This window comes from Saccostrea echinata, unplaced genomic scaffold (genome assembly GCF_033153115.1).
Source record: "Saccostrea echinata isolate AGI-Se365-2 ecotype Australia unplaced genomic scaffold, CSIRO_AGI_Sech_v1 ptg000033l, whole genome shotgun sequence".
NCBI classification, from domain to species: domain Eukaryota; kingdom Metazoa; phylum Mollusca; class Bivalvia; order Ostreida; family Ostreidae; genus Saccostrea; species Saccostrea echinata.
In genome coordinates, this window is record NW_026889782.1 from 34,576,933 (window position 1) to 34,649,021 (window position 72,089).

General features: G+C 33.2%; 4 protein-coding genes across 4 annotated transcripts; 2 read left to right on the forward strand and 2 right to left on the reverse strand.

The window, feature by feature from the left end:
- Positions 1–16,492: 16,492 nt before the first annotated feature.
- Positions 16,493–22,741, reverse strand: LOC133198470 (fibrinogen gamma chain-like). Its single transcript, XM_061334560.1, has 4 exons — positions 22,687–22,741; positions 19,273–19,409; positions 18,979–19,075; positions 16,493–16,749 (listed from the first exon to the last, which is right to left on the reverse strand). The coding sequence occupies exons 1-4, from the start codon at positions 22,739–22,741 to the stop codon at positions 16,493–16,495; spliced, it is 546 nt and encodes a 181-aa protein (XP_061190544.1).
- A 12,883-nt stretch (positions 22,742–35,624) lies between these two features.
- LOC133198471 (ficolin-1-like) lies at positions 35,625–47,483 on the reverse strand. The gene is made up of 5 exons (XM_061334561.1): positions 47,480–47,483; positions 47,173–47,318; positions 46,859–46,955; positions 44,404–44,568; positions 35,625–35,875 (listed from the first exon to the last, which is right to left on the reverse strand). The coding sequence occupies exons 1-5, from the start codon at positions 47,481–47,483 to the stop codon at positions 35,625–35,627; spliced, it is 663 nt and encodes a 220-aa protein (XP_061190545.1).
- A 6,752-nt stretch (positions 47,484–54,235) lies between these two features.
- On the forward strand, positions 54,236–58,695 carry LOC133198473 (WAP four-disulfide core domain protein 2-like). Its single transcript, XM_061334562.1, has 6 exons — positions 54,236–54,279; positions 55,188–55,263; positions 56,615–56,756; positions 57,499–57,576; positions 58,140–58,259; positions 58,691–58,695. Exons 1-6 carry the CDS (start codon positions 54,236–54,238, stop codon positions 58,693–58,695), a joined length of 465 nt encoding a protein of 154 aa, XP_061190546.1.
- Positions 58,696–68,899: 10,204 nt separating this feature from the next.
- On the forward strand, positions 68,900–70,686 carry LOC133198474 (eppin-like). Its single transcript, XM_061334563.1, has 4 exons — positions 68,900–68,944; positions 69,641–69,794; positions 70,005–70,079; positions 70,484–70,686. Exons 1-4 carry the CDS (start codon positions 68,900–68,902, stop codon positions 70,678–70,680), a joined length of 471 nt encoding a protein of 156 aa, XP_061190547.1. The 3' UTR covers positions 70,681–70,686.
- Positions 70,687–72,089: the final 1,403 nt, after the last annotated feature.

Genomic DNA, 72,089 nt, shown 5'->3' on the forward strand with positions numbered 1-72,089 from the left:
ACAATCAAAAATGTAAAAATGGTATCAGACATCAGAATATAGATATAATAAACTTTAAAATTCCCAATGACTTAACCTTTAACTTATCTGATTTGCTGATAACTGATAGATGGAGAACTCTTTTTTATTTGCTTTTTGTGTAGATGTATTGAAACCTTTTCTGTTATAATTTCTGCTTCATAAATATCTACCAAAAACAGTTACAAACATTACAAGATTACATCTTTTACTTGAACAGGCAATAAAATGACAAAGAATAAAATTAAAAAAGGTTAAAATACAATACAATATTATTTATCCTTTATGGTGCATGTACATGTGTTAAAACTTTGCAGTTTAAATGGAACTAAAAATGCCATACTCAGTTATTACTCAAGATCACTGACGAGAAACTACACAACATAAATCAGGCAAAGTACTAGTATTTCCAACTTAAACTATTAAAGGCTATCTAATGAGTATTTATGTACAGGTTAATAATGTTGACATCTTGTAAGCATAATGGTGCAATTTACATATTCACAAAATAAAGAAACAAAATTAGAATATAGGTTCAGATGTAGTTTTGCAAGATGCGTAAGTAAATGCATGTGTCCAGCTTCAGGCAGTGAGCCTGTTTGAGCTTGACTTTATACTTTGGACTAAATGTTACGTGTATTGCGTCTGTGGTAGGAGATTATGTTTGCATACGTGTCCATCTGCACACTCCTTGGAAAATATGTAACTGGTTGTGGTAGATGCTTGAGTGTTTGCATATGTGTCCAGCTTCACACATTTTCATGTATGTGCTCGACTTCACACGCCTTGGAAAATATGTAATTGGTTGCGATAGATGCTTGTGTGTTTGCATATGTGTCCAGCTTCACACATTTTCATTTATGTGCTTGACTTCACATGACTTGGAAAATATAAAATTGGTTTTGATAGATGCTTGTGTGTTTGCATATGTGTCCAGCTTCACACATTTTCATGTATGTGCTTGACTTCACATGACTTGGAAAATATAAAATTGGTTTTGATAGATGCTTGTGTGTTTGCATATGTGTCCAGCTTCACACATTTTCATGTATGTGCTCGACTTCACACGCCTTGGAAAATATGTAACTGGTGTTGTGATAGATGCTTGTGTGTTTGCATATGTGTCCAGCTTCACACATTTTCATGTATGTGCTCGACTTCACACGCCTTGGAAAATATGTAACTTGTGTTGTGATAGATGCTTGTGTGTTTGCATATGTGTCCAGCTTCACACATTTTCATGTATGTGCTCGACTTCACACGCCTTGGAAAATATGTAACTTGTGTTGTGGTAGGTGCTTGTGTGTTTGCATATGTGTCCAGCTTCACACATTTTCATGTATGTGCTCGACTTCATACGCCTTGGAAAATATGTAATAGGTTGTGATAGATGCTTGTGTGTTTGCATATGTGTCCAGCTTCAAACATTTTCATTTATGTGCTTCACTTCACATGACTTGGAAAATATAAAATTGGTTTTGATAGATGCTTGTGTGTTTGCATATGTGTCCAGCTTCACACATTTTCATGTATGTGCTTGACTTCACATGACTTGGAAAATATAAAATTGGTTTTGATAGATGCTTGTGTGTTTGCATATGTGTCCAGCTTCACACATTTTCATGTATGTGCTCGACTTCACACGCCTTGGAAAATATGTAACTGGTGTTGTGATAGATGCTTGTGTGTTTGCATATGTGTCCAGCTTCACACATTTTCATGTATGTGCTCGACTTCACACGCCTTGGAAAATATGTAACTTGTGTTGTGGTAGATGCTTGTGTGTTTGCATATGTGTCCAGCTTCACACATTTTCATGTGTGTGCTCGACTTCACACGCCTTGGAAAATATGTAATTGGTTTTGATAGATGCTTGTGTGTTTGCACATCTGTCCAGCTTCACACATTTTCATGTATGTGCTTGACTTCACATGCCTTGGAAAATATAAAATTGGTTTTGATAGATGCTTGTGTGTTTGCATATGTGTCCAGCTTCACACATTTTCATGTATGTGCTCGACTTCACACGCCTTGGAAAATATGTAACTGGTGTTGTAATAGATGCTTGTGTGTTTGCATAAGTGTCCAGCTTCACACATTTTCATGTATGTGCTTGACTTCACACGCCTTGGAAAATATGAAATTGGTTGTGGTAGATGCTTGTGTGTTTGCATATGTGTCCAGCTTCACACATTTTCATGTATGTGCTCGACTTCAAACGCCCTGGAAAATATCTTACTGTGGTTGTGGTAAATGCTGGAGTGTATGCATATGTGTCATGCTTCGCACAGAGAGAAAAGTTTTGTGTGCTCTTTTCTAGAAGATAATGATTATTTAAATATACTCCGAATATATCCTCTAAAGAAATGGATAATCATAATGAGTTACATACTTAGTTCCTCAGTGCACAATATACACAATTTTACTGAATATTAAACTTGTGCAAAAACTCTCTTGCTGAATAACTTTCATTATTATAAATGCTTGAATGTTCATCTATATATTTTCAGATATTTTCTAGTCAATGTATATATTCTTGATCATGATGGCATTCATATTTGATTCCCCTCTCTGTCATCTTTTCTTGGTCACCAATTAATTCAACAGTAGGCTGGGTACTCAGATCTCTCAGGTGTTGGACAAAAGGAGTGCTAATAATAAACATAATCTTTGAAATTATAGAGAATAACATCCATTTCTTTTCCAGATTTGCATTAGTTTTCTTTTGAAATTAAAGCACTTCTGCAATAACCTTGAAAACTTGCCAAGATATGTTAAATGTTTGTAGCATGCTTTAACTACTTTAATTTTATTTTTGGAAGTTTAGAATAATAGAAAAACAAGTTCAAATATAAAAATAAAATGTAAAAGATCTTAATAATGAAGATTCATTTACACAATGTGATAACACATTGAAGTCAATTCCTCACCTGACTCTCATAATTTATCTTCATAATGGAGTTGATTCTATGATGATCACTTTCAATCATTTAAAAGAACTTCTTCATCTCAAACTGTCTGAAGGTCATCCATCTACCCAACTGTCACTCACCTAAAGTGTACCGAGAGTTCTGACCTGTATAATATCAAAATTCAAGATTAAAATTTCAAAAAAATCTCTTCACCACACTGGTCTCTTTAAAAAATGTAAAAAAATAATTTAAATACTTTTCTGAAGATGAAATATTGTAGTGAGTATCTAACAATGTTTAAAAATATTTTGATCCCTTAACAGTGATAATGTATGAAAAAGTCATGTCCCTTGTATTTAAAAGAAATTCCATTCTTAAGGACATTACCCAACATGGAAATAATGCACATTTGTCTCTGGCACAACCAAACCACAAGAGACCTTTCCATACTTAGCACCATGCATTAGCTCTCTGCTCTTTGTTTCTGCAAAAGATAAATTATGAAAAGGTAATCTTTTGACAGCTAAGTCGAATTAATTATTTTCCAGTCAGTGATGAACAGAATATTTGATTTCCTTAATAATGAGGGACAGATTATTCATGTTTATCTTAAATGAACAAAATTTGACCCCCCCCCCCCCCACTACAAAAGGAAAAAAATAAACTGACTCAGAAACTCTTATTTCAGTGAGGTAAAGGGAATAATGGCATCAGACAAGGAAAGACTATTAATCATTTTTTCAGTTGAGATGAGATTATATCTTTTAAACATTTTTGAGGTTAATATATTTTTACCCCCCCCCCCCCCCCGCATCAAACAAAAAAATAGTCGCCCCTTTATTTAGCTGCCCTAAATCTATAACAAAATTTTTATTATGATTTTTTTTCCATTTTAATTTATTATATCCTGACACTGATACCACCACTATATAGTAGATGCAACAAATTAAGAGGTGACCCCTCTTCTTCCCTCCCTCCCCTAGATGTTTCTTCTAAATGTTAAACGACTGTTGTTCAATATTATGAAAGACAGAAAACAGTTATACACAACAAATAAGCACATTTTCATTACCTTGCAGTCAGTGTCGAGTGACACACGTAAACAACATCCCGCAATCTCTTTGTTTATTCTTGGCGGAATTTTGTTGCCTCTTAGACTGGTTCCCATACATTGCAAATGTTCTGAATAAGTCCTACGCTTATTAGTTTTGTTTATAAGAGGTAATATCAGTAATATGTCCCGTTCATTTGACACCTTTACTTTAAAATACTGAAATATATTTTATCATCTATACGGATGTTTTCCACCTCAGTATTATGTAATCCTCTTCATCCAAGTCTTCTCGAATACAAAACGAACGATCTACTTTTAACAGTAACCCAAATATGGCACTGTGTATTCGAATGAATAGCCAATCATTTCAAATCAAGTTGAGCGGGTCTCATCGGTATTTTCTGGTATTTTTGACGAAAATATGCAACCAGTGATCAGTTGAATTGATACCTTTTCATCTACCAGAAGATTTAAGGAGGTTATTGTTTGGAAAACTGTTCGAGCTCCCGGGCTTGCATGCACTGCAGGTTTGTTTACGTTTTCCATCTGTTTTCAGCGGCCGAGGCTATCCGCACGACGGTCGTGCTAATTACCGGTGTTATCCGCACGACGGTCGTGCCGATTACTGTTGTTATCCGCACGACGGTCGTGCCGATTACGGAGGCTATTCGCACGACAAACTTTGAAACAATTTTATTTTTTTTTTTTTGGTTTATAACTTTATACTATTTATATTTGCATAAACTTTATTTATAATTTTTTGTTTATAACTGTGACTTTTTTTTTTTTTTTGGGGGGGGGGGGGTTCCGGTCAGTAGCTCCAAGAACCAGTCCTTAAGAAGTGCCTATATTCACAACGTCCCTGTATCGCAAAATATTGTGGATCCTGTGTTTAAGTTAAGAACTATAGATCTTTATAGATCTAATAACAAAACAACAACAGCAGAGTTTTGATTCAAGGAGTATAATAATATCCAAACGCAGTTTACATATCAAGTACAAGCTAGCTGTGTGTTCACTCACTCTATCTCTCGATCCTTATATATACTCTGTCTGACACCTAACGTCATTAGGGCACCCATTAGGGCAATAGGCTCCATAGTTAGGGCACCTGTTAGGGCATTAGGCTCCATGATTAGGGCACCCGTTTAGGGCATTAGGCTCCAAGTATAGGGTCGCTGCACCATTGTTAGGTGTCAAGACACCTTATACATTTAGAACATCTGTTAGGCGCTATAATTAGGGCGCTAATTAGGCTCCAAGATTAGGGCACTAATCAGGCTCCATGGTTAGGAGCCTTTCACACAGCAAAAATTCAATTCATCTTTTATTTATAACAATAAAATATTTACATATTAAAAACAAAAACATTACATAACTTTATATTATTTATATTTGCATATACTTTATTTATATAAATAAATTTTTACTCGGTGTTTTGCTATTGTGTGTAGAAACTCAAAGCTAATTTAACATATTAGACGGACACAAAAAGTGAACTTATCCCTAACTCTTCAGAAATTCCTAGTTCATTCAAGTGCTAGAGTGTTTGCCGCGGCATAATTAAGATTACGATTTTTCAAAAAGAAAACAACGGTCTTTTTTCGAAATACGACACTCTAATTTCAGTTTTATATATTAGAAAAAAAAACTTCTGGACAGTCCGACACTGATGGTTATTTTGCCCATTTTGTGGAAGTGGTGCCGGGTTTTCTTCCTTGGAATCTTTGCTTTTAGGAAGGGTATGAAAAAAGACTTTTTTATCTGCTTCTCAAATTTTAAGGGAATTTGAAATACGTGCAGTGTAGGGGTTATTTGAAGTGTCACAGCATGGCTTGTACACTACGAATTTTCCTGATTTTCCAGGTGAGTTGATGCAGTGAAATTCTTTAAATTAATTTTTTTGTTATAAAGGAGTACATTATAGCAAAATAATTGGTAGTCTGCGTCCTATGATACACATGTGCGGATCGTGAATTATTATTTAAGGAATAACTGTCTTATTTTTTGGATTCATGATGTGATCAATCGAGTGGCTTGCGTGATAATTTGCATAAACGCCGAAGGCCAATCGATTGATCATCGTCATGAATCCAAAAAATCTGACAGTTATTCCTTATATTTACATGCTCCTGATTCTGCAAATTCCCGTGCTAATAGCCCCGCTTCTGTCTCTATTTGTCCCGCCCCGCACGTGATTTTTTTTAACCGCTCCTATCGATGAACCAGTAGATTTATGTAGAAATAAAGTATTTTTACAATTTGTAATTTTATCTCGGACAAAGACATCGAAAATGTAAATATATCGGAATCAAGATCACGGTCTCAGTATTGCAATAAAGTAGACTAGATGTGAATCTATCCCATGCTTTTTTTAAAAATTTATATTTACTACTCTGAAATTAAAATCAATCTTTCCTTTTATGGACATGGATTATATCGTATCATATTAATTTTAAAGAATTTTTGTAATGAATTTAAATATTCCTGTATATTTGAAAAATTCCAAACAAGTTTTATCAACGTACTTAAATGAGAAAACGTTTAGATGAAACTACATATGTTCACTATCAAAGTATATAATAATTTTACTTAACCGAATACTATAATTAGTTCTACAGTGCATCTCTTTTACTTTGTATTAAATTTTTGGTGAAAAGTGTATATAATGTACTATAGAGTTATCTCTCTTGTGTCGTGCGGATAAGAACTGTAATTAGCACGACCGTCGTGCGAATAACGAAAATAATCGGCACCGTCGTGCCGATAGACACTTCCGTTTTCAGCATACATTGTGAAACATTGAAACTGAAGAAAGTCAGGAAAAACTAAGCTAAATATGTGTTTTAGATAAGTAACTTGATAAATTGGGGATAATGTTCCATTTTTTTTTTCTGTAAATGATCATGGATTAAACAAGACCAAGGAAAACAATTCGAGGTCACAGTTTCAGAATGTTTAGTTGTTTACATTAGTGCTAGAAAAAAAATGTAGAAGCCAGGGTAGGGGCAATGTTCTTAATAGAGGACAAGTTAGGTTATATTTTATAGATATTATTTTGTATTTTAAACCATGTCCATTTTCAAAAACAGGTACAGAGAAATCAATTATGCAGGTTCTTGAAGAAAGTCATGGATGACAACAATGTATGATTTACCAGACCAAGGGATCCCAATGTTTTTTTGACGGTACTTGTACGTATTTGTTTTTAAAAAAATCAATAAATAATATCATAAAAATGTTACTTAAACAATTATTTACATTATCAATTGCTTGACTTTTTCGGGAGTCAGTATAATTATACATTTCTGTTTTCAAAAAATGTGTTATTACTTTTTCCAGGTTCCAGCTACTCAGCTTACTGTGAAAGAGTTAACACCTTATTGACATATCTTTCATGAAGAAGAAACACTTGAGAAGAGTTCAAGAGTTTAATTTTGTAGATGGCAAGTGTTGCTTAGACCTAAAGTATTCTTTAATTGTGAAGAAAACAAACATAAGGGTGTTCGGCAATTCATAACTATTAACTGTGATTGCATTGTGTATTTTTAAAATCATTCTTTGGTATGCTTCAAACTCAAAAGTATTTATGAAAACATTGACTATATTTATCCAGATGTATGAAATCTTTATCAAAGTATAAATTTCATTTTAGCATGTTGTCTTCAAAATGAGGGACCTGTCAACTTTTACAATTCCAAGATCGGGAAATAATTCATGAGCAGCAACATGCTACTGGGAGAAAGGTACATATATCATAAACCATAACTTGAATATCATACTATAGCTCTATAAGCAGCAACTATTGGTCTTTTTGTTACCTGATGACTAAGAAGGAAAATGGAGTTAATTATATGTGTTCAGTAATTATTCATAGATACTGATGCCAGTACTTTTTCACAAATTATCTTGCAAGTAAGACAAACATTTTCCAATTCTGCAAAAGTATCTTAGCTACAGAAGGTCACGAAAAATCTTATATTACTCCTACATTAGTATATTTTGTAAATAATCCTTTCAAAAGAAAAATTAGGTAATGATAAACAAAGAAATTACAGAGTTATTAAATTTTAATCTTAGGGGTAAGATAAGGGCTAGTGGCCCAGTCCATTTATATCATAAAATAAGTTAATAGCAACATGTTCATCAGTTTGTATCAGTCTTATTTAATAAGATTAACATTGTCTTTTTGGTAAAAATAAAGGCTGACATTAATGGTTCAAAATATTTTCTTTTTGAGGTTAAAGGTCATGTATGAAATTTTTATCTACATGTATTAATATGGTTGCATCTTGTTTCAGTTTTCATAAGTCATGATACTGTGAATACTGATATCACAGTTTATTTGAATTTATAACACAGATGCCTATGAAAATATTCATGTCACTGAAAATATATATATATTTTTTCTTTCAAGGAATACAGTAGAAGACTGCCTGCATGAGAATAAAAGTTTTGGACTCTGAAAAGGAATATGTGACAAAATATATATTTGGACAGTTGTTGATTTCCACAGAAATGCATGTCGAGTAACAAGAAAGGGGGGCACAGTTTCATGTCAATTCAAATCTTTAAATTCAAGGATGAACAATTGGTTCTTTATAAAACAAAATGACATGTTTGAAAAGGATTTTGGTGAAATATACTCTGTCCTGGATACTTATCTATGTGTATGGGATTTGCAGGATAGACTATGAACAACAGATACTGTCAAGAAATTTGATGTTTTTGATTATATGTTTGTATAAAATTTTTTAGTATAATAATAAACAAAGTTTAAGTCAATCTGTTGTTACTTTGTATATTAAGTATGATGTCCAGACTTCTTTTGCAGTTTCAATTTGGAAGGAAAAGCTTATTTATCATATGCACAAGCTTTATTCAAAAGAATGAAAAACAGTAATTAACTTTTGTGGATATTAAAGATGTTATTTAATTAAATTTAATATTTGTAATTATCAGATTTAATGTACCCCAAATACTGTGTTTAATGTTTGTAAATATTAACTTTACTCAAGACAATGTGGGACATTACATCATATTTAAGTGCATGTAAAGTTAATGTAAAGGTTACCTTTTGCAACTTTGACTTTTTTCAGAAAAGCCAATTAAAGGCATTGTAAATAATAAATTTACATTATCTTTACTTGTTTTGTAAAGCCAAATTTTCATGCAGTGTTATTGGGTTAAATTTAAAAAAATTAAGATGCATACAATAAAATAGGTTTTAATAATGTTATGAAAAATCTGAATAATGTTTTTTTTAATGTCTTGATTCAGTGAATTTATTTTTCCCCTGTTTTGAAGAAATGAATTTAATGCTTTTTTATAAAGTTGCCTCTGAGCAAAGGAGAAAGAGCCTGAGGAATAAAATGTTACAGCTAGGTATTTGCATGTATATTCAGACACACTATGTTATGTAACATCTAGTTTATTTAAAAATTGACTTCGTTTGATTATGAAAAATTAATTTAATAAAGCCTTATTGCCTGGAAGAATTCCTTTATAAATGTATCATTTCATATTTTTGGGACTGATTTTGCTTAAATCTAATTAAGATTGCAGCAAGATAAAATGTCATTACAAGTATATTTAAACCACAAAGCAACATATTTGGTCTTTGTTTCCAAAATGTGTTACAGTACAAATTATAACGCATCTAGAAAATTCAATCCTGTGTATAAGTGTGTATACTATCATTAATTATCATATTCTGGGCAGAAAAATAAAAGACTGCTTAATCTTGTCCATGCAGTAGGTCATTTCTACTTCAGTGGGGAGCTCTGATCTGCGGCTTTAGAACATTACACATATTAGAGATAACGCCCTCTGTGATAATCAGCCACGCGCATACATGTTCGTAAACATAACAGTTAGAAGTTGCATTATATCAATGTTTGCATCAATTTGATATACTTCTCTGTATACCAATATATATTTGATTATTAATCCCGTTTTTATTGTCCCAATGCAAGTTTGTCGAACGAAAACTTCAAGGGTTTTTATGAACTATTCGTTAGCAGTTCTCTGTTCACTATGTGGTCTGTTTTGGTTTCCTCGAGATATTTTAAAACATCTACGTCAGCGAGAGTTTTTATCAGCCAAGCAGCGCAGCCAGCAAAGGACTCTTTTCATCACTGATCAGATGTCTTTATATCGCTCTTATCAGAGGCTGATCCAGTTTATTGAAACCTACCGCACTGTGGCCGGGTGTGGGATAAATTAGAACTGCAAATAATATTACTGAGTTAGTCGTAAAATCATTTAAACTTCATATGTTTTCAATGTATTGAAATTGAAAAAAAAAATTTCTTGATAAATAATGTGTTCAGAATGTATTTCATCAATTTTTTCAATCATTCTCAAGTACTATTTCTTGTCGGCGGCGATAATTTTCTCTTAGAGAAGTGATTAGGTTAAAACACTGTTTGGTCTGGGTAAGTGCATGCAGAGTTGATAAAATCAACTCTCAATTAAAATTTCGAGTGCTTATATTTTATACTTTTTATTTTATGGCATAATTAATGACCCCGCGTAAAGAACTTCGGTTATTCATAACGTCAAAAACACACTTTTACGACGTCTTTCTACCCATCATTTGAAAAATCGTTTTAAAAAATCAGTTATTTAAAAACGCTATTAGATTTTTTAACCTGAGATTTCCAATATTTGTTAATTTTTATTTTTTATTTAAAAATAGTTGCTTTCAAAGAGTAAATACACTTTATTTTACTATGCTGCGCGAAGTATTGCGCAATGAAAACCCCAGTCGGTCCCCTTAAAGTTTATACATTTTTTTAATATACCTGGTGAGAATTTAACTTATTAAAACGATTTTAATCCATCAATCAGGGATGGTCCAAGTTATGAAAATTCTTTATGATTAATGGCTATTTATCACAAGGAATTTCAAATTACTTATTATCACTCGAATTATACAATCTGCGTAAAGATTTTTATCAGGTATAAAATGATGTATTTTTGCTACATGATATGACTGTTGATCGCGTAATGGACACATGATTTTTTCCTACAGGTTGCAGAAAAATTACCTCAGCGCAAGTTATATGCAATCTTGCTGGACATAGCTTCTCTACCAACACTTGGGAAAATCTGAATTGCAAATCTTCTGATGTTGTCTACTGAATAGAATGTACCCTTTATGAGGTTATTTATGTTGATGAAACCAAGGGTTCACATAATAGAAGAATATCGGTACATAGATATCAGATAAACAACGGTGGCCTTTTTTTTTTTTTTTTTTTTTTTTACAAACATTTAATTTACCTAATCATTCTATTTTGTCAATGAAAGCTAGAATTGTAGAAAAGATTTACCATCATACTAATAGCCCATCACTGAGTACACCTTTCAGTAGACAACGAGAAGAATACTGGATTAGAAAACTAGGCACGGCCTTTCCATATTGAAGCATATGACAATGTCGATAGTGTTTGGAATCTTTCAAGCCCACAGTGTAGCAATGTGAATGTGATGGGACTTTTTAACAGTACAAAGAAACGAAAGCTTAGTCATGGACGTCGGTCTTACAATAAACCTATTATACACGATGTTTCCTTTGATTCACTTTTATCTTATGTTAATAAACAATTAGGCCTTCAGCACATTTGCACCAAACTTTACTCTGTCCCTTTGAAAGTTTCAATAGTCTATTTGGAAAAGTCAAGAAAAGTCCATATTTGGATTCCCCGACACCTGAAATGCTCGGATCTGTGGTTATGGATATTGCAAATCATAAAACTCTATGTTATACGGAAGGAAATACAGCTAAAACTACCCTTTTCCTTAAACTTGACGCGGTTAATATAAGTAATATTCTTAATCACAAAGGATCCAGTCTTTTATTCCACCATACCCCAACTAAAGGCTACACGCTGTATTTCCTAAGATATACATCGACTATTGCTTCAAACTTTTCCATTACAAGAGAATTTTACAGAGCGTGGAAATTTAGCATTTGAAACATAATCCTCCATCGTGTTCATGTTCTTCTTCACCCTTTAACTATAGTCCTGCTGGACACTTTTTTATTGGTAACGTAAGTATAGTTAATATTGAGGACCTTAAGTCACTTATTTTAAAAGGGCCAAAATTTAGGGAACCCCGATCTTTCAACTGGAATCATAATTTCATAAATATTATGAATTCTGTGGAAGTTTACGCCCGGCAATGGGCCAGAAATGAAAATTTCTGAGAATGTTCACTTGACAAAGTATCATAAATAAAATCGACATACAAGATTATATGTAGCTGAACAACAAAACGCAATAGCGCTTGCCTGCGAATTTTATTATACAACTATTCATTTCCTTTAAAGGATTATTTTGGATGCTTACGTTTTTTTTTTATGTTAACAATGGTCATTAATACTCTAGAAATTTATGTATCAATACATCTGAATGGTATATCTACAAAAAACAAAATAAAAAAAATCCTAATTGCTTTACAAATATAACCCTACTCGATCAGATCGATTGATATTTTATATGATAGGCGGTATAACTCTTATTCCCGCAGACTTACCATTATTATATATGATTCAAAGAATGATATATCGAGATAACGAATAGTAATCAAGCTCAAAAGACCATTGAAACAATACATATCGGGAGCAGAGCAAACACCGACCTCTAAAAACTTCAGATGGGGGATCAGGTGCCATTGAGGAGTAAGCACCCCTGTCGACCGGTCTTACCCGCCGTGTGCTCTTTATCATGATCGGGAAATCGGAAAAATCCAAAAATTCAGTGTGTAAATAATAACCTAACGATTAGTATGAAAAAAGTCAGTCAGCATTTGACTTTATGAGAGATTGTATCGACCATAAAACTTGCAAAATAATGACTTGAAACGAGACTGTTTATATCCTCGTTTTATGAACGTGTTTGTCAATTCATTGCCTCGTTTCTGAAATTCTTCGAAAGTAAATCATGCACATCATTTGACTTAATGAGAGATTGTATTTGCCAACAACGTCGTTGTATCGACCAAAGAACTTGCGAAATGATGACTGTAAATGAAACTGTTGATATTCTTGTTTCATCAACTTGCTTGTCAATAGCTTAACTCCTTTCTGAAATTGTTCATAGGTAGAGAGGGCCTTTCGTATCGAATGAACTGGGAGTCATAAACCCATATGCAGGTGTTAAGGGTATATTGCTGCATAAGTAAGGGAAGTTAGCGATAGAAATATTAAAGTCATCATGTTTATCATTAAGTTTTATTGTTAGGTAAAAGTTCTTTTAAATTTAAAAAAAAGTGACAAAATGGACAATATTATATGTTTTGCAGATAATGTTTTGTTGTGATCAATTACCTATATTGCTGTCCTTAGATCAATGAAATTGCAATACGTAGATCTAGTGTATTTTTATATGTTGCCAAAAAATTGTTGGAGTTTTACAAAGTTTCAGTTCCTAGAGAAGAGAAGCTCTCTGAGGACTGCATTGTCTTGTTATTTTTGTATTTTTCCAGTACGCGGTAATGAAATTGATCACGAAAGCACAGACAAGTCTGTCATACTCGTAGAGTCATTCTACACACTGGTACACTGAAGTTGCTATCTTAACAGATTTTTGAATTCTTCGTTCACAATGTCTATACAGTTTTGAGAGACCAGGTCTTCCAATAATCTTTTTGAATTTCCAAGGATCTTAACGTGCACTTGGATAATGTTTTAGTTATAAACATTCAACTTATACTCATAGTATAATCCCTTAACTTCATAAAACTCCGTACAAACAGAGATACATAGCGGGTTCCATTTATTGTTCCAGTAATTGATCTACCACGCCTCTTTCTTTACTCCTCAAGAAAACATTAAGATCAGTGAGGGAGTAATTGCAGAAGTAATGTTCATGAAACATATTTTAGTTGTTAGATATATCTGAAATAGTTAAGATTAAAAGATATTACCACGCAACACTACTCCCTCCTGGTAAAAAGATCTTTGAGCTTATTTGATAATTCTAGAACTCTATGTATCCCTGTTTGTAACGAATGCTATGATACTATCAAAGATAATAAGAACATAATTCAGTTAAAAGATCTATGATAAACCAAATGTGATTATACATTTTCACTTGACAAAGAATCATAAATAAAAGCGACATACAGGTTTATATGTAGCTGAACAGCAAAACGCAATAGAGCTTGAGTGCGAATTTTAATACACAAATTTTAATTTCATTTAAGGTCAGACGATACGTTCCTCAAATATCTGTTATGTATATCTTCGTAAAGTATGAAAAATATCCAAAATTTTCATGTTTTTATTATTTCTTAACCAGTTTCTAATCGTCTTTAAAAAATTCAAACACTATAAAATATGATATTGGCAAATTAAATTTTTTCCAAAAGGATTTTACAAGAAAAACTACATGTATCCTCTGGTATCATGCACAAATCTCTGGTAAGGAACCTGTTAAAGTACCAATACCTCAATGACAAAATCTTGGAAAAAATTATATATTATTGAGGAACGTATCATCTGCCCTTAAAAGAGTATTTTAGATGATTACATTTTTTTCTGATGTTAACAATGTTCATAAATACTCTAGAAATTTTTGTATCAATACATCTGAATGGTATATCTACAAAAACAAAAATAAAAACAACCCTAATTGCTTTACAAATATAACCCTTCTCGATCCGATCGATTGATATTTTATATGATAGGCGGGATAACTCTTATCCCGCAGACTTACCATTATTTACAATTTCTACGAATGAATCAAGTTTTTTAAAATGTTTTTACAGATGCACAGAGGTAGAGAAGAATATATTCCTACTTTCATGCCAAAAAATTGTTACCATTCTTATCTTAAATCACATCCTCCCCTTAAATTCCATATCATAAACTATAATAGAATAAAGACACACGACCCACTCAGTGTCACTGAAAAATCGGACAGAACAAAAAGAGCGCATTTACGTTTAATCGCCTTCGGTGCGTGCAGCTCATTAAAAAAAATCCTTCAACTAATTTTTATTATCAGAGAAAATTGACTGAGTTTTTATTTTTTTACGGATTTTTTCTGATATTTAGGAGAACTCTTACTCTTCCGTAAGTATGAGTAGCCTGCATTATATAAATACATGTATAACGTATATATAACGTATATATCGTATAAAGCACTGGACTTTTCTTGATATAGATTTTAAATCAAAATCAATTGCATAATTTTAAGAATTATTGTAAAATGTCAACAGATGGGATGGGGACTCAGGCTATAAACATCAGACTCATGGGTAAGTATGACTGCATCATTGTGTACTGATGAGGTTCAATGATAACCGAACAAAACTGCACCCAAATGACATTTTAATTTCGTATTCCATAATAATAATTTCAAAATACATAGGTCTCATTGATGACATTCTATATTAATTTTAATACACTGTACAATCAATCAATTTATTTTGATTGCTTGAACTTAATATTTTTTTTGTAAAAATCGCAGTCAATCAAGTTCGAAGGTATTGCGTACGATTTAAGGTGCTATACTTTGAAATGAACTTTTCGATTAAAATAATTATTTTCTTCAAACAACAAATCAATCTTAATTAAAATATACGTGACGCAAATAAAACGCATCAAATTGTATAAAATATAATCCTGGGTAAATTTCCCCTAAAACATAGACTTTATCTCGATTCTACGTAACGAAATGTGATCCCCCAACGCCTTTTTAAAAACGAAGTTCAGAAGAGATACTTCGCTTTGTGTGAATGCTGGAAAGAGAAAATAATCTTAACATGATGATTTATTCATTTGTAAGGAAAATTACAAGATTTAATGAAGGATTTAGTGCAGGAACCTGACAAACACATTGATGACACAAGAATAAAATTATCATTTACATAAACATATGGCAAATTCTATAGACAATGCAATGACCTTGTTTGTAAATACAATACACAATCTATCGTTAGGTCGAATGCCGTCTTACGTCTTTCACTCTCTGAATAACTATTGACTTTGGCTCCTTTATGTGGCTGTATCTATAAACGAGAACCAAATGTTTCTACTTTTTGAGTTTATATATATAAAGCATGTGCATTATCATTATGGTACATTCCATATAGAAAAATTACAACCTTTCACTTCAGGAAAGTATTATTTAGACTTACTTTTATCCAAAAAACATAAGTGTTTACATGTACACATATACCCTTTTCTTTAATAAAAAGTACCGGTAACTCAAAATAGATAAAAAGAACACATATGGAATAGTTTTATCAACGTGGAGTGTAGAGAACAAATTCCCATGGCATCCAGTCTGTAGGGTGTCACTATTAATCATCGTCTGTTGAAAATAAATAATAGGATTATTGAAGTAAGAAATAGACTTCGTCTATCCTCATAAGTTATCTAAATCCCCGAACACCCGAATGTTTCAAACAAATTATTGATGTACAAACAGGTCATGTTATTATTGAAAGGTAAGTCATGTGTATCTGTGTATTAGGAATAAACGGTGTTTACCTAGTGATGTTTGATCATCATTATCGTCCCTCTAATGTCTGCTCCAGTCTGGATTGTAGGGTACCACGGATTGACCCAGTTTTGGGGAGACCAGGGACCGTTAAGGAAGGCGTGATGACAGATATTAAACCACCAGCCTCCTTTTAAGTCAACAGCACAGTTCACTCCATCATATCTATCGTTGTCTCTGTCGGAGGTGGTGAAGGACATCCCAGGGAGAGAAACGTAAGAATTCCCAATCTTTAACATACCGTCACCTAAATTACGTAGACAAGGTACTTAAATCAGATCTTGGTGTTTTTATTGTCAACGAGGCCTTTATTGGCCTTGTGAATTTCTGAAAAATCAAAACTGTCCAGTTTAAGTTGACAATAAATTTCACATTCCTTGGACCCTCTGTGACTGCATGTCTATAGAAAATGACCTTATTTTCTCACTAGTCAAGGTATTAAGACTTCATAAATTGCAACATTTCTCTTATAGTCTTAAAGTTTCTGCAAAAATGGCCAGCAGTTTTAAGCTGTTTTTCAAAACTTCTGATCCAGAATGTACAATTACCGGATATTTAATATTATTATATAATTGAATAATTTCTATCTCTTTGATTGGCCGAGATCCAACAATGTAGAAAGAATAATACGTTTTATTCACCTTCACGTGACATTCAAGGTGAATATAAGGATTCAATTTTCTCTACATTGGTCTAAATATAGATCGGGAAATTCCAAATACTTTTGGAATGTTATTTCACTTGCTTCCGACTTCCACACTGGTAAGCATAACATTAGGGGTGGGGTGGTTGGGAGTGCAGGGGACTTTCCCCCAAACACTTTTTTAACGTAATTTTTTCACATTAGTTTGAATATTCAATGAGCAACTGGTCCCCCTACAAATGGACATTACCCCCTTACCCCTAACCCCACCACAACCCCAAAACTAAACTTGAAGTAAAGAGAATTTTCTTTTTGTGGGGGACTTATCAACTTTTTTTTCTATCAACTGTCATTTTTCCCTGATAATGCCCCCTTTTCAAAATCAATCCTATAAAAGAACCTGACATTATTTTTTTTCTTCAGCAGATAGAGAAGATTTAAAAAAATTCCAAATTGATACAATTGGTAATGGTTATTTAACTGTGCATATTTCATTGCCTTTGGCTAGGACTTTGAAAAATGTAAACAAGTAAGATTGCATGAACTCCTTAATGAGTTTGTATCATTAATCATTAAATCATATAATAAAACAATAATTGGTGTTTTCTTCAGTCAATACGATGATTTAGCCACCTTCGAAGTACAATATTAACGTCGCCCTTTGGGCTCGGTGAATATGGTACTCCTCAGGTGGCTAAATCATCGAATTGATCTAAAAACAACAATGATTATATCTTTTATTTATTTATTTTGGATCGAGGGATTCACTCATATTTCGTCGCCCGCGTGGTGCATGGTTAGAGCGTCTGCTCTACAGTCGCGGAGTAAGGAGTTGATCCTTACGTCACTGATTCGAATCTCACTGCGGGACGTGGAGACCGATCCTTCGGATGAGACCGTATAAACCGAGATCCCGTGTCGCAGTAGGTGCCTCAAAGATGCCTCACTGCTCAATGGCCCTAAGCGCCGAGTATTGGTCAAAATGTGTAGCCCTCCATCGGCATATGAGTGAAAAATTCTTGAGAGGGACGTTAAGCAACAAACACTCAATTAATCATATTTTATTTCTTTGCTGTATATACTCCCAGAAAAGCTTTTATTCTGCAAATTTCAAGAAAATTGCAATATCACAAAACCTGATTACCAATAGATTACCTCTTAAAATTCTAGGAAATGAAACCTTTAAGTCAACTTAATATTGATGTTTGAAAAGGGACATAGGTTGATAGTCAATTTATTGGAGTATGGATAGGACCATTCTTTGCATTAGGTGAACTTACCCCTTCGCGCACATTTAATTTTTTGTCGACTAATCGTTTTCAGATTTTCCAACCGATCAAAATCGTTTCCACCGAGTACCTGGTTAAGCTGTCAAAAACTGCCTTTACTTATTGCAAAAGTATCAACAAATTAAGCAAGTATTTAGTATATTGTCTCTCACCTGTTAGAATCTGTTAGAATCTCTTTCTCTCTCTCTCTCGATTGTAAGACACATTTTCTTGATGTTAATTACCTAATGTTCCCGTGGCAGGTCCCTCCAGAAAGAGTTTGTACATTCATACAACTCATACAGTTTGCTACCGTTCACTAGAGTGATGGAAACGTAGAGAGATGAGTTTCTTTCCTTTGTTAATTGATGAATTACATCATTTCCTGTATGAAGACATATTAAAATTCAAAGATGACGTATGTTGAATTATATTGTTTTGTTTCCCTTTAAATAATTCTGCCCTAAGAAAGAATTCGGTGGATTTCATTGAACACGCATTATCCAGTCTTTCGAAATCGTTTTCGAAATTAATAATCAGTATAAAATGATCCATTTTGATTTACCTATCCAGACATTCCCTTCCGGTTCACCAAAACCATTCTTATATTCTGTCCAGTTCCTGTCAAAACTCGGGGATCCATCCAAGCGTTTTTGGATGACCTTGAAAAGATATACATGTATTTATCTATTATATATTATCTGATAAACATTTGTATGAATTAGTGTGTAGTTAATATAGACTAAGAATATGGATGTATCCTGTCCTGTCTTTTACAAATACATAGATTACTAAAATTAAAACCTTCAAATATACGAGCTACGAGTCAACTTTCATGCTTTATAAAGAGACTAGATACCGTCCATCCTCCATCCATAGTCTCCATGTCGCAGTAAACTTTGATAGGACTTTTGCTGGTACCAAAGGGATAGATTTGATAGACACTTGAGTTGGTGTGACCATCGTAACTAAGGTCCCTACAATCAGCGGGGGGAACTGAAATAGAGGAGTAAAACCTTACATTATATATGTGTTCATATAGACATTAAAAAGAAAATATTGCATTTGCAAAATAAAAAGAGATTATTTTTTTTTATAATCATAATTTGTTTCGGATCTATCCTAGTATTTTTTGTCAACTTTTTAAACTTGGAAAATGTATTAATAATTCGAAAAAAAAATATTTTCACTGATCAGTTGATCAAGAGAACCTCCAATGAATTGCACATTCAACGAAAGTCGCGGTCTTGCTGACGTCATAAATGCATTTTTTTAAATTAGCAACATTCCTATTCCTTTTTATTATGAAATTAAAATAGAGAAATTGTTATAATATTTTACGGCTTTTTAGTATAAATATTTCAATATAAATAATCTCTAACTTCTGTTGAGATTGCTAGGGTTGAATTATAACATTTAAACAATTAACTGCATATCAGCGGTAATCAAAGTCTTTTTAGAATTTAAATGGTCGAAACTGTTTGCTGTAGAAATGGTTACTTATTTGTCAACACATTTTGAATCCAACGATATGCGACAACTGGATTTTGCATTAAATATTCTTTAGTGAACAGTTTGCTACATTTATATAAACCTTATTTTCATCTTCAATTGTAATGTCTAAAATCTGTTGTGTTTTAAATTAAGTTAGCTCTCTTTATGAAATAAAGTACATTTACATTCCAAGTGAAAAACAATCCAGGTACATTAAGCACAAAGAAAACAATATTACTGCTACCAGTTATGGCTCACAATGCTGTAAGCGACGAACTGGTAAAAATTACATGCTATATCTTGTTGACAGTATCAAAAACTTCAGCTTATAAGATTTGCAAGTTTGCTTTCGATCGAGAACGCAATCCTTTAGATTGAAAAGTCGCTATACAAACCTAGGTCTGTACAGTTAAGACATGTAGATAAGGCCAATCAATTTTTCTTTTTTAGATTTTCATCCTCATTTAACGTATCTCATCACATCTCATTGTTTTTATTATGGTTTAGTTATTCCACGACTGTATGTGAAAAGCCGCACAGCGATGTTATAACACATGTGCTTATAACAAGTATATAACATGTGTATGATAGGAGAAAAATTATTGAGAAATGCAGTGTACATGTAGGGAATAAAGATGCTTGTATTAAGAAGACATTAAAGGCAAAATTATAATTTTACTAGAATTTGATACACCTATTATCATCAATAGAATTTTAAAAAAGTAAAAGTTCTGCAAAGAAATAAAAGTAGTGCAAGATCTCTGTGTGATCAGCACTTTTTTTGCTATATCGCCTGATCAAAAACGATCGCCGACATACAGAAGAAAGATGTATTTATTAATAAGACAATTACCAATATTTTAGATATCCTGTTTTGCACAGATTTTGTTGATGTGTTATGATAGCAAAAATAGGTCGTTTGAGAAAAGCCAGTGGTGCTTTTATTATCTGTGATTCTTTGAGAAAAAAACACGAGTAGTTTTTGTTGTTATTTCTTTAAGATTCTCTTTAAGATTTATTCAGAATTCTGTTTTTGTAAATCACGCTTAAGAAAAATACAAGTCTGTTAATTAACGATCACTATTAGTTCTCAATATATTTCCAATAGATTGTTGAAAGACCTAATCTCATAAAGTGTGTTTTTATCACAATTCTAACTTTCTTAAAATGAAATACCATTGTATTCTTGATATATATATATACTTAATAGCTGTGCGATATTTTAATAAAATTATATAAAACACTTCATTAAATTTATTTGAAAACATTCGTTTCTTACAGCCGCAGGAGCAACCGATCTATTTGTAGTTGTGTTAGAATGTGGACATTGAGAATTGAGTTGTTACTTTTTTCATTGAGATTTTATATTTACAATTTTCATAAAAATTATGAATAAAATGTTTAAATATAGTAATAATAATTTTTTGAAGTTAAGTTTAAATTAGTCTTTCATTTCTCATAAGATATTTATTAGTTTACGATTTTATAGAAAGTTGTTACATGAACTGCTCCCTAACATGGGAGTGTGTTAGCTATATACAAAGAACGTAGTTTTCCGGATATTGATTAGAGTTATAAAATGATTAATAAATATTGTAAAAAATATAACAAATGCACTAGAGCTGCAATTGACATAATGATATTTTTTCTGCACTATGCATTTATTGTGATACATAAAACATCGGCATTATCAAGTGACGAAGATCCAGGGAATCAGCACGAAAAAAATTTGCGTCTTTTTATTGTCATAAATCATTGAGATATTCATCTTGTAATAAATAATTTGATGATGATATAATCCTTTCTTTAATCGAAGTTTTCAATACCCATGAATATATTTTTTTGGATCAAAAGTTAACATTTAACCGAAAATTAAAGTATTTAAGTAAAATAAGTACTGAAAGGTCATAGAAGTCGATAGTCAATTAGACCTCGAAGAGATAGTCAAAAGAATAAATATATTGAATAGATTTTGACGTTAAATAAATTGATAGACATCATGGTTGGTTGAAACTTTGATATCGACGTTATTTCCTTGGTAATGATCTTGTATGAATATGAAGGAGAGAAAGATAATTAAGAAAATTTGCCGACAAGTAGAGTTGAAAGCAAAGACGAAGACATTGACAACTCGGGGCATTGACTGAATAGAACGATCTTACAGTTCGACTTTGAAAGGGAAAAATATTTTCTTACTTAAATAATTACATAATAAATACATAAATAATTAAGTCGAACTGTTTAAGTTATGAGAATATTTTTCCCTTTCAATCTTACAAATGAAGATGTGGTTACCAGCTTTGTCAACTGAAACCAGTACATACTGATTACTAAATCTATCAAATTCTTTAATCACTTCTGAACTGCTGAAGACAGAATGATAGAAAGTTATCATACTGCAACATACGAGGGTTGTTCGAAAAGTTCGTGGACGATGTCAATCTTTGTTATACTACTTCCAAGAAATATAAAATAAGCACAATATCATGTGTAAAAATATTTGTTTTGTTGATCTGTGAAATTTCATTTCATTCGATTTGATAGCAATTAATTTATTTCATTTTAAAATCAACATGTTTTGTAACCACGGAGCACACTTAAAAGCAATGTAACGTCAAAAACATAGCGTCAAGAATTTCTTAAAAATACTATCCCTATACATTCACACAGTTTAGTCCAATACCCACGTATTAAAAACTTTTTCAATCACTTGACATTTATTTTTCTAACAATTGTTCTCGTTTTATAATTTCCTTGGTTAATGTTTAATTTCTTTTACCGCTTAACTGTGCTTTCACAAGATCAACAACTCTGAAGCGCCTACGTCTTTCCATGACGTCCCAACTTTTAAAAGTTTTCGTTCAGATTTTTACAGTTAAACCGTTTCTTCACAGATTGTCCTGGTCCGATGCAGAGTCTCTGTCACTCAAATACCGCCTCTACCATTTACGCACACATGCACTACTCGCTTGTGGCATTTTTTCTGTTTCCTCCAACATTTTAGCGTTTATTCAGGATTTTCCACGAGTATAACACAAAACTGCATCGTTATCTGCTGCTCCGTGACGTTCTACAACGTCATCGTTTTTGTCGTTTTCAATGAGGACTACCTATCTTCTCAAATTGATTTCTTTTTACCGAAGCAAGATATTAAGCCATAATTTGGAATACGAATCGATGTAACAGTTCTTGATTTAACCGTCTAGGATTTTTTCGTTTTTGCTCCATTTTACAGAGAAGATGACTACAGACATTATTTAGTGTATTGTTTGTAAATAACTAAATTTTGACCTGCGCCGCGATCCGATTTTTGCAGTTTTAAATTCTGGATAAGTTTTAAATAAATCACGATATTTTTGAAAAATTTCATACAAATCATTTAAATTTATTGTTAAAATATTTCTACCAAATTTAGATGACATATGACGTTAAATAAAAAAGATATGACAGAAATCCACGAACTTTTCGAACAACCCTCGTATATATTATACTTTTAAATCTTAACCCAATGTTACAAAGTATATTAAGGTCTTCTCTTTCATTTATTACCCATTGTCTGGCATAATCTTCGACAAATTTCATAATATTTCTACAATTATGTCGCCAACTGGGATTCAGTGTTCCCTCACCTTTGGACCTCTATCAACAGTGAATAAATAGATTAACCTAACTTTTTGAAAAAAGAAAATAAAAGTATCAGTAATACATCAAATCCCCATTGTATCCAAAGAATCGACAGTCCCCTTGACACATCGCGGCACATTCTATCAACGACTGAGAGTTGTATTCTCGCAAAATTTCATCGTTTAATTTTTTATTATCAAATTCTAGTTTTGCAATATATTTCAGCGAAAGAAGTGTAGCTTTAGACACCGTATAGAAGGTACCAATTAAATAGAAGATCCAATGCCTATTCATATTGATTTTGGCTTTGACACTTACTGCTGTGTTCTTGTGAGAATTTGCAAATTTGTCTTTATGCGGCCGACTATAAATATATCGGAAATCCAGCCTATTCCGGAAAAATGATTGGCTAGCTGTTACGTATTCTGAACTTTACTATTGTTTAAACATCGATTTCGACTCATTCCTTTGAATTCACGTTTTCTTTTTTTTTTTTTTTGCATTATTTTCAATGTAAGCACCGCAATGAAAACAAAAATTCTCGTAACTTGAAACAAATATCATGAATTTCTAAGATTTTAAAGATTAATAATTGCTTTTCATTTCACGCTTTTTATTCTTTGTGTAATTAAAATGATATCAGTTATTGAAAATAACATTTATCATATTGCTGAATTGTCCTCATGCAAAATACTATAAGGGGAAGATAACTTTAATATTTATCTATTTCTTATGACGTGGCGGAATTTTGTCTTCTTCTTTCTCTTTCAATACGCAAATACAGCTTTTAATTCTGTTGAACTAGTTTTTGAAAATAAGTGGGAATTAAACAGTCGACTTGAGCCTACTTACTTATATCTTAATACGTTCGAGTCGCCCGCGTGGCGCAGTGATTAGAGCGTTTGCTGTACAATCGTGGAGTAAGGAGTTAATCCTCATGACGCGGTTTCGAATCCCACTGTGGGACGTGGAGACCGGTCCTTCGGATGAGACCGTAAAAACAGAGGTCCTGTGTCGCAGTAGGTGCTGGCACGAAAAAGATCCCTCACTGCTCAATGGCCCTAAGTGCCGATTATAGGTTAAAATTTGCAGTTCTCCACCGGCTAGTGGTGGCGTCTCCATATAAGTGAAACATTCTCTAGAGGGACGGTAAACAACAACAAACAAACAATAGTACGTTCCTTCGTTTGTTTGTCTCCTACGAAGGACCGGTGTCCACCTCCCACAGTTGGATTCGGAAAAGCGACGTAAGGATGAACTCCTTACTCCACGACTTAAGTGCAAACTCTTTCACCACTGAGCCACGCGTGCGACTTATAGTACGTAAGCCCAAATTATAAGTTAAAATGATTTTCGGAGTTTGTCGCAATTTTTAAAAAAGAAAAACTCATATCTGTAAAGACACGCTGGTCGGAACTCATATCTGTAAAGACACGCTGGTCGGAGTTTGTATCAGTTTATTTTATTAACTTCACATCTATCAGTAAGTGGCATCATAAGGGAACTCGGAGAGTTTTCTCATAGAGGCAAAGATATGTATGTTCTACATTGCCTTAATTTATTTCTCTAGCGCTTTAATCTGACTAGACCAAAGACGGTTTCAGATTGCTGAAAAATAAGACAGGGGATGTTTACTCCTCCATGACACCTGATCCCACCTCTATGTTTTTGAGACCCATATTTGACCCGCTTCCTATTTGTATTGTTCCAATTGACTTTTGACTTTGTTCCTTATCTTCATATTTCAGATGTAAATACTTAAAGACTCCAAGGATCTTTAACGAAAATAAGAATTCACAAAATGCCATCATTATCAAATTAGAATCAAAATAAGACTTTTCAAATGTTATACCGTCACTCTCCGTGATAAAATGAAGACTATACTCCTTGGCATAATAAACAATTGTTTCCCCAATAAATAAGGAACACGTTAATTTACTTACCTTGTCATTATTCATCTGCAAACTTATTTTGTTTGCTATTTAAGAGTCATTCTCTGTAAGCATCAAAATGGGCTGGAAATAGACTCTCACCGATTTTGTTTAAACTTGGTGACATAATCACATTATAAGCCCATTTAAAAAAAATAGTATTGCAAATGATCAATTGGCATTGTTTCCATGGTAACGGGTCACCTATTTTTGCACATATGTGGGAAATAACAATAAAGGTCATTTCACCCCATTAATATTTATTTGATGAATTTAAATGACTACTAATAATTTTTATCTTTAAAATTATTTGTGAATTGTATTTTCTAAACAAGAAAACTGCAAAAAAAAGTGTTGGACCTGCCAAGAAATGCAAAGTAATGTCAAAAAATGCTATTAAAAAGGTGGGGAAAACATAACAGTGTACCTAAAAAACGCAGGCACTGGTGGAATACTTTGATGCTCCTAATTTTACCCTAAACAATTATTATGAACATATCAAAAAATTGGAGTGGTAATATTTGATTAAAGAAAATAAATCAATTGTAAAGTTTGTAAAAATCTCTGAAATTACATACTTTTTCACCAAGAGTTGTTTCCCTTTTCGGAAATCTTCAGCCAAATTTCAAGAAAATGAAAGTGAAAGTAGAGAGCAGAACATGATTCAGAGGAGTTAATTCTCACTGTTTTGGATATTTTCAGTCATTTTAAACCTACTCTGTTTAGTATTTCGTATTACTGGAATTTAAATGTTTGGTCAAGCCTTGCTGTGCCTGAGATATGAGAAATATATGTGTTTGGTCGTGAAAAGCCTGAAATGGATTTCACCTTATTGAAATTCCAAGTGTGATACGTACCGATGCTCTGCATGAACAATAGAAGCATTGGAAACAAAATATTTATAAGAAAGCAACAGCAGTTACATGGATTCCAGAGCTATAATTATGTTGCGTTTGGTGATAAGGCCGTGAAAGATACCTGGCAGTAATAAGATCACTAGGCAAGTATCAAAGTACAAAAACCTTTAAAAATTATTTACCTTTGTCAATATTTACTCTTAACTCGATCATGCATGTTTGTGAATTATAAGTAAATTAATTAATAACAGTGTATGAATATCTATAAAAAAACATCAAAGTATCCAAAAAACATCAATGACATTTGAATATTCAATTATTAAAAAAATTAATTAATAATCGTCAAGTTTTCAAACTGCATATAATAATAAATATCTGTTGTTGAAAATTATGTTATCCATACAGCATATATGATAAAATCTACGTTGGTTTTAAAGTTACACCAAATTTCAATGTGTGTTTGCATAAAGGGGGGGGGGGGTAACAATATATAGTTACTGTCTTGCATTCATTCAATCAATAACTTTTTTTTTTACATGTTGATCCAGGTAGAATGTAAACACATGTAAAATCATCACATTGCTAAACAAAACACAACATTGCAGGTTTTGTAGGTTTCAGTGTGTCCAGGGCTTAATTTTGTTTGTTTGTTTGGATTATTTTTGGAGGAGTGGGGGGTAGTGTCATGTGCTATTTCATTTAAGAACTAATTATATAAAATTAGAAACACTTTGAAATTTGTTTTATAATCTCTAAGTACATTACATAATTGCAACTACATAAGAAAGTTTAAGATATAGAAAGAAATTTTCATTATTAAAACAGTACTACTTCACACTTAATAGAATTCTGTAATTAATGAGATATCCTTATAAAATTTGATATAAGGAATCAAAATATAAATTTTTGTATCTCAGCAATGCAAAGGCTGAAATATTCATTTTAACTTCAAATGTTTAAAATATGGAGAAGAAAGGGGGATGATTGAAGCTATATTTTTATGCAATCAAATTGATGCATGCAGTTGGCAATGTTTGCTGCGACTGTTGCCCCCGACTTTGTTTTGGGAGAACAGAAGAGATTATATGAGGGGGTGGGGTTGGGGGACTTAATCATATCTCATGCAATATTTGCATTTAATGGCTCTTGTTTTTTTTTTTCTTTTTTTTAAAGTGTTTATGTATGTAAATGCTAATTGATCTATATTTTTTTTTAGGAAACAGTGCACAAAATTGCTGGAATACTAATTGGAACAGAGAAATGTATGCTTTAATATGGTGATTTTCAAAGAAATAATCAAAACCGAGAAAAAATTTGCAATGACATTATGTGATTGCACAAGAGAAATCATCTAAAATGCAGAATCCGGAAAGATGAAAAGAGAGATTTTTTTAAATTGAAAATTCACAAAATAAATTTTTCATGAAATTATGCAACCATTATTGACAATAAGCATAATAGAGATGCTACTTAATGCCTAATTAGAAGTGAAGGATTGTTTTAGTTGTATTATTTAGTAAATACATATTGGTATTAAGTGGTCAAATAAACAAAACCTTTATTCAGTGAAATTTCATGATTTGTCAACTAGAGCAAAATATGAATTTATAATTTTGTCAGATTTATCAAGTATGTTAATACAGGTTTTTGTTCTTATTGATCTTATTGAGTATGATAAGTTAAAAAATGTTTGGGTAGACAGAGTACCCTCTAGTTCATGAGAGTAATTTTTCATTAAAGTCAGAATTTCATATTGTTCTGTTTCTTGTTTCTTGGCATGCCAGCAAGATAATGTAGTATTCTTTATCATAACTTTAATAATTTTAACTAAGGCCAAAAAAATAATAAATCTTGTTTCCTGCTACCCGTCCAACCCTAAAGTTTTAGTTTTGGAAGAAAAAAATAGGGAATTTCCAGAATTTCATTGTTCTATCGCTGTAATTGGTTTCCGTGTTAACACAAAACAAGCATTTCATGAAATTCTATGTTTCAAAATGGCTTTCATAAAATACCACTTGAGTTGTGCGTCAAAAGACATGAAATTTAATTTTAAAAGACAATATTGACCTGTGACATGTTTAATTTGATCTTGTATTAATTCATATCCAAAAAAAAAAAAAAAAAGCCGTCGGAAAAAAATAAAATAATTTTCCTACCTACCCTATTTTTCTTCAGGCTGGTAGCAGGAAACAAGACTATTATTTTTTTTGGCCTAAAATCAAAATACATGTACAAATGTCTCTAACAAGACTACTAGTTTGTTATTATAATAAAAAAAAGAAGAGAAAATAAGCTCCTTGACTCAAAATTTTATTCTTATAAATAAAATGATTCTTGATTTAGTTTACTCATGTACCAAGTGATACTGAAGTCTGACTAAACCTGCAGGGAGGGTAGTCTCTGGCCAGTAGAAAAATAGATCAGGTTAGGTCAAAGTCACGAATAATGATTTCAGAGTCGAACATTAGCATGGTTGAAGTTCTGTTTTCAAGTTGTATGAAATTCAAGGTACATGTAGCAAGGTCAATGCAAAATCAGGTCAAGGTCAATATCAGAGTCAATGAGTATAATCAACATTAGGAAATGTAATAGCAATGCAATGAATAGGGAGGGGCAACATCACAAAATCTTGAAATTATCAAAATTAATTTAATCAGTGTATGATGATAGACAATTATATCTTCGACAGTTTCTTTTTACATGAGCAAAAATTTAAACTGATGGAGGGCAGAAAGGAGAATGGAACAACAAAGATGAACATGACAAATTTTATACTGTAAACCAATTTCTATTCAAGTGCGAAAAATATCTGCGATTTTCATGACCTATTTTAACTCCCCAATATTCATCGCCGCAAACCATTTATCTTGCTATATATTTGTAAAGAACATTTCCTCAGTCGCGAAAAATAATCGTTGTGGATTGTTTTCAAACTGAAGAGTCGCGAATAAAAGATGACGCGAATAATAGTTGGTTTACAGTAATTTGTCATGTGAATCTTTGGTTGTTCCATTCTCCTTACTGTCCTCCATCAAAAAAGGAGAATGGAACAACCACAGATTCACATGACAAATTATATAACTTGTCATGTGCATCTTTTGTTGTTCCATTCTCCTTTCTGCCCTACATCCAAGCATACCTTGTATGGCAAAATATGAGGCATATAATATTGACTTTCAAGGGGGGGGGGGTACTGCAAAAAAGGAAAGGGAAAGGAATTTTCACTGAATTTTATATTGGCAGTTATTGCTTATACATCCATTTATTGTTTGTTTCCATGGAAACAACATAGTGCAAAACCACTCCTGTTGCAGTATAATTTTGATATATTTGTATTTTATTAATTTAAGTGTTCGTCTGTGTATGTGAGGGTAAGTACATGATTAGAAGTTGATCAAGCACTGAGTCTCTAGTTTTGTATTTTAATAATATCAATATAATAGGGACTGTTCCTGAACTATCTTAATGTGGTTGCCAAAGCAACTGCATGTTTTTAAAATGAATTTCTATTTTAATGCAAGTGAAATGACAAGGTTAATTAGCATGATTTATTTTATTGAAGAAGAAACATAACATTCAACGATGTGTACATTGATAATATCAATAATAATAGGGATTGTTCCTGAACTATTTGGTTGCCATAGCAACTGTTTTTTTTTAAATTATGAATTGAAATGAAGTAAAATGATAAAGTTGATTAATTTGATTTATTCATTGATTCAGAAGAAGAAATATTATAATGCAATGTGGCTATGGTTATTTCATATTGTTAATATCAATAATTATTTGAATAGTTCCTGAACTTTGTGTTTGCCATAGCAACGTAGTATTTTTTTTTTAAATTTTAGATTTCTATTTTGTTTAATGTTAAGTGAATTGAAAAGGTAAATTAGAGAGTTATTTTTTCATTAATGATTTAATTAAAGCAGATATGTACAAAAAATCAGTCAAATATAGAATCTACAAATTAATCAAAATTCTCCATGGCAACTATTTTTGTTTTCATTTTATTTTATTTTAAGAAATATCACCACTCTAGAAATTTTATATTTTGTTGAATATGGAATGAACTTTTGCCTGATGGTGGTCATTTGCTATGGAGTGCCTGCATTTTTTTGCTATTATTTGTAGAAAATGCCCAAAATCTGCATTTTTTAAAATTTGTTTAATTTTTAAAAATTGACACTTTTATAGAAAGATCATTCATTCATTACCAGCTACAGAATTAATTCACTAATTGCGGTAGTTACTCCTATAAATAATACATCAGAATAGGTAATCGTCATCCCTGTATGAAATGTGTAGAAAATAAAAAAATAAGATGAAGTGGGTACAATTTTAGTAGAATGCTGCTCATTTATGAGCTAAAAATGGCGGTTTTGGTAACCATGGCAACCGGTACTCAAATTTGTCTGTTGACCCCAAATATGACCTATACATGGTGTTTCTACATTACATGCAAAATATCAGCCAAATCTGTGATGTACCATTTCCAACTTTTTTCTAAATTCTTTGATGCTTATACAGAGAATGACTCTTAACATCTCTCAAGGATTATTCGTATTGAGACAACACCACTTCCCGGAGGAGGGTTACAAGTTTAGACCTATACTCGGTACTTATGGCCATTGAGTAGTGAAGGAACCTTTTTTGTGCCAGCATCTAATGCGACCCGGGACCTAGCTTCATATGGTCTTATACGAACGACGTATCCAAGTCAAACAGTGGATTCGATCCTGCGATGTAAGGATCAACTCCTTACTCCGCCATTTAAGTGCAAACGCTTTAACCACTGCGGCAAACTTATTTTGTGAAAAACAATATCTGATTCTGTACACAAATACTCAGACGTTGATATTGAAAAGATGCTTGAGTTTCTCATTGCCAAATCTATTTAATCCTCGGGGACCAGGTCTTACAACAATCATTATCTACATCCAACGCTACTTAATCTTTCTCTATATTGTAACTGCATATTGTACCGTGCTGTAACTCTATGTCTACAGTTTTGTATACTTCTTTACTGCTCACACAAGGACAGACAAAGACATTTTTTGAATACTATATGGTGCCTTTTCTCTAAGCTGAATCTTTTTTATCAAAGAGAAAATCGAATACAACCACCCTGGCTTTGTATTCTTTTGATATTTAACATCAAATAAATGTAACAAAGAGTGATATGTACATACAAGCAATAACTATAATTATCTTTCGGAATAGACAAAGGACGTGCCTTCCAATTATTTGAAAATTTCAAGCTATCTTAACTAAGTACGCTGTATTAAGATCACAGAGCAAATTAAAATTCTCTGTCAATTTCCAAGGTAATTTTTTTTTCTTCGTTAAAATTTTAAGGACCTCCGATGATACATGGAATCAAAAAGTCGATATTTTCTTTACATGAAATATCACCATTTAGGACGTGTTATCTTTGTAGGACTTTTCATACATTTCTGAATAATTAACTCTCCTAATATCTGATTTTCTAGTTGGAAATTAAGTTATTGGAAAAAATCCAATATAACAGTCAGAAATTGGTAAAAGTGTCGTTTACTGATTTTTATTTGAAAATTAAAATAAGTACAAGCCATTTATCTTTATGAAATGGTCCTATAAACGGAATTTTTACCAAAACCAGCTGATGGAATAATTTCTTATACATCAGATAAGAATAATCAAAGTACTAAAACATCTTAATAAACAGCTTCTATTATTGTGAAATGAAAACGGAAGGGAGTTAGTGTATTTTATGGGAGAGATACATAATATATGTTGAAAATAATCAATGCATATAAATTGTTAAAGCATTGTTTGAGAATTTACTGTTTACAAATTCAATCTTTTTCTTAGGTTGCATAGGCTGTAACTCTAGGTCGATGAGTTAAGGATTACCTCGCCTACTTCGGTTCATTAAGGAAGGAATCTCATAGTATTTGACTTTCGCTTAACGTGCAGTTAACTATGTTCATGTAAGTCATCGTAGTAAGTGTTCAGCACATAAATTCCTTCCTTGCATTTTTATCTACTTTCTGAGATCGGCCATTACAGGGTCTAGCTCGCTCCGAGTTTTCTTTGCAATAAAAAAGCTTTGATTTTTTTTTCACTTGAGGTTTGATTGGCGTTGGCTTTCTGATACACATTATTCAAAAATCATTATTCAATCGTTAAAAAAAATGTTTGCCTGTCCCTTCTCGGGCCGACACGGGTTAAAAAAATTGGTAGGTAGGTAGGGGAATTTTTTTTTTAATTCAAAATCACTTGGAAATAATGAGTTGAAATCGTTAAAAAAGGTTGAGAAAACCTGAGAATGAATAAAAAAATAAATGTTCCCTGGAAGTAAAAAAAAAATGTTTTGAGTCGGGCAGTGTTTAATCAGTCGGTCGCGAGAGGGGAAACATTTTTTAAAATTCTGACAGAAGAATATTTTAATCATGCACCATTTTTCACCTGTAACATAAGTAGGAACAATGTTCAGGTATTGGTTTTCTGAAACACATAATAAAAAAAAAACATATTCAACGCGACAGAGGGAAAATAAATGTCTTGACAAAAAGTTTTCCTGCGCCCCAACCCCCTTCAAATGCTCGCCTCCTTTCAAATCTGTTGATGCAGTATAAAAAAATGTTATACTTTTATCTTCCACAGAATTTCCGTAGAAAATATATATTTTTCTGGTAAACTTTTTAATTCAAAATCCCAAAACACGGTGTTTGTGTTTTTCTACAAATATTGAAAGAAGAAACTTTCATCATCATGGTCGTCATATTGATTTTAGAATTTCATAACGATGACATACTAGTCGAGTGATTATTGCATATCACCGAGTCGGCGATATTTTTGTCATATTTCGGCAGACACAATTAATTTAAGATCAACTTCAACATTTTTGATGGTATCAACATTTTAAAAAGAATCAAATCCAATAATGGAGTTATTTAATGGGGTTCCTTTTTGAGCTTTTTATTGATTCAACTCTAAATCATTTTGCATCATGCCACAAAGAATATTTTAAATAAATTATTTATTTCCACAATGGTTACATGTATTTTACAAACTATACCTAATAAAACATTAAAAATAAACTATTTATGATACATATTATAATATATGGCTTAGACTTAGGCTTTAGAAGGGCGAACGACTTTGGTTTCAGTACCCTTGTAGCAAGGGGAACGACTTTGGTGTCAGTACTCTTGTAGTAGGGTAACGACCTTGGTGTCAGTACCCTTGTGGTAGGGCGAACGCTTCCTAATACGTTCTATTTCCACTATGTAAGAGTTATACTTCTTAGTGCGCTCTTTTGTGAAAAAGTTGGAAAATGTACAAATCTCGCGGGATTTCTGGGACAAACGTAACATAAACATGTAAACAATATGTTGAATGTCGATGAACAATTCCTAAGAAAATACAAATAAAATATTTCATTGTTGTGGACTTTATCTACATCAAGAGAAGGAATGACAACGATATCAATTTATATCTATTGCTGATCGTATGTATATATTTATCGTATGGTACATCTAAAAACAATACACATGCCTCGGAAATGTCGTATTTTTTATTAATGGATGATAAATTTAGGGTTCTCGCTCTCTTACATATGTCTTTTAGTTCTTCTATTCTTTAATTGAAATGACAAATACATTTCACATTTAAAATTGGATTGAGATTGGCATGTTTTGTATTATCCGCAACGCCATGCTGTCCCAGTCAGACGACCAAACGCGCCTCTAATTTTGAAGAGTTCACTAATGGAAATAAAACGTATTGGAAGGCCCTGGAAAAAGACTTTTCAATCCACTTTGCCAAACCTATCGATTTTTTTTAGATTGATCATTGTCCGTTATCTTTACCTCTTTCATGTAATCATAGGTAGTGACTGTTTCTTCGCCAAGCGCCCGTCATTGTGTCTTTTGGATCCGATGAGACCTAAACAACCTAGGTCCCAGTCACGGTAGGCGTTGGCACAATAATGACGCTGCTGAATGCCCTGAGTGCCGAGTAAATATTTAAAGTTGAATCCCGTCACCGGTATATGGTTACATCTTCAGGTGAGTGAAAACAAGGGGACCTAAAACAACTTATATTCAATCTTTCTAGACGGGGAAAATGTAACCAAAGAAATCATCTATAAAGGTCAAAGCAGTAAGAACAGAACAATGTTGCATATGACGTCAAAAATTAGAAGTATTAGAATCTTGATCCCGACTAATGCGGAAAAATTCTTTTAGTCATCAATATTTTCTTGGGGGGGGGGGGGTGTCTGTGAATTGACAGTAAACACAGCCAGTAGGAGATAACTGAAATTTGTAGAGACATAGCATGCATAACAACATTAAATAGGTTAGAATTTATATATGAAGTCTGTTTCAATTTTAAAACTGTGCTTGGTCTGCCGGGATTATCGTCAGCCATATTATCGGATCTTGAGTAGGGCTATTTTAGAGTCGTGTTCATGAGCTTTTTATAAGGATCTGTCATAGCCTTAAACAAGGATGTTTGAAACACTGGAATTGTATTAACTTTTAACTTTGTTTTTACCTTCAGTTGGACTGAAAAAAATAATGTATAAAAATTTAGTTTATTTTCATTTTCAAACATTCTAAATTTACATATAAAATATTAAGTGTAATCATTTGAAGACATGGGTGAATTAAATGAAGTTTTGTTTTGCAATTCGAAACAGATCTTTCAATTAAAATGAAATACAATATAAATATTCTTACTACAATCACACGAGCTAAATACAATTTCACTTACACATTGAAAGGATAAAATATTTTGACAATTTTAGGTAGTACAAATATAGAGAAAACAAACAGTAATCATGCGTAAAAGTCTGTAGAAACAATACAACTGAAAGTAGAGCCAACTCAGACCTCTAAGAAAAATCTTTGGTGGGATCAAGTACCATGGAGGAGTAAGCATCCCCTATCGACCCCAGTAAACCGGTCAAACCTGTCGTTTACTCTTTGCCATATCCTGATGAACGGAGAAATCCGTTATCGACTCCGTGTGGATAAATCGCAGTCATTCGATAAATAATTTGATGTTTATACAACAAAAAATACTTTTTAAATTTTTTTATTCTCAAACAAAATTAAAGTAATTGGAGGAAAACTATCTTTGATAAATAAATTTGAAACCCTTTAAATAAATACGTAATATGACAACATTTAAACTTTTTAAAATATACTTATATCAGCTTGTCATTTATTTAAAAAACACATACAGCAAATTCTACAAATTACTCAGCAGTCAATATCCATTGTCACTGTGTTTTGTACATAACTTTAAAGCAATAGTTAGCGAGGTCTTATCAACATCTTAGTCTCGGTTATATCAGTCCCAGACATAATTAATTCTGACCAGGGCTCCACCCACCTGCCCGGGGCCCAGGGCCCGTTGAGGAAGGCGCGATGGCAGCCATTGAACCACCAGCCTCCTCCAAACTTAGCAGCACAGTTGTAATTCCCGGGTTTGTTGTCGTTATCCTTGTCCAGCGTAGAGAATCCCATTCCAACAATTCTTCTATCCGTATTTAGCATATTGTCACCTGTTCAGATTAAAGGCAATTATTTTCTCATATAAGTAATAAATCATTGGTCATATAGAACGTCCAAATTTAGTATAGTAATGACAATTTTAAATTTCTTGCAACAACCAAAAATAGTTTTTTAAAGGTGCTGTTATGGCTTCGTTTTAATTATCTTGCTATTTGGCTATTTTTATTAAATAGTTTGAGGTACTAACTGATCATTTGTTGTACGACTTATTTGTGTCTGAGGATGGAGCCATACTTGAACGGTGAATTTCTTGTCCATTTAGAACCCCTACTATCTACAGTGTAAGTTGTTAATAGATTTTATTTTTATGTAAAATCACTTGCTCTTTATCTCATTTACTTGTGTGATAGTGGCTGTAGATGCTAACCTTTGCATATTTGTAAACTTTGTAAATCTTTAATTTCCTTGTGCTCGGAGTATGGTGCGCCTTTATGTACATCAGATTTTGAATCATGTATTGTCTATAAATTTAATCTATACATATGGTAATATATTTACCAAGTAATAACGCTTTATTATCACACAGTTTAAGTATTTTATTATTGTGAAGTATGTTATCTGCTTCCTTTAGTCGTATGTACACCTGTTGGTATGTTTTTTTTCTATGGAAAGAAATACCTGTAATTGATTTTTCATATTTTGTTTGTTAGAGCTTTTTACCATATCCTTGTATGGTTAACTTTCTGCTAAATAAAAGCAATTATTGAAGCAGAACAAAAAAAAAAAGACTACAGAACGAGCACACAGGGGGAGAAAACTGGCACAGAATCAACTTTGGAACATGGTGATGGAACACTACCAGAAAGCAAGGCTTCATTGCCCATCAAGGAGGACCAGAACGTTACACAGCCAGACCTTGTAAAGAATATGGTGGAACTTAAAAGCAATGGAGGTATTTACAGTGACCATTCCCAGTTATCAGAAGTAAAGGACCATGATTGCAATGGAAGTACTCACAGTATTTCTTCTCTGTCAAGTGGTGAATTTATTCTCTTAACTGAAGATCTTGTAAGGAAACGAGCAGAGGCAAAGGCAGCCAAGGCAAAAATTCAGTATGCTATAAAGGAATAAGAACTACGAAAGAAGCAATCAGAGATAGAAGCAGAGCTCGAGGTGCTGAACCTTCAGAGAGAAGCAGAAGAGGCAGAGACAGAATGTCAGATGCTGGAATCCACCATGTAATGTATGTCACCATTGTCAGCTGTGGTCAAAGAAAGCAAATCTTCACTGACCCAAGGAATAATGAGTCATGTTGATATGCAGGCTTCTCCTGTCACACATATGAACCCATATATTCCACATCAACAGACCTCACCTCAAATGAGTGATGTAACTCATTTTCTACTCAGAAAAGACTTACTCTTCTCGAGACTAACTAACTTAATGACAAACCAGAGTCAAACTGTGCATGGAAATCCAATGTCCTTTATGTTGAGAATAAACTAGATATTATGGCGTCTGAACAAATGGACCTACTGATCAAATATCTAGGACCAGAATCAAGAAAACATGCATTAAGTATCAAGACATCAAATATCTTTGATTTGTCTAAGGGAATACAAAGGCTCTGGCATCGCCTGGATGAACGTTATGGAGCTCCAGAACTCGTAGAGGCTTCCATTAGGGCCAAACTCGCCAACTTTCCCGAACTAGGAAATAAGGGCGACGAGAGACTTTGAGCCATCTGACATCCTCATGGAGTTACAGTTCCAAAAGGAGGATCCAAAATATTCATGCATGTTATCTTACCTAGATTCTTCAGTGGGAATAAGGATAATAATTTCGAAATTGCCGTATTCAGTACAAGAAAAGAGAGCCAACCGTGTCGTAAAAGACAAAAATACACATGGCGCCATCTTTCCTTCATTTAGCATCTTTGTTGACTTTATCAAGTACATGAGCAAAATAAGGAATGATCCCAGTTTTAAGTATCACAGTGAGACTAACCATCAACCATTGACTGCATTCAAGGGAAAAGTGAGCACCAAAAAGACAACTGTGACCCAACAGACTTAGACAGCTAATTCCCAAGAGTCTAAAAATGAGGGATGTGTGATTCATAAGGGACATGGTGTAAAACATAGTGTTGGTAACTGTAGAGTGTTTAAGTCAAAATCCATTGAAGAGCGCAGGAGATTGATGCGAGAGCATGGACTGTGTTTTCGTTAATGTTCTGGAAGTGGAACCCACAGAAGAGTTGAGTGCAAGGCAAACATTAAGTGCAAATACTGCGGAAGAGAATCTCACACAACAGCATTGCACGTAGACAACACGTCAGCTTCCAGTGGCAGCGTTGAGAAACAGAAACCTGCACCAGTTCATGGCGGGGAGGAACCTCCTTAAGCAACCCCAAATTCCCAGCGAACATGTGACAACAGTGAACAGTTGCTGTACAGAAATGAGTGGAGAATTCAAAGGAAAACCCTATGCCAGGATAGTTCCTGCAACAGTAACCTATCATGCAAAGGCTGTCTCTCTATATGCTATGCTAGATGATCAAAGTAACAAGACTTTAGCAAGGAAAGAGTTATTCGAGTTTCGACTCATTTGGCATCAAATCACAGATGATACAGTATCTGATGACATCTTCTTCTAGACAGGTGATGACATCAGTCAGAACAGCATCAGGATTATTCATTGAATCAGCGGACGGTCAGACAAGGCTTCAACTTCCGTGTGTTCTGGAGTGTGATGAAATACCGAACAATTATTTAGAGATTCCCACCCCAGAAGAGGCAGTTCGTTATCCACATATGCAAGATATTGCGAGCTCTTTTTCACCAGTTGACACTTCAAAGAAAATCACGTTACTGATAGGAAGAGACCTTCCTCAAGCTCGTCATGTGATAGAACAACGAATAGGACATGAAAAAGAACCCTTCTCTCAAAGGTCACCGTAAGGCTGGACGATTATTGGTGATACATGTTTATCAGGAAAACACATTCCAAAAGTCACCAAAGTGTACAAACCCTTCATAATTGAGAATGGCTACAGAACTATTCTTGAACCATGTGACCATTTTATCTCGGTGAAAGACCAGTTTTCAAAAACTGATCTGAACAAAGGATACTGTAACATTGATCGTGATGAGGGTTTGTTCCAGCTTACAAGTAATGACAATAAGATTGGAACATCCGTGGAAGATATAATGTTCATGAATATTATGAAGCGAAAGTTAGTCACAGGTCCAGATGGAAAGTCGGTAGCTCCCCTAACATTCCGTCAACCACGACAAACTTTACCAAACAATTACCAACTTGCGTTACGACGTGCGAAGGCTCTAGATGCTAGTCTCAAGAAAAATCCACTTGAGACCACTTTACAACTTTCATGCTAAAGCTTTTCGATAACGACCATGCTGAAGAAGCACCACCATTACAGCGGAAACAAGAACGATGGTATCTACCACTCTTTGGGGTGTACCACCCACAAAAACCTCACCATATTAGGGGTGTATTTGATTCCTCTTCCTAGTACGAAGGTACATCTCTGAATGACCAGCTGCTCTCTAGTCCCAACCTCACTAACAATTTGCTGGGAGTTTTGATTCGCTTCAGAAGAGAGATGATTAGAGTTGTAGCGGTCGTGCAACACAGGTTCCATTGTTTCACCGTAAAAGAAGAACACAGAGAGTTGTTGTGATTCCTATGGTACAAAGACAGTTAAGTCCATGAGTGAGCTAATAGAATATAGGATGAAGGTACACGTTTTCGGTAATAGTCCTTCTCCTGCAGTCGCTACATCAGGATTGATGAAGACAGCTGAGATGTCAAAAGATAGTTATGGTTCAGATGTAAAGGAGTTCATCACAAGGAACTTCTACGTTGATGATGGTTTAACCTCATGTGCAACAATAGTTGAGGCCATCATCTCGATACAAAAAACATAAGCTGCTATGAGAGAGTACGGTGGACATCGACTGCACAAGTTTGCATCTAACACTCTTGAAGTGATGAGTGCTTTCGAGCAACAAGACTTGGTGAAGGACATCTTTGATCTTGATAAAAATCTGTTAAAGCAACGAAGCCTCGGTATTTAGTGGAACTTGACTGATGACTCGTTCAAGTTCACCATTGCAACAGATGATAAACCGTTGACACACAAAGGTGTACTTTCAACAGTGAACAGCATATTTGGTCCGTTAGGGATCCTTTCTCATGTGATCATCAATGGCAGACTTATCCTACGAGACGTACTTACAGAAACCATAGATTGGGATGAACCATTACCAGAGCACATTATGTCACGTGAAGCACTTTAGTGATAGTCGGTTGTGCTTGATTATATAAACAATGACAACGGTGATTCTTCATCTATGTATCGAACAGAGTGGAAAGAATTCGGAGTTTTAGCGACCCGGATCAATGGCACTACATCCCACCTCATCTCAACCCTGCTGATGAAGGTACCAGAGGAGATGCGGCTGGAAGTTCTTGTTCAAATGGACCAGTGGTGGATGTTCATCTGGGTGATCAGGATGACCAAACCAGAACCTTTCCACTAGTAGAGTCTCATGTACAGAAGGAAATCCGACCTACTTGTCTAAAGACAGAGTGCAAACCATTGCTTGGCACTATGAGATTTGAGCAATTTTCTGACTGGAATCGTTTGGTGAAGAGCATAACATTGTTGGAATGCTTCGTAGTGCATAAGAATGAAGACAAGTCACTGATATTGCCAAAATAATTGAGCTATTATCAAAAGGCTGAGCACTTCTTCATCAAAACAGTGCAACAGGAAGTCTGTGCTGAAGAAATTGACTGCTTGCGCTCGAGTCAACCATTAACAGCAGTATACTTACCTTACACCCATTCATCGATGACGAAGGAATCATCCGAGTAGGTGGACGTTTGAAGCACCTGCAAACTGAAGCTATCTGCAAAAACCCCATCTCACTGTCAGGAAGGCACTTCATAGCAACCTTGTTGATTCGCAAGTGCCAACAACTAGTTATGCATTAAGGTCGACATCTTACAGAAGGGAAAGTTACGTCAATGGGATACTAGAAAACAGGCTGTAAGCGTCTTGTTTCTTCACATGTGTGTAACTTGCAGAAGGCAACGAAGGCAATGCAACACCTTAAAAAATGTCTGACCTACCAGAAGATCGCATTGAACCAGGGCAGCCAACTTTTACGTCAGTCGGTGTAAATATCTTCGGGCCATGGGGAGTGTTAACTCATCGAACCAGAGGAGGTTCTGCAAACAGCAAGAGATGGGCAACGTTGTTTACTTGTCTGGTGTCACGTGCCGTACACATTGAGGTCCTGGGGGAGATGACTTCCTTATCCTTTATTAATGCCTTACGAAGATTCACCTCCGTACTCCGATGTGTGAAAGAGTATCATTCAGACAGAGGAACCAACTTTGTTGGTGCTGTTGATCCACTACATATCAACGCTAACAACATAGAGGATCAACCAATTAAAGACTTACTGTACTCAGGAGGAACTGTCTGGATCTTTAATCCCCACATGCGTCACACATGGGTGGCGTATGGGAGCGATTGATTGGGGTAACACGCCGTATCCTAGACAACATGTTAAAGGAACATAGCACTCAAGGACTCATCCATGAAGTTTTATCGACTTTTCTTGCGGAAACGATTGCAATTATAAACTCACGGACATCCATTCCTACAGATACAGGCTCATTTTCATTCTCACACCAAACATCTTGCTTACTCAAAAGACAGGCATTCCGAATGAAGAAGTTTGCAACACAGATGCTAAGGATCTACTTTAAGTGCAGTGGAAAAGATTTCAACGCCTTTCCAAGATGTTTTGGTACAGATGGACGAAGGAATATCTGCACACGTTACAGATTATGAAAGAGTGGCATCAAGATCAAAAGAACATTAATGTAGGTAACGTCGTACTGCTCAAGAACATTGAAACCCATTGGAACGTGTGGCCCTGGGGCTTGTGATCAAAGTGTTTCCTGGTAAGGATAACATAGTTTGCACGGTGGAAGTTCGCATCAGCAAGAACGGAAATACTCTCTCATATATCAGACCAATGACAGACTTGGAAGTTTTGTTAGAGCAGTGAACTCTTGATAGTGAAAAATTGGTGATATCAAGACAGATATCAGACGGGGAGTGTAATGGCTTCGTTTAAATTATCGTCATCTCTCTCGAGAGATGACACATTAAGTTTGTTACCCGGATATGAAGTCCCAGTGTAAGCTGCCATTGATAAGCTGGTGGTCTGGCAGATTGATGACACAATTTCTAAATATAGAGATGTAAACAAAACTGCTAAAAGAATGGGCGATTTGTCTTGATATCAAACAAAACAAGCCATCTTAAAGAAAAACTACCCATGAATCATTAGAGAGTCACAGAGACAGAATCGCTTGGGTAGTGGTGGGTCTTCAAAATACATGCAGTTACCTAAGTTATTGCGTAAATGATTGTCAGTTCGTGTGTAGCAAAATGCACTAAACATGGACATCGATTAGAGTGGCCAAGGCGTGGATCAAAGAATTTACAGAAAAAACAAAGGGGGGGGGGGAGGAAGTCTTAACATGAAGCAATCTACCTATTGCGTAAATGTTTGATAAGATCAAAAAGAATCATTGTGAGTATTTTCACGCATGTTTGCACTATTCTTTTTGTTCTATAAAAAATAAAGGTCATAAATACAATTATATTGCTACCTCTGCATAAAAGACCAATTTCTTTACCCAACTTGTATTTTAAGGATTTATGTTTAAAACACCTGCACTCATTTTCTTTGTGTAATTTTAAATTACATTATTAGTTAATAGCAAAAAAATGTCATCAAATCTCTTCTCTTATTCTTGAAATAAATCCAACATTATTTATATAAAATGATTGTTTCCCGGAACAGCCTAAATATCATGGTTGGTAAATTGGGACTCTTTCAGATAATTTGTAAATGCTTAATTTTAGCTGAAAACGTTTAAATTTTATTACTGACCTATATTCATGCATGTAAGGGTTATATTTAAAAAAATCCCATATATTTAAAAGTGGAAAATCTTTGAAAATCAATTGAGGGCCGGTGTCGTATAGAGAGACTTCCCCCGGAAGAACTGGCTATACCGTGAGACCCCCCCCCCCCGGAAGATTGACTGGTTATAGAGGGAGATCTCCCGGGGAAGTCTCACTATATAGCCATCCCCCCTTCATAGTAAGACTTCCCCTCAAATGAAGTTTCCAGAATATTGTTTTCATTATTAAACAATATTTTTCTATACAAACATTTTCAGTATTTGAATAAAAGTTCTCCATTAATTAATAATTAAAACATCTTAATAGCGTTTTAACAGTTTATCAGCCAAAAAAAAATTGGGGATGACAAGTGCTTGGATGTCTTGATGTGAATTAACTGAATGAAAAATGTACATTATTGTTACAAGTATGCATCTATATTAAATTGTATATAATGCATTCTCCATGCAGGTAAACCGGCATAGGCAAACTCCAAGAGTCCACGAGTAATGACCTCTTTTAAAATGTTAAATGTATTTCTTTTGATAAGAATTGTTTCGGAACAATTCAATTATTTACTGTGCACGATAAATTTTAATGCACACTTTTATACTTATTCATTTGAAAATATGTATACACGTATCTATTTATAAGATCATTACCTAAATGCAAATATATATACCCCCCCAATGTGTTTTTCAAGAAAGTCAAAAAGTTTAAATATTCCCTCCCCATCCATAAAATAAGATTTTCGAGTTTTGACATCCCCTTTTTATCGTAGTCAAAGATTATTCAGGTAAGTTTTTTTTTTTCTGACTAACCCCCACCCTTTGAAAAAATGTTCTTCTGCCTGTAATAGCTGAGGAAAAATGTTACATTCCACTGTTTATTCTGTGACATTAATGAAGCCAAAGAGATGACATTTCAGGCTTTCTGGAAAGCCAAACTTGTCCTGCTATTTATTTTATTAAATAGTTTGAGGTACGAAGTAATCATTTGTTGTACGACTTATTTGTCCATTTAGAACCCCTACTATCTACAGTTTAAGTTGTTAATAGATTTTATTTTTATGTAAAATCACTTGCTCCTTCTCTCATTTACTTGTGTGATAGTGGCTGTAGATGCTAATCTTTGCAGATTTGTAAGCTTTGTAAATCTTTAATTCCCACGTGCTCGGAGTATGGTGCGCCTTTATGTACATCAGATTTTGAATCATGTATTGACTATAAATTTGATCTATACATATGGTAATATGTTTACGAAGTAATTACGCTTTACTATCACACAGTTTAAGTATTTTATTATTGTGAAGTATTTTATCTGCTTCCTTTAGTCGTAAGTACACCTGTTGGTATGTTTTTTCTATGGAAAGAAAAACCTGTAATTGATTTTTCATATTTTGTTTGTTACAGCTTTTTACCATACCCTTGTATGGTTAACTTTCTGCTGAATAAAAGCAATTTTTTGTGGCAGAACAGGTGCTATTCAGATCGACTATGGTGACCCCAAAAATATTTACGAAGCTAATTAATTCTATTGCGCATGCGTTCCTATCTGTACCTAGTGTTCCTGTTGTTGGTCCTGAAAGGAAAAGTCTATAGTTGTTGTTTCCGTCTGATACAGAAAACTGGTTATAAATCACGTATCTCTGATTTAAAGTCTTGTGTGTGATGGAAACGTAGAGTTGTGGTAGATACTTCGTTAATTGGTGTATTACGTCATTTCCTGTAAGAAAACAGAGGATACTGATTTCATGAATACGCGGGTATATTAAGGAAGCATATAAATCGTTTCTCGGGAAATTTAGACTTTTTTAAGAAAATTAAGTTTGATAATTTATCAAAGTCGCCAATAAAACGTAAGCTATTATTAACTATTACATAAAGACAACAAAGTGTCTGAGGCCAAGAAGTGCACCACCACAACGTCATCACGTGACTGCTATTAATAGCAAAATGTTCCTTAATAAAAAAGTTAACAGAACAACAATACCCCGGGGTTTGATAATTTCTTTTAGTAAATAATATAGTTGAAAAACATCTCTTATGCCTAAAAAGTGCTGCTAGAATCCCACTGTCCGGTCGAGAAAATAATTATTCCACATATTCGCACGAAACCTTACCCAAAGTTTTGCATTTTATACATATAACCCGAGATATTTCTTCAAACAAAGTTTACCTCACGATTCTAGCAGCACTTTCCAAGTTTTATAGAACGCAAGCTTTCGATATGTACTAATATTAGGTTTTGAAGTGTCCAGCTTAGTGTTGTTCTTTTGCATTATTGTTGTCACGAATGACAGAGGAAAAACCGACCGGGATACGTAAATAGCTGACTGTCTTCAAAAGAAGATATAATCAATGAAAATGAATTAGCATACCTGTTTAACAAACTTTAACTTCACATGAATCACACAAAATATTCACGATATTTGCTTCTAAACCCCCTTTTACGTATCTTTTTACATGCCGTCTTAGCAAAATTCTCGTTACACAACATGATCAATATTCACGTTACTTGTTGAACATACATGACGTCATCGGTCGGGGTTTTTAATTCAGGTGACAGATACAGCATAACAAAATAAAAATATTTTATTTTTGTTAATATTTGCAAGTTTCTATTCAAATTCATGAGTTAAACTATATCTCTAAATAATTTAATTTTGTTTGTATTCTAGCCTCTGAATGGTTAATATCCAAAAAGGAACACAAATTATTTTTGTATAACCTGGTTTGGTATGGGGACACACCCCCCTGACAACCAGCTAAATCATCTGTATCCATACAATCCTCTCATTTCCAGTCCTCGGGATTCATGGAAAATTCCAGATTTAATAAATGACCCTTAACTTCAAACAATAATTCGATCTTACCACATGTAAACAAACAACAAGGCCGCTAGGCCTATGTATCAGTTTTTACCTCCCCTCGCTTCCCATCACTTCCGTTACTACGGTTGTATTATTGAGCGGCAAATTTGAACTAATAAAAAGCAACTAAATTTTACACCCATAGTTATTTAATGATTTTAAAATTAAATTATAAGGAATGACTCTAATTCTTGGCCAAATTATTCGAGTATAACCTGGTTTGGGTCAGTTTACGCTGTTTTATAATCCGCTTCGCGGATTATAAAGCGTAAACTGACCCAAACCAGGTTATACTCGAATAATTTGGCCAAGAATTAGAGTCATTCCTAAAATAACAGTATTTAGAAAACTTGTGTTCTAAAATTGACGTCATCTCGCCTACTATGACGTCATATGATATCACTGATTTAGTCAAGTCAGATTATCTTAGGGCTTCCTGCGTAAATGATTGACTTTACTAACTTCTTTAGTACTCCCTTTGACATATATAACGAGAAGATACTTTTACTTCCGATTTTGTATAGATTCAACAAAAGAACAATACAGTGTTTTATAAAGATGAGGCTTTATATCGATCCATGCTTGCTAATAATGTCTCTAACATGTCATTTAATTCATGAAAAATTTTATAAGTCCAGCATTATTTAAGTTTTTTTTTTTTACATGTATGCATAACTTCCTTTACATAATTCAATGACTGGGTGATCTTAAAAAAAATTGCTTGCCTTCTCCCGACCGACCGGCTAAAAATGCACCGACTTAAAACAAGTGAATTTTCTCGTAACGCAACAACTAATTCGATTTTATCAATAATTTTAATCACAGCTTTGTAAATTTCAGTATTGATGTTGAAAAATTTCTTGGGGATGAAATTTTCCCTACCTACCGACCCATTTAGCTTATCCTTAGGCAGGGAAGGGCAACCAAACATGGTTTTATGTCCAGCTGAAATTTTTATCTAAAAATATTGTGCTGCATTACGGAGATACTTTGGATTTGTAATCCTTTCCTAAAAACATCAGAGACCCTTAATATTATATATGCATTATATTATTTATTCAGGACATGTATATTTAGACATCTTTTTGGGATATTTGTTTCTTAAAAAGTAAAAATAATTTGAATATATTTTATATCTCTTACCAATCCAGTAGTCTTCTTCTGGGATTCCGAACCCGACTTTGTAATCAGCCCAGTTCCGTGTGAAGTTAACAGATCCTGTTGTTCGTCTCTGTATCGCCTTCAAAATATTAACATGAAAAACTCAATAACCTTCTCTTTTTTTTCCAGATTGCCTTAAAATTAATCTTCTCTTTATCCCTATTGACTGTTAAATGTTCTAATGAAAAAAAATAATAACTACCTTTTATCCCTCATTTTACTGAACTAGATATTATATTTGATACGCACAGTCCAGAGGGACATAAAACTACAGACAAACAAACAAACAAACGTACAGTCCAGCCGCCGCCAAAAGTTCCCATATCGCAGAAGACCTTCACAGAACGACAAGCAGGACTTGATCTCTCCCAGGGATATATCGTGTACACACCAGACGCTCTGTAACCTTGGTCGTAAAGGGCCTTACAGTCACGAGGCAGAACTGTGGATGAAAAGTTCTTACATTTTTAGAAAATATTAATTATATTTATAAAATTCAATAATGAACATTTCTTTGATTTCATATTAACTCATGATTTGATCAACATTTAGGGATTTATTATTATTATTATTATTATTTTTTATAGATGTTTTAGAGTGTACCCATTTTGCTTAATACTTCAGGAGAAACATATTAGTAGTATTAATTTTGGTTTACATATCAGTTTTAACTGACGCATGGCTAATGATTTTTTGTTGTAGATTTTTAAAATAATAATAATAAGTTCCTTCAAACAGAAGCCGTAATTATCTTTTTACTCAATGATTTAAATTTAACAACCTTTTAATATTATACGAGGGCTGTTCGGAAATTATTGAGACATTGTTTATTCTTTTAATGAACGCCTTTTGATAAAATTTGGCATATACATTTTACATGCACCAAGAAATATATTACAAATATTTTATTATTTCTTTTCATTGCCACATTAAAGATTGAATTGTAGAGGTACCCGTTGCAGTAAAAAAATCAGATATTGAAAATAAGTAACACCTATGTTCAAACTCCCGGTGGACCAACATGCAGTAAGAATGAAAAAAAAGAAGGTTTTGTTCGTAAATTTTCATTTTATTTTGACTTCTTTTTGTGCAAGTTATAATTTCGATCAGAAATGCGGACATGATGAAAAGTTTTGGCACGATATAGAAATCAAATTACGTTGAAAAAAATGAATTTTGACGTCACGCCGGCGTAACGAGCATACATAAATTTTATTTTAGTGCCATAGGGAACGTTTGTCTAGACTTCTCGACCTGCTTAAACAATAAAAATGCGAATGAATATATCTAAGGTTTGTTTTTTTATTGGCATATTTTTTTCTTTCTAATAAATAATTCAATTAGAGTAAAAACAACTGCATCAGACGACCATCAGTTATTACGCACGAAATAATGTTAATGACCTTCGGTGCAAAAATCGGTACTGCATGATGCGAGGTCAACCAGTATATGTCATTTATGAAATTTTAAATTAGGTAAGCAACAGCACACATTTTATTTATTATATCGTTTAATAAAAGATAGTTTGATTTTCAGAATGATATTCTCGGTATATGATGATAGAGAAAGAGGAGGTTTCTCTTCATTCCCTAGCGTTTTAACATGATCTACGGCTGGGGTGACTTTAAAATGGCGTCCCAATGCTGCTCCAGGTCAATAGACATATGCAAATTTATAATTTCACCGGGACTTTTCTAAATACCTTTTGTTAATTTGTCCTTGAATTACGAATTTTCATGAATTTATCTCTCTCCTTTAAGGAGTAAGAGTAAATGTCTTAATAATTTCCGAACAGCCCTCGTATGCTTCAATGTATCAGTATAATTAGATTGTAAATTAAATACAAAACGAATATTATATGGTTGTTTCCGTAAAACAAATTGTTTCCGATTTGTTTTAAGTTACCCGTGGAATCTTATTGTACTTCTGTAAAGATGTTCAGTTTTTCTTCCTTTATTCTATAAACATTCAATGGCAAATTCAAACTTCTATCTTGATGAATTTTACTATATGCCATGCAGAACCATTTCCTTTCAAATACTAGACACCATGTTTGTATCATTAAATCGTACATACCTTGTGGCTTAGGAGTGTAGTATCGCCAAGAAATCTCAGTGATCGTCATATCCGCCGTGTCACATGACTCTAGGACGCGACATTTCCTCTTTTGAATGTTAAACCCATAACAAGTACATTTACACAAACTACCACATAGGGCGGTACAGTGTAAAAGAGACTGGGAACTGTACTCTGATACAGGTGTGGTTGAGGATACTCTATTCAGAATTTCCTCTTTTTCTACAAATAATTGTGAGACCTGAGCATTTACGATTTTACAAAAAATTAAAACAGAGAAAACATATTCAATCATGTTAAAATTGAAAGTTGAAAAACTACTCGACGAGTTCATATCTAAATACGTTGTCTTTTTCTATGCTATCTATATATCCTTATAACCGAACAGAAAAATTACGTCATAGTAAAACTCCGCAAATCTTCACAAAAATTGATTGGTTGCATTATCTTCAAAATCAATATGGAACAAGTTTTCTCCGAGAACCCCAACTTCCACCACTTAGAGTAATAAGAAAAAAATATAAGTATGCATTCAATGTTATCATTGCTTTTAAAAGGCATCCAAAATAAATGAAAAAAAAGAAGATTGATACAAGATTGAATGATCGGACGCATAACAACCCTAAGAGACTAATAGTATGTTTAAAAGATATGTCTTAAATCAAGGTCTTATCTCTAATAATTCTCGAGTGAAAAACAAATTTTCTTATTTATATTCATTCAACAGAGATAGACAAATATAATCGTCATATATCCCTTTCGTATTCTAGTGTATGTTTGTTTGTTTTGTTTAACGTCCCTTTCCAGAATTTTTCACTCATATTGCCGGTGGAGGGCTGCAAATTTTGACCTATGCTCGGCACTCGAGGCCATTGAGCAGTGAGGGATCTTTTTCTTCCTAGTACCTACTGCTACACGTGACCCCAGATGTCCTGTAGGAGTGAGCTCCCCTGCCGACCGGTCATCGTGTGTTCCTTTCTACTGAGATATCATTTGTGGCAAATTCAAGTTCAATCTTTGTCTGTCGACTTACTTTATAGTTTTAGTACGACTCCATAAAATGTATGTTTAATATCAAATATATAATGGGCTCTAGTTCCTCAAGAGACGGCCTTATCGTCTACAGTTGAAATTGCATTGTAAGTGGTTATTCTTTTGAAAAGCATGGTAATTGACTCCTTGCATATTTCAACATCATCAATTTAAGATTTCCTATCTCCCTCCCTCTTTTTCTCTCTTCCCCCCTCTCTCTCGATATTTAGTTATCATCGCCTTAGTTTTTTGGTTTTCGACTGGTCCTTGTTTTTGGCAGGTGAAACTTTTATACAATAATTATGAATTTTAAACATTTGAAGAAAGCTGTAAACCGTTTGGGTTTTTGTGCAAAATGGACATTTATGTGATGTTTCCTTTCTGTAATCATGATATAAGTTATAAGTAAATGATAAAAGTTTATTTTAGGAAATAACTCCTATAGCATGACTGAAAATCGCAAAGAAAACTAGCGGTCAATGTGCATCTTACTGAGCAAGTGTACGAATAACTTTACTTTTTTGCACTCAAATTGTAACTTAGGTTAAAACTTTAAACTTTATAATATTTTGCCGAATGTAATCATGAAAATAAACATAATTTTCTTTTATGTAAAATAGCTTGAATAATATTAAGCATCGATAAAAATCCTGCCAACTAATGAGCGCACAGTATTGTGTGACCTTTTTGCACTGAAAAAAAATATTTTGGGTATCAAAAATCTAAACAGGCAATCTTGTGTCAAGCTTTTTATGACTTGACTGCTGATCGATTGAATGTATCGTGCAGTTTAAAAAATGAAAGAAAAAGTTGGGGCCAGTGATGTTAATTCTGAGATACTGGTCAAAATATGCGATTTTCAGGCGGAAAAAACTGTAAATTTTAACATGACTTCTTAAACATATCTTCATTTTTTGGCAAGGACAGTTGATTGAATATGGAGAATTTGTTTTTAAAATATAAATTGAAACCTATATTTAATATTCCTAGCATACAATAACGAACAAAAATGTCCGAGTATAAATATGTATGGCTAAAGTTCCAATATATTAAATCAAACAGATGTGTAGATTTGAAGAATTTTCTTCTAAATATCCTTCCACCGCAAGAAATAGTCCCCAATAAATATTTTATGTACAGTCTTTAAATTGAATATTTTTGCATCGTTTAATTCATATATGTTGAAAAAATTGAATTGTGTTAAATAATTATGAGGTTCTGACCAATTTTTTCCCAAAAGCTGACGAACTTTAATTGTTTTCATAATTTTATTTTGATTAAAACCCTTAATTTCATTATAGTATAACATTTCGAGTATACAATGTATACTTTTAACGGTTGTATTTCTCTGAAGTGAGTAGACCTTGTGAAGGCATATCAGTCATTTCCAACAACTAAGACCCCTCTTGTGATTTTGCCAGACACAGAATCTTCAACTTCAAAACTTAAAGGATAGCTTATTTTTTTTTTTTTTTTTTTTTTAAAGCTCTGGTTCTTTGTTGTTGTTTTTTTTACAAACTGAATTTTTTTCCGTTTATGCGATCAAGAAAAGGAGCACAAAGAACGCTCTCTTTTCCATGGCACCTGATATCCAACCTCCCACGTTTTAAGAGGTCCGTGCTTGCTTCGCTCCTAATTTGAATTGTTAAGATAGACTTTTGGGCATGATAACTGTTCCATATCTTCATATTTCATGTTCGTTCAAAGTTTTATTTTTTATCATATACCTAAAATCTAACCTCTTATGAAAGTACTATCAATTATATAAATGTATAAAAATTGAATTTTCTTTTTAGATTAAAACGTTCCAATTTGATTTCAGTCACACTCAGTGATCTCAGGCATTTTTTTCTGTTAATCCTAGCTTCGTTTAAATTGATTGTTCATTACTGGATTGGTTTATAAATAATTCTGTTTATCGAGTAATGATTCTTTAAAAACGAACTGTACAGTTTATGAAAGGAAAAGAAAAATCAGAAACACATTTTATGACAATGCCGTGTTTTAACAAATCACTAAATTAAAACGAGCAGAAATGACGATGCGCTTACATGTTGTCAAACAAGGGATATAACTAATGCGCAATTGATTGATTCTTGGGACTAGAATACATCCAAGTAAGTGGAAGGAGTTATAAATTTTTGATAATTGTTGACAAAATTGTTGTCATTTATAATCTCTTATTAGAAGCATTATTTTTATTCGATTACTTTTCAGGGCACTTTTGTAAATTCCAGAGGTCCACCCTGATCATGTTTCGTATTGTTTACAGGACATCAAATTATCACTGTTAACGTCCCCTTTTCATTTACACAATGATAGAAAAGATAACGAACAGAAATCAACCTTAAAAATCCATGGGAAGAATACAAACTTGGAGCATATCAAACAGGGACCTCTTAAAACACTAGAGGTGGGATAAGGAGCCATGGAGGAGTAAGCATCCCCTGTCGACCGGATCCACCTATCGTGTGCTCCTTGTCATAATCGGAAAATGGAAAAAAAATGTGGACAAATTAGTCTGAAAATAATGGCCTAACAATGTGTATGAAAAACCTCGATCAACATTTTCCAAAATGACAGATTGTCTTTGATGACAATGTCATTGTATTGACCATAAACGAAACGTTGACTTTCATAGGACTATTGATATTCTTGTTTTATTAACTTATTTTTCAATAGCGTGCCTCGTTTGAGAAATTCTTCGTACATGTACGTAGTGCATGCTCTTCAGTTTTGGAGTCGCCCGCGTGGCGCAGTGGTTAGAGCGTCTGCTCTAGAGTCGCGAAGTAAGGAGTTGGCCCTTACGTCGCGGGTTCGAATCCCACTGTGGGACGTGGAGACCGGTCCTTCGGATGAGACCGTATAAACCGAGGTCCCGTGTCGCAATAGGTGCTGGCACGAAAAAGATCCCTCACTGCTCAATGGCCGTAAGTGCCGAGTATTAGACAAAATTTGCAGCTCTCCACCGGCAAGTGGTGGCGTCTCCACATGAGTGAAAAATTCTCGAGAGGGACATTAAACAACATACATGTACAATCAAATCAATCAGTCAGTTTTGGAAATACTGAGACACAAACTCCCTGTGCAATGATAATAGTGAGATCCCTTCCTGCTCAATGGCCCCAAGTGCTTAGGAAAGGTCTGAATTTCAAGCCCTTCACCGGTATATGGTAACTTCTTTACATGAATGAAATAATCTCCAACGGCACATAAAACAACATACAATAAATCAATAAAACCATTTCTCAAGATAAATTAAGACGATACCTTGACATTCCTTTGCATCATAAAAATCCTTACAAACAAAGATACATTGCTGGGTCCAGCAAATGCTCTACCAAACCCGTATCTTTACTCCTTAGAAAAATATTAACTGTTGAAAAGGAGAAACTTCAGACGTATTTTGCTAAAGTATATTCTAAAAGTGGAGTAAATCCTCAAAAACCCTAAAGAACTTTTAGAAAGTTTAAAGCCTATAACATCAAAACGTACGTATTTTTCACACTTTATACAACTCCTCAAGATGGATTAAAAATCTAGACTTTTCGATATTATAGACAACTGCTTCTCCAATAAACAACGAAACTCGGAAATTTTCACATCTTTTATTCTATATGAAATAAAAGTGGTTAATTCTAAGTTTTTCCCTTTACTAAAGCGTTTAGGAATCTGTGCTTTAACCAATTTTTCTGCATACAGACTTTTAGATTATGATAATTCATTATGTTTGACAAGCTAATTTTTAAACCAATTATAAGACATTTGTTTTTATACTAAATTTAGCTACGGGTTTTCTGTCCACCTGATCAATACATAGAGCTCACGGCGGTTGTGACCGATCAACAGCGGATGCTGACCTCTCCTAGGCACTCTGGAACTTCAAGGTGTCCGTGTTCTATGCCTTGTTCACAGATATGTATTGTTTGTAGATTTTTTGAAATCGATAACTGTTTGTTATCTTCACCTTTTTAGTCCCCTACCGGTGAAACCGGAGGGGAATATAGGTTTCCTCTGAGTCTGTCTGTCTGTCTGTCAGTCTGTCCCACTTGGTTTTCCCCCTTTTTTTCCTAAACGCTTGCAGATATTGAGCTGATTTTTGGTATGTGAGTGTATCTTGATGAGTTACAGATCAAGTTTGCATTTCCTTCCACTTCAATGATTTTTGACGGAATAATGGCATTTCCAATTTTTAACGGGAACCAGATTATGCCGGTAGGGGACTAGTATTGCTAATGCAATACTCTCGGAATGCTTGTTCATTTAGAAAATGTGTGTAAAAAGACTCCAGAAACGTGAGGCACTCAGAAATTAGTTTAAAATATGAAAAAAAACCTCTGTCTTTAATCTTAGTGTCTTATTTGCATTTTATTCGTCTGATGTAAAAATTTATTCTTCTGTAAGTGTAAGAAACATAATTTTGAGGAATTAGTTATCATTAATATTGGATTTGAAAAACCCATATAACGATATTCTTGTGACAGAAAGGTTGTATTAGCTATATTCGTAGACGTCGGAACCGAGGGGGGGGGGGGCTGGGGGGGGGGCTTAGCCCCCCTATTTTTGCAAAGATAGACATAATATAGGCATTGAAAATTGGGGCTTACCTTTTTCGTTAGCCCCCTCCCCCACTTTCAATTAGCCACCCCACTTTCAATTTGCTTCCGACGCCTATGATTTTTAATAAATGTGTAAATAGATAGATAGACTGATTGTACATGAACAAACAGATGAAAATATTAATTAACAAAAGATTGCTAATTGTAGTAGATAAATTAAAATCCACATTGTAATTTCTTTAGAAAATATTTTTTTTTCTAAAGAAATTACAATTAATTAGTTAATACCTCCTAATTAATTAATTAGGAGGTATTATTATTAAAATAATAAATTTAATTACTACTCACCGAAATGATGATGATTTATTAAATGACTATTTTCAAGTTAAGTGAGCATAGAGACGCCCGATTTCGATAACACAGAGATCTTTCCAAAGTTACGTTTTAATCGTGTAAGAAATTTCAATAACCTAATAAATGAAGCATAAAGTCAACAAATTTATGCTAAAGTAAAACAAGTTATTAACGGAAATAAAGAAGATTACCCTCTCCATGAAAACCTTGTAAAAACCAGTGGTAACATGCTGATGACATTGGGGCCACGTTGATGTGATTTGTATATTTTATGCCAATCCTTGCTACAGCTATCAAACATCAGGACCTGTGATGTTTAAAGCACTCCTGATAATGGGGACATTGCAAGGATTTTTCATTTTCTTGGTAAGTTAAGATACATCTTTATAGGAAAAAGAATTAAATAAAATTGATATAATTATTAAATTTTTGATAAGATAAAAGTGAACAACAGCCTGAAGAACTAAGAATCGGCTTGTACACTCTGGTCAAAAACTGAAGGAAAAAAAAAAGGACAAATTTTCAGAGAAGTATAGATTTTGAAATAGATCTGAAAACAAATCTTTGTAAAACATGTTTCCTAAAAAAATATCAAGAAATTCAAAAATTGTACTTTGCCTGGAGTATCTTTCAAGTTTAAGGTCTTGAGAGACCTGATTTAATTGTATTTTCAGGACTCTGTGTTTTTATCCATTCTGTAACTGTATTGTTCTTGGATATTTGTGGTTGATCCCTGAGTTATTTCACTATTTATATAATACAATAACATATAGGTTGTCAGTGTTATATTTTATAATACAATAACATACATGTTGTCAGTGTTATCTTTTATAATACAATAACATACATGTTGTCAGTGTTATCTTTTAAAATACAATAACATACATGTTGTTAGTATTTTTTTTTTGATAATACAATAACATACATGCTGTCAGTGTTATCTTTTATAATACAATAACTTAAAGGTTGTCTGTGTTATCTTTTATAATACAATAACATATAGGTTTTCAGTGTTTTCTTTTATAATACAATAACAGACTTGTTTTAGTATTATTTTTGTTATAATACAATAACGTGTAAGTTGTCAGTGTTATCTTTTATTATACAATAATATACATGTTGTCAGTGTTCTCTTTTATAATACAATAACATACATGTTGTCAGTGTTCTCTTTTATTATACAATAACATACATGTTGTCAGTGTTCTCTTTTATAATACAATAACATACATGTTGTCAGTCTTCTCTTTTATTATACAATAACATACATGTTGTCAGTGTTCTCTTTTATTATACAATAACATACATGTTGTCAGTGTTATCTTTTATTATACAATAACATACATGTTGTCAGTGTTCTCTTTAATAATACAATAACATACATGTTGTCAGTGTTATCTTTTATTATACAATAACATACATGTCAGTGTTATCTTTTATTATACAATAACATACATGTTGTCAGTGTTTTCTTTTATTATACAATAACATACATGTTGTCAGTGTTCTCTTTAATAATACAATAACATACATGTTGTAAGTGTTATCTTTTATAATACAATAACATATAGGTTGTCAGTGTTATCTTTTATTATACAATAACATATAGGTTGTCAGTGTTATCTTTTATAAAACATTAACATATAATGTTATTATAATATAATGTTATAACATATAATAACATTAGTGTTATCTTTTACACTACAATAACATACAGGGTGCTTGTGTTGTCTACGCTGGGCGACTTCACGGATTCCCGGGGGAGAAACCCGGACGATGCCCTCGGGATGACCGTATAACAACATGTGATTGTCCGATTGGTCAGACCCAATGTACACGTGACAGTGATTGTTCATATGGTGAGTTGTAATAAACAATGTTTCTGTTTGCTATTTCTTTATATGACAATAATGACTTTTTTAAAAACATTTTCTTTTTACAAGCAGTGTGGGTCAGGTGATCAAGCTTTATTGTACACATAATTATAGAATCTTAATAAGGACGAAAATCAAATCATTAATATAATAAATAAGATATGGGTTTAAGAGTTTCATTGGAAATTATCATGTTATCATCTGCATGTCATATCCTAATGAAACTCTAAAAATGATATTTTTTATCTGCAATTATCAATTCGTGGCCAGTATATAAAATTTACAGTATATTGCTAATCTTTCTTACACGTTTCTGCATTTTGTGAAATGACAAACAAAATTGCGATGTAAATTTTCTTCTTTTTTTTTTTTTTTAAAAAATATTGCATACTAAATCACTATTAGAAAAAAGAAAAATAGATTAATAATAATCAAACGCAGTAAACCTGCATCGTACCTTAATAGATTACTAAATAATCAGTAAGGTAAAGCAATGTAAAATGAAGTCGAAATAAAAATGAAAATTTACGAACAAAACCTAATGTTCATATCATTATAACTGTGAGTCGACCGGGAGTTTGACCGTTTTTCAATTATTCAATTGATCTATCATCATCTCGATAAAAACAAAAAGAAAAGAGAAGAAAAACCATACACCAATTAATAGATCAAGCAATTCAATCGGTTAATATTTGACCATCACTCCCAAGCCTTGTTTTTTTTTCAGATTTAAAATGCTGCTCTTTTGGTTGTGGCTGTAGAACTTCTTGTGTAAAACCAGTGTACGGACCCGGACCAAACTCAGGTAAAATAGAATTAAGGTGGAGAGATCCTACTCATGGGGAAATTACTATTATAATGAGACATAAGTATCATTTCTTGTTAATGTTTTTATCCTTTTCTATTTTATTTCCTCAAACATTGCCCTATTTATAAGTTTTATGTTGCTTGAATTTTGTTTTGAAATAAATTCCTCGTAAATTCGCAATTAATGCAGAAAATTCATTCGTTCTTAAAAGAGGACTTTTATACTTGAAGGAAAGTTTTTTTTTTAATTGAACAAAATTCACTTAATTTTACAAAGGATGAATCTTCACCATTCAGTCAACCAAATGGTCACCAAAAGGTCTTGAATGGTCACTAAATGACACAGCTATGCCACTCACTAATCTTTCAGTAGACTTTTAGTCACCTCTTAGTTAACTGAATGGCATAGTTTCATCCTGGGATAAATAAGTGTGGAAAATAGATATTTTGATTGTAAATTTTGCTGCGAAAACTCTCTGCTTTATATATCAAATTTTAAATTCTAAGAAAGCGTAAAAATCATTTGCTGTTAACAGCTTAATGACCATGTTTCCACGGTAGGTGGCTGTTTTTATAATGGTCGGTATTATTCCGTCGGAGAAAGCTTCCCTGCTACTGATGGCTGTAATACATGTTTCTGCTCAGATAATGGACAAGTTGGATGCACATTGATCGGTTGCCGTAAGTCTTTTTTTTTTTTAAATCCATTGATTGTTGTTATTATTATATGAACACTCATTTGTCGCCTTAAGTATTACATTATATCCATTGGTTGCCGTAAATATATAATGCATATCCTTTGGAACCATTTTTACTGAATGCTTAAAGTATTATCACATGAACACCCTAGGATAGCTTTAAGCATGTATATTACTTATGTATAAATAGTATTATATGCATATCCAATGTTTGAGATGACCGTTATATCATTCATTCATTTGTTGCCATATTCATATTAGGCTCATTCATAATGATGGATATCTTTCTCCTCATAACCAGGTGAACATCCATTGACTGCTTTAACTATCTTATGAACATCAATAGGTAATTGTAATAATTAAATGTAGAATTAAATGTAAGTGGTTACTGAAATTATTCTGTGTACATTTTAGATTGATAAAATCATTATATATACAATATATATAGTGGATCCTGTTATGAATTAATTCAAATCTAATGATTGACATATAATTATGACTGATGAACATCCCTTGACTGTCATAATTATTGAACGAACATCAACTGGTTAAAATCATTATAATTTGATAATCTAGATGTTTCTACAAGTATTACATACACATCAATTTTTTTCGGTTTTTATTTTATATACATCCACTGATTTTCGTAATCATCGTAAATAAACCAAATAAATGCTTTTTTTAAAATTTGTACTTTACTATTGATTGTCGTAAGTATTAAAGGAAACAAATCATGCTCGCCATAAGTAATACTACACATCCATTGGTTGTGTAATTAAATGCATAGTCATTTATTACCAATCGATATTTTTTTCTCTTTTTTTGCCGTATGCAATGTTAACGAAATCATTTTCATCTGTTCGGCCTTTCTATTTTAAATTATTCTTTTATATGCTCTGTTTTATTTGTTTCATTTACAAGTAAACAAAAGCCTAAAATTAGCAAGGCTAACAAAAATTTGACCACACAGGATAAAATACTCTCAGTCGACCAAATCCAAAATTTATTAACCTATTCCACCAAACACTCTCATCACGTGCTAGCATTTAATAACAGAACATTGTAGATATCTATTTTAGCTGATCTTTGCACCCTTCCGAAAGCTCCTGGAACCTGTTATGCTTATTTTCCAAGATGGTGGTACAACAGTTTAACCAATCAGTGTCTGTTGTTCATTTATGGCGGCTGTGAAGGAAACGACAACAATTTTCAAACGATACACGAATGTCTTCAGCGGTGTGCTATAAGGAAATGTAAGTAACACAAAAAATTGTACACATTGATAACAAAAACATGAGGTAATAGGAAATGCAAGAAAATTTATACACATCGATTCCAGTAAACTTTTCGATAAAAGGAAAATGTAAATCAGACATAAATCAGACATAAACTCAATAACAATCTCTACAGTGTAGAGTAGAAATAAGCGTTTGAACAGACAATACAAGGATTTCTCTGGTGTTTTTGAAGAATTAACTTTAGAAAAGACATTAAAATACGCCAGAATGCCCTCTGTGATGTTTAAAAAAAATGCAAACTATTAACTATATAGATGAAATCGATTGGTGATTGCAGGAAACCGTTAAAATTGATGCCATTGACTAATTGAATTCACTTTTGTCATTTAATTGAGATTCCACATTCATAATGTTAAAGAAAAAAAATGAAAAAGTTGATATTACCGGAAGTAGTTGTATCAAAAGTAGTACTTTGATTTTTAATAACATGTAATGTATTCATTTTGTTTTTCTTTGAAAACTTTAGGATGAATTTTATTGTTTTGTTCAAATTAAATTATCCTTCCTTTAATGGCTCCAAGTTTACTTTTCTGTAGATCTGTAGCCCTCTGAAAAAAAAAAATACAGATCGGAGAGCAAAAGTGCCAGCTATTGAATATTTATTGCCCACAAGAATTTGCGAATTTCTGGATTCATTTTTCCGTATATTTCAACTGTCAACTAAAAATAATACTAACTGTGTATTCCTGACATAATCTTGTACTTGTACTATATCCACAAAAGAAAACTTTCCCCATAAACGTTGGTGAGTCGGAAATTGAAACCTAAAAAAGACAATTCGGTCTAACGCACTTTGTACAGATGATCACTATAAACAAATTGATAGAGATCTAAAGAATTTTTTTTTACAAATAAATCCAGAACCATTTGTATACATTAAATATAAGTTTTTTTTTCCTACGTGTGGCATTGTAACTCTCCAGTCTGTCCGTATTGTATATTCGGTGAGCTAAAGTTTTACAGCTTAGATTATTTCAGCTTGCAAATATTTTATCTTTTAATCTAGTACAATATATACCAATATTACTAAATGTTTTATTGATTTCATTTACAGATTAAAAGAATCAAGATTCGCTGATTGAAGAAACGGCCTTCAAAATATGTAAAATTTATTGGAATTGAATAAATATAATTATGAATTGATAAACCCTTTGACAATGGCAATGTTCATAATCGTAAGCACCCCTTCGTAACAACACAGGCGTAATTAGCATAGATATGTATGTAAAAGGTACTGTATTATATGAGTATATTAATATTAAAAGAATATTATTGATATTTCAAAAACAGTTTCAGAAACTGTATACAATATTTTGACGATTACTGGACTATTATAAGAAATGTAAGCTTACCTTTTGAAATTTGCAATCTGATCATATATAATATTATTATATGTTAATGTACGGTATTAGATGAAATATATGGAGATAACGAACAGCATTCAAGCTCAAAAGTCCATTAAACAATACAAAATAGGAGCAGAGCAAACACGGACCTCCAAACATCAGAGGTGGGATCAGGTGCCATGGAGGAGTGAGCATCCCCTGCCGACCGCTCACACCAGCCGTGTGCTCCTTGTCATGATCGGGAAATAACGGAAAATCCGTCGACAATTCAGTGTGTAAATAATGGCCTAACAATTAGTATGAAAAACGTCAGTCAGCATTTGCTAAATTAAAATATACGTGTTATTTGAACCAGAATCTTAACTTGCAATGAAAAAATAGTAACTGACTATGAAGGAAAAACTCCAAAACTTTTGTTTAAACATATAATACCAAGGGCTGGTTTAAATAATAAATTTATTCTCAAAAACTCCTAAGGAGTTTTAGAAAATGCAAAATCACGAAAGCTTTTTTCCCTTTAAAAGCAAAAACATAAAAAAACGTGTTTTTCTTCACTTTCTGCCAAAATAAGACCAGACTTTTGACATCATACACAAGTGGACACTATTTAAAATAAGTATGTATGTATGTATGAGGTTTATTGTCCTGTTAGAGAATTATTTCCTCTCATATAGAGATGTCACCTTATGCCGGTTAAGGGCTTCCAATTTAGATCTGAACACAGCATTCAGGCCATTCAGCAGTGTGGGCTCTTTATCGTACCAACGCCTATCATGATACAGAACCTGGGTTTTGAAGATCTCCGACGAACGACCCTCGACTTTTACTTCTAATTCCGGTCGCTTGGCGCTTGACTACCTATGTTTATGTTCTAGATTTGACGTGGCGCGACAATAGACCCCGGGTCTCCCTAACTCGAAACGAACGGCCATTTAAAATAAGACGTCGTAGAGTGTAAATGGCGCGAATCAAAGAAGTCTGATTTTGATTAGACTGAAGCAAGCGTCCCTTCAATTGAAAATGAATTTCGGAAATTTTCATATCCTTTTATTAGTTAAATGAAAAAAAAAAATGATTCGTTAAAATCAAACGAATTCTTTGCACAAGTACCCTGAAGTGAATCTAAAATTACTGGAGTATCTTTCTTTGAACTAGAAAGAAAAGAAATCCTTTCATATATGGATGTTTTACTGGCTATAGGCGGTAATGGTCAACTAATAACTAAACTTTTTGACAAACAGCATGACATCAGATTTTCCATCGACATTTTTTTTCCTATTTTTTTGTTGTTGTAAAAATCCTACATTACGTTCATGTCTTCAAATTGATTTGATGTACAAGAGAATGCTTTGAGTACAATCAATTTTATACCGATGCAAGTTATTGAAAAATAATGTGATGTTATAAGGAATTTAAAACCAACTCTTAAATTTAACTTCTTTGAAAATTTTATGGTCCTTATAATGACCTTTCTTATTAATACGCATTTTTGGGCCATATTTTGTCTTTCATGTCTCAAACCAATTTCAGAATGCAAAAAAATGAAGATATATTTAAGAAGTCAAAATAAAATTTACAATGCTTTAAGTCTGAAAAAGCGCTTATTTTGACATATATCTAAAAATGTTGTTTAGAGCGTATATTCTAGAGTCGCGGTGTAAGGAATTAATCCTTATGCAGAGGGTTCGAATCTTAATGCGGGATGTGGAGACCGTTCCTTAGGATGTTAGCGTATAAATCAAAGTCCCGTGTCGCAGTAGGTGCTGGCACGAAAAAGATTCCCAATTGCTCAATGGCCTTGGGCTCAGAGTATAAGTCTATATTTGCAGCCCTCCACCGGAAAGCGATGGAATCTCCATAAAATTCCCCTGAGGGATGTTTAACAACAAACACTATCTACACCACTTGCCCTATCTTTTTTTTTCATTATCTTAAATTACTACAATCCTTTCAACCGATCAGCACTCAATTCATACATGTAAAAAGCCTGATATACGAAAACATTTTTATTGCCTTTTCAGATTTTAGATATCTTAAAATTTAATCATTCATTGCAAAGAGGTCACAAAATACATGTTCTTTATGCGCATCAATTTTCAGGATTTTTCACTAATCAATATTATTCAAATGTTTTACATGAAATAAGATTACATTTATTTGGTAAAACACGATAAAGGTTAAAGTGATCAACCTAAAACTTACAATTTAAGGGGATGAAGGACACATGGTCACATGACTGTTAAACTACGTCATAGTCTCTGTTTATATAAGTGCAAAACGTGTAAACCATAAGTTCTTGTATAATCTTTGACAATTTGTTTTTACTTTAATTACCAACCTATATAGAAAAATAATAAAAAATTAATAACATTCTTGTAAACATTAACAAATTATGAAATTGTTTGATCCACTCCTCTGTTTCTTTAAACTGCACATCCAACACGTCGGTGACGTCATACACGATCTGTTAGTACAGCAAGATCATACTCGGTGAACACAGGGGCGGTATTATTATGTAAAAATAATCATAATCGGTATATGATGAAATATTTTGAGAAACGGGGAACACAAAAAATATTTTTGCATGGCTGATGACGGAAATCTCATGTAGGTATATCTAATTTTGCTTATTCAGCTTACGTGTGACGTCATAGTTGGTTTTTCCCGTACTCGAGAAATGTAAACATGACACGTTTTTGTCATGCTTATGTCTTCTTTAACGATGTCCTGTGCAATATTGAGGTCAGCTTCACCTTTTGAAATTTTTACAGTTAATCAATAATGTGAAGGACTTGCATTTCAACGTAAATATAAAAATATTGAATGGTAGAATATTTTGCAAATCTAGTTTTTTGTTGTTTAAGTTGTCTTAAAAAGTACGTAATTTTCCCTATCTAGAAGTAGTGTGACAGAAGAAATTTGCTTTTTGAAATTTTAAACCCTATCCATACTCTGAAATATTTTAAAAGATACATGTCCCCTTAAATATATTTTATCTATGCTTAAAAAATCCAATCATTGACAGAGTAATGGACCCGAAAACATGGAGAATTAAAACTCCACTTGGATACTCGAAGGCATAATATTTGTCAATCAATATCTCTAAAATAAGGTAAGAAACCTAATGATTTAATTGCTTTAAGATATGTGGGACATACTTAATTAGAAATATACAAAATATGAAAAAAAAATGAATGACGGGATTTTTTTAAGCCCAAAGGTCCTTCACCTCCTTAAGTGCAAAAGGTTAAGTTTGTTGTACCGCAGCTTAGAAAGATGCTCACTGACCCTAATTTTCTTTTCTATTTTGAGTCATTGAGTTATACGATTAATAACGTAAAATATTTACATTTCCAAGTATTTTTCCTTAAGATTCTTTGCAAATTAGATGATTGTTCATTTTCTCATGAACTACCATGAGATGAGCAAGAATATCTCCATTGTGACGTCATGATATCGTTTTCGACGTCAAAACTATAGTGCAAACTGTTTTGCTTCAAAAATGACATTTGAATCGCGTAACTTGTGGAAACTCATCAGAAAAATAATGTAAATATAAGAAATGAATTTAATTTTTGAAGATTCATGAGGTACATGAACTACAACGCTTCACGCCGGCATATTTATCATGAAGCGCTAACGCGCTTCATGAAATATGCCGGCATGAAGCGTCGTAGTTCATGTCCTCATGAATCTTCAAAAAATAAATTCATTTCTTAAATATACTTCCCCAAATTTCCCAGATATTACTCATGCCACCAGGCACCAGTGACGTACATTAAATTTAACTACGGATTACTCCTAATCAACTAATATGACTCATATAATGATGTAACTTGTCGACAAGGGATGCTTTCTTGTTTTAAGCACCTGACCACACCTCTGGAATTTCCAGAGTCCGTTTTATGCCCTGATTGATCATTGTTTGTAGTCCTCACCTTTTACACTGTGGCAACATCTATTTAATCTTCGAAGACCAGGTTTCAAAACAATCTGTTGTTATTGGGATAGACACAGATTATGGTTCTTCGTTAGCACACATGTTTTTATATTTTTAACTTTGACTGAGGATTATTTGATATACCTGATGAATAAAGTGTGCTAACGGGGGTTGACCTGTCGACAAAGGGAGGTACTTCTCTTAGGCACTTGATGATAACTCTGGTTCTGGGGATCTTTTTTCACTGTTCATGATTCCTATTGCTTATTAGGTCTGTAGAACTATTCGCTGTTTTCTTTACTTATGTATCTTTGTATATAAGTCAGTGTGCAAGGTTCAGAAAAATTAATCAGAATTCCTTTAGTGCTAAAAGTATAACATTGGAAATCGCCTAAGCCTTTTTATTCTTAGTCTTTCTTATGAATCTTTAACTATTTGATATTTGTACTCTTTGTTTTTGTTTGTTTGTTTGTTTGTTGTTTAATGTCCCTCTCGAGAATTTTTCACTCATATGGAGACGCCACCACTTGCCGGAGGAGAGCTGCAAATTTTGTCCTATGCTCGGCACTTACGGCCATTGAGCAGTGAGGGGTCTTTTTTCGTGCCAACACCTACTGCGACACGGGACGTCGCTTTATACGGTTTCATCCGAAGGACCGGTCTCCACGTCCAACAGTGGGATTCGAACCCGCGATGTAAGGATCAACTCCTTACCTCGCGACTCTAGAGCAGATGCTCTAACCACTGCGTCACGCGGGCGACTTTGTACTCTTTGAAGATACAGCAGAGTCTGACACATCTGTTTATATTTGGATATTTTACTAGAAAAAGACGTTAATGGTAATCTAACAACCAAGTTACGTGATAAACGTGATGACTTTTACTTTCCAATCGTCACTTTCCCTTACTTATGCAGCAATATACCTTCATCACCTGCATATTGGGTTTATATCTCTCTGTTTATTCGATACGCAAGAGCATGCTCAACGTATGAACAGTTTCTAAAGCGAGGTACGTTATTGACAAACAGGGTGATGAAACAAGAATATCAGCAGTCTCGTTTAAATCGTCATTTCGTAAGGTCTATGGTCGATACAATGACCTTGTCAGCAAATACAATTTATCATTAAGTCAAATGCTGACTGACTTTTTTTTATACTAATTGATAGGCCATTATTTATACACTGGATTGTCAACGGATTTTTCTGTTTTCTGTTATTTTCCGATCATGACAAGGAGCACACGGCGGGTGTGACCGGTCAGCAGGGGATGCTCACTCCTTCATGGCAGCTAACATCATCTCTGATGTCTTAGAAATCCGTGTTTGCTCTGCTCAAAAATTTGTATTGTTTTATGGACTTTTTAGCTTGAATACTGTTCGTTATCTCAATATATTTCATGCTGGGTAGCAAGATACATTTGTATATTTTTATATGACAGAATTAAGACGAGTATATGGGTTTTGTCATTCGGTTAATATTAAGATCAATAATTGTTATTTAATGTAATTTTATTTCAGAATATATTGGATAATGACATCTTGTATGCCTCTCTACTCTCAGAGAAAACCGTACAAATTTTTAACATTGAAACAAGTAAATTGTCATAGGTAAAAATGCTTTAGACATCTGAATAACAATTAAAAACTTAATACGATAAAATGTACTTCATAATTAATTAGAATAATCATTTATAAATAAGATTTTTTAATTATTTATATTGTTTTTTAGTCTAAGAATCTGCTATACAGTATATATACTAAAGAAAATTACTGAAAACTACACCAACAAGATAAGGAAAGGGAGATCACACTAATAGTATTGAATCGACAATAACAGTCAATCTTGCAATAATTTCTGCAGTTTGAGCGTGATGCTTGTGTATATTTTCCATAATATAATGCAATCTTGTCTGTAAACATATAAAAATATTTTATTTGATAATTTATCATTTTCCATTTCTTTCCATTATTATTGGATATTCACATAGATAGAGAGCATATCTTTGTTACTTTTATGTCACTTTTATTAAGTGATTTCAATAGCATATGGAATAATTAACAAATGCTTATATTTCAAATCTTAATTAAATTTCTTAATTTCTTATGTTTTTATTTGAAAGAACAAATTCCAAAAAGAGTTTACACATGGATAAATCTCATCAACCAGGACTGCTTTTTTGACCGTTTTTCTATCGTAAAAATTCGACTGCCTCCATGTTCTCGCAGATTCTCCCCCTAATAGTTGATCGTAAAAAATAAAATTTATGGAATGTATCTGGACAAGTTAAATTGTTATCAATGAAATAATAAATTTCATCAATTTGGAAATAGGAAGCAGTTTATTTTCCACACTTGACGTCACATGTAAAGGCAGTATATGTGCCATGAAATCCGAAGAAAAATGTTTTTGACCCCCCTTCCCCCCGTAAGATATTAAGCACATAATCCCATGAATTGTATACCACTTTGTTGAATAATTCAGCATTTTATGCGGATTAATGGTCAGTTTTGAAATTCAAATAAATGTCAAAACATGATCGGAGAGTTGTGAAAAATTTGACCACATCACTATTTCTAGTCTGTTTTGTTTTAAGCAAAACAATTACAAAACACTAAACACTTGACATAAATTGAAAATTAAATTGAAGACACAAAGGACTACATGTAACAGATGGGAGTATTCTATGTTGATCTGACCACGAGTCTGAATAATCTGAAATGAGTGAATTCATATTACTGCTTTATAGATCAGTTTAGTTTAATAATATTTTATTTATCAATTTCAAATTTTCTCCATCATTATTGGAAATTCACATGGGTGCATATCTTTTTGTCACTTTTATGTCCTCTTTGTAAAGTGAAAACTTTTCTGAAGTCTAATATGTTTTGCATTTACGATCATAATTGTTCACTTAAACAATATTTGATGAGATTTTAAAGGCTGAATTTGTTGGTCGTTTTGACAGTTTAAATGGAGTATTATCGATGTTCATCTATATTACGTTTCATTTCCACATTTCGATGAAATGTCTTCCTACGTGGTGCAGAAATAGGGTATTTTATGGAGGTTTCAAAGAGAAAACCATTTTGAGCTTGAATAATAGGAATTATAAGGTTTAAACGTTTATTTTCAGAATTTATCGATGTGAAAACTCACGCCTTTGTACTTAAAAACTTACCATTAATATGTTTCGCACTCTTATTCAGTTTATGAGTACAAAGGCATAAGTTTACACATCGATAATTTTTGAAAAAAAAAAAGATCGAACATCTTATCCAATATTGAACAAAATCTAACCGATCAGTTATAACAAAACTGGCTGGTCTCAACTGAGAGATACTTTTCATCTCCCAAAAATATGTACATGAAAAGTATCAGCATTATTATTGTGAATGCTTAAAAAAAGATTTTTTCTCCAAAGGATACCTGACCGGAGGTATATTGCAACAGCATTACAAAGATTCGTGTAAATATCAAGAACAGCCGCTGTATCCACCAATAGTTTCCAAGCAACCAAATGTTGAAATGACTTGATTGCAGTAGTAGAATTTTACAGCGGATTTGTAATAAAGTCATCACATTTCTTTTTCACGAAGAATTAGAATATTGATAACCAAGAAAAACAACATTGAAGAGTAGACAGCCGAACAGTTCTTTGTAAAAAATGTAACCATATTGTTTTCCTTGTCAATAATATTCTGATTGCATATAATGCTTGCATAAGTGTAGAATTGAACACTAGTGATTTTCACAGACTGTATGATTTTGATAGACTATTTAATTAAACCGGATTTTATTCCTTTCTTATATATGAAAGAATTATCTCGTTATGACATCTGTCGGTTTAATTTTTTATTGTAATTTGACAAGCTTCCTGGGGCAGAAACGGTACATGCTAAGTTTCTTTGAAAAGAATTAATGACTAAATAAAAAAACCTAACAAGAAATCTGTTCTTCTTAATTGAATTTAAAGACCCATGTTTCCCTATTATGAAGAAGAGGGCATCCGAAGTTGTAATGTTTTCTTTCGTTCAAGAATGTGGATGTTAACTCTGTGTTCCCTGCTGGGGTTTGTGTTAGAGGTAAGATGCAAGATAAAAATTTAAGTAAATTACTAATCTTCCTTAGTTGTGAATGCATTATATTTCCTTCATGTCAACATGTTTTATTTTCTTTTCTTTTTTTATTATTTGTTGAAAAATAGACATTCATTCTTGTAAATATATGGAGGTAGGTCTTGTCAAGTTATAGCGCTACGATCAATTTATGAATAAAATAACCCTGTGTACGCGAGTTGACTAATACCCTGTGCCACATGTGCTTTCATAATTTTCCATTAATTTTCTGTAGGTATTAGAGAACAGGGTTTATGAAATTGCAGTGCTCTTGAATTTTGAACGAACCTAAATATTCTGCTTTTACGGTAAAAGTTCGAAACAATAATGGTATTCTTCAGAAATTTCATTAATCATCGAAGAATATTTCTGAACTTTGAAAGAACCTCAAAAGTTCTCTGTCTCCAAAATCAACATGATATTATATTGGTGTATAATGTATTACCTTTAACTTTCTAATGTTGCTATCTTAACATGGATCTAAAAAGGATTATCATAACAGTTCAATCTAAGAGTCCTCTTTTCCCAAAAAATCAAACATTTAACATAATTTTGTCTTCATAGAAATCTTGAGAGCATTTTAACATGTATACTTATATATCTTATGTTTATATATATATGCATTATTATTACTCTCATATCAACTGCAAATATTGTATTTAGCTCTGTATATCCAACACGGTTATACATTCCGGATCGTTTTGTCCGGAGATATTTCCTTCTAAATCTGGAGTGTGTCCCAGACTTTCTTTGTGGACATCATGTGACTGTAAGAAAGAAAACGTATGGTGCGAGAAAGATACTGATTGCCCAGGAAGTGAGTAGATTTTACAAAATTTCTACGGTGGCATATTTAGTAGCGTTTGATTGATAGTATACTGCTTGTGATAAGCATGCTTCATAATATTGAACTAAAGATATTCTTTTTTTCTAACCTGGAAAAAAAATGACCAAAAGTGAGAATGATCGAGTACTACTTAATCTTTCCAGAACCGAATTATTTGAACTATTCATTTTATATCTTCAGGACAGAAATGCTGTATTTTTGGTTGCGGTTGCAGAACAATGTGTATAAAACCAGACTTTAATGGCATCGTATTATGTAAGTAAGAAAGTAGATAGTTACATGCATGTATATTAAGATGGATGGATGGATCGATGGAAAGAAAAACATTTGTTTTGGATTGAGCGTACAATTGCATGTACAACCACAGTTTCTAAAAAAATGTTGTAAGGTAGCAATAATGCTTTTTGAATGTCAGATACATTTAGTAAATGAATTCTTAAGATAGTAATAAATATAAAATAAAAAAAAATAATCAAATAAATTTTGCTTTTTTATGAAAAAAAAATTAACATCTTTACTCATTAGCATTCATAAAGACTGTTCAGTAAAAAAGTTTGGAGTAAAAATGAATTATATATATTTATCATTTTAACAAAATTGCTAAATCTGAAAGCTTACAAAACAATATTAATTTGTTTTCATGCAATGTTTATTTAAAGATCCCCCTCCACTCAATTCAATCTGTCAATTACCCAGAATTCCCGGACCTTGCATAGCCGCCATTCCTCGCTGGTGGTATAACATAGCTTCCGGTCAGTGTGAGATGTTTCGCTTCGGGGGATGTTGTGGAAATAACAATAATTTCCTGACCAAAGAAGACTGTGAACTGAGTTGTTTAACTGTTCAGCACAAATAAACCTTTTTTTCCATGATGTCTACTTTGTATTGCATAACATTTAAAATGATTTGCCACTTTTTAGCCGTTCTTCCTTGAAAATAGAATATACACTGATAAATACATAGGGTTCACGGTGGGTGTGACCGGTTGACAGGGGATGCTTACTCCTCCTAGGCACCTGATCCCATCTATGGTGTTTCCAGGGGTCTGTCTTTTTGTCCTGCTCAGGATTCATTTTTTTTACTGGATTAAGAAGATTGATGACTATTCCAACAGAGAACAGGGATCTCGGCAGATGTTTGACTAGCTATATATAACGTATTGTGGTTTCATAATTGACAGTTAATCTTTTTTGGGGGTAATTTTTGTGGTTATGCCAAACCACGATATGAGGTGATCAATAATTTACATTTCTTTATGTTATGGTAGGACGAGATATTTGTACATAAATTTGCATATCGCGGGGGTGTTAAGGAAGCATATAGAATTTGGGGAGCTAAAAATCCGCGAAAATGTTGCACTGTGACGTCACAATGAGAACTCCGCTGCAGTCTGCATACACAGTTATACATATGTTTTCACTGACATTTATAAACTAATGCATGATTCTCTTTTTTCATGGCTGTAATTATTCCAATGTATCAAATACTTAGCAATAAAAACCTTTTTCCGGGAATTTATTAATTATGCATCATGTTTTTCTCGATGAAAGAGAAACACGTTATTGTTTTTCGCGCATGCCCAATTGGTGATCGGCTTCAGTCGAAAGCTTGATCGCGGAGAGCATGGTCAGGATTTTTTTGAACAGGTGCTCGGGACAAGAAGGCATAGTTTATGTCATCGGAATGGTGAGAGGATTAATTTCAGGTATGTATATTAAAAGTGATACTTTATTCTTTTTGTTTTTTTATGCTGTTTGTTTCGTTATTTAAGTGTTAAAAGCAATGTTGTCCGTGGGAGCACGTGTACTACTACTAGGTAAAACATGCATTCTATCAAGTCTGTCTAAATGAGTTTGTCCTACGGACCACACGTGTACATACATCGTCAGATTATTTTCAGTTTTGAGAGAAATTCGATGCAGAAGTAGTTTATGGCATAACTTTGGCTAAAAGCCAGTATGTTCAAATGTTGATTTGTTTACCCTCGATGAGCAAATTTTTTTCGGTTTGGTTCTCTATGATGTAAATATTTTCATTTAGCAAATTCTGGTTCAGAATATGCTTAGGTCAACGAGTACTAGACCAGATGGGCTACTTCCTCCAATTTCGACTAGCTTTGTTCAGTAAAGCACTAGACCTGACCTAACATGCAAAAAAATACATCTTTCCCCACACCTGTATTGAGCATGTTGAGATAGATTGTTCAACAAGTCACTGCCAGTTGAATTAACATGCAGGTTTATAATATTGCAGCATTGGGTTGGG

Excerpts from the sequence above, each read along its gene's own strand:
- LOC133198474 (XM_061334563.1), top strand. The coding sequence starts at position 68,900 with ATGTGGATGTTAACTCTGTGTTCCCTGCTGGGGTTTGTGTTAGAG. Across the intron at positions 68,945-69,640 it reads TGCTGGGGTTTGTGTTAGAG|CTCTGTATATCCAACACGGT; the intron begins GTAAGATGCAAG and ends TATTGTATTTAG. Across the intron at positions 70,080-70,483 it reads CTTTAATGGCATCGTATTAT|ATCCCCCTCCACTCAATTCA; the intron begins GTAAGTAAGAAA and ends GTTTATTTAAAG.
- LOC133198473 (XM_061334562.1), top strand. The coding sequence starts at position 54,236 with ATGCTTGTTCATTTAGAAAATGTGTGTAAAAAGACTCCAGAAAC. Across the intron at positions 55,264-56,614 it reads AAGGATTTTTCATTTTCTTG|GGTGCTTGTGTTGTCTACGC; the intron begins GTAAGTTAAGAT and ends AATAACATACAG. Across the intron at positions 56,757-57,498 it reads TGACAGTGATTGTTCATATG|ATTTAAAATGCTGCTCTTTT; the intron begins GTGAGTTGTAAT and ends TTTTTTTTTCAG.
- LOC133198470 (XM_061334560.1), bottom strand. The coding sequence starts at position 22,741 with ATGGAAAGACGTAGGCGCTTCAGAGTTGTTGATCTTGTGAAAGCACAG. Across the intron at positions 19,076-19,272 it reads CTATGGATGGAGGATGGACG|GTCATCCAAAAACGCTTGGA; the intron begins GTATCTAGTCTC and ends TATCTTTTCAAG. Across the intron at positions 16,750-18,978 it reads GGAAGGGAATGTCTGGATAG|GTGACGGTATGTTAAAGATT; the intron begins GTAAATCAAAAT and ends TACGTAATTTAG.
- LOC133198471 (XM_061334561.1), bottom strand. Across the intron at positions 46,956-47,172 it reads CTTTTGGCGGCGGCTGGACT|GCGATACAGAGACGAACAAC; the intron begins GTACGTTTGTTT and ends AATATTTTGAAG. Across the intron at positions 44,569-46,858 it reads AGAAGAAGACTACTGGATTG|GAAATGACGTAATACACCAA; the intron begins GTAAGAGATATA and ends GTTTTCTTACAG.